The following is a 72,089-nucleotide window of genomic DNA, read 5'->3' as shown; positions in this document are numbered from 1 at the left end:
ATTGTCCACATGTTTTGCCAATCCTCTTCAGAGATTTTTATATTGAGCTCTGACTCCCATTTCTCTTTGATATATTCAGTTGAGTTTTTATTTGTCTTCAATGCTTGGTATAACGCAGATATAATTCTGATGTTATTATTATTATATGAATTAATTATTATTTTAATCACACCAAACACTTCTATGGAGGGATCTCCCTTGATTTCCTTGATATAATAATCCCTTAGTTGTAGATACCTGTAAAATTCGTTTTTCTCCAGATTGTATTTATCTTTTATATTCTGAAAACTCTCCAGCTGCCCATCATTCACTAATGTACACCATGCTGTGATTCCCTTCGTTACCCACTGTTTAAATCCTCTATCATAATCGGCCGGTTTGAAACTACTATCAAATGATACCCATTTTAGCAAATTTATATCTTTTTTTATCTTATATTTTTTAATTATTCTAAACCATATTTCCAATGTGAATGATGTAATTGAGTCAATTTGATTTCCAGTTTTTTTATAAACTCTCTTATCTCCAATAATGGTCTGGATAGGCACTCCCCCAAACTCATTTTCCATTTCCTTCCATTTTGCTTTATAATTTGGCTTGCACCAACAAACTATATATCTTAACTGGGCTGCATGGAAATATTCTTTTAAGTTTGGGAGAGTCATGCCTCCTTTATCTTTCGGCAGCTGGAGAGTTTCATATCTCACTCTGGGTTTTTTCCCCCCCCAAATAAATCTTGAAATGACCCTGTCCCAAGTCACAAATTGGGTTAGGGGGACATCTACTGGCAGTGACTGGAAAAGATAAAGAAGTCTGGGTACAATATTCATTTTAATTGATTCAATCCTTGAGCTAAAGTCCAGCGGTAAAGTGGACCATCTTTCAATGTCTTTTAGAATTTCTTGGTTTACTCCGTTATAATTTGCTTTATATAATTTAGATATTCTTTTGGTGATGTTAACCCCCAGGTATTTTATTTTCTTGAGATTCCAATTGAAATTAAATGATTCCTTAATCTGTTCTGATGGTGTATTTAAGTGTTAATACCTGTGTTTTCGTAACATTAATTTTATATCCTGACAGGTGTCCAAATGCTTCTAAAAGCTTCATCAATGCAGGAAGTGATTTATTCGGTTGCTCCAGGTAGGCGATAACGTCATCCGCGAAGAGCCCAATCTTATGTTCCGTGTCTTTTATTTTAACTCCTTTAATTTCTTTGTTTTCACGGATTGCTTGAGCCAAGGGTTCTATGAAAAGAGCGAATAGACTTGGAGAAAGGCAACATCCTTGCCTCGTCGACCTCTGTAGATTAATTTTGTCTGTCAAACTTCCATTTATTTTAAGCCTGGCTGTGGGTTCCTGATATAATGACTTGATACATTGTATTGATTTCTTATTAAATCCAAACCGTTCTAACACTTCATATAGAAATTTCCAATTTACACAATCGAAGGCTTTTTCTGCATCGATGCTTATTAGTACAGTACTATGTTTATTCTTTTGGGCCTCATCTACAATATGTATAGTTCTCCTGATATTGTCTTGCGCTTGGCGTTCTCTTATAAATCCTGTTTGGTCTTCTTCTATCAAATCCGCTAAAAATGTATTCAATCGCTTAGATATAATTGCTGTATATATTTTGTAGTCTACGTTTAATATCGAAATTGGTCTGTAACTCCCACAGTGTTCTTTATCTCTACCTGGCTTGGGAATGACTGTGATTATTGCTTCAGTCCATGATGGTGGTATTTTGTTGTTTTCCAGTGTATAATTGAAAGATTCCACGAGTAATGGTGCCAGCTCATCCCTAAACATCTTGTACCACTCCGCGGGGTAGCCATCGCCACCCGGAGATTTGTTATTTTTTAATTTACTTATCGCATCCATCACCTCCTGCATTGTGATATTGGCCGTCATTATATCATTCTGTATATTTCCAATGGATGGTAGATCCAATGAGTTCAAAAATGCTTTCATTTCTTCTTCATCAGCAGATGGGGGTTGTGTATACAGGTCTTTGTAGTATTTCTGAAAGATTTTCTCTATATCCTCTGGTGCATATTTCAACTCGTTTGTGTGGGGTTCCCTTATTTTACATATATTATTAATTGCTTGTTGCTTACGGATGCGTTTGGCTAATAATTTAGTTGCTCTTGGTCCCACTTCATAATACTTCTGTTTCATAAACATGTTTCTTCTTTCAATTTCCTCTATCAGTATGTCATTTATCTTGACTTTCAAGGTCTTAATTTGTTGATATACCTCTTCATCTTTTGTATCCTGATATTCCCTTTCCAATTCTCTTAATTTTCCAGTATCGCTTTCATATGTCGCTGCTTTAGCCCTTTTTAGACTAGCAGTTGCAGCCAATAATTTTCCCCTGATGACCGCCTTCATGGCATCCCACATTATCGTTGGGTCCACTGCTCCATTGTTATTTTCTTCTATGTATCTTTTTATTTCTGTCTTTATCATCTCCTTCCTTATTTCATTATTTAATATTCCCATGTTGAGTCTCCATACTGTATGTCGTTTCCTGTTGTTTAGGCTTAATTTCAAATAGAGTGGGTTATGGTCAGACACATCTGCTCCTCCAATTCTACATTCCTCCACTCTGTGTCTATCACCTTTATTAATAAAAAAATAGTCTATCCTTGAATGAACTTTATGAGCAGCTGAGTAATGTGTAAAATCCCTTTCCAAAGGATGAAGGGTTCTCCATATATCTATCATCCCCATCTCTTCCAATGACATATTTACAAACTTTGTTAGTTGCATTTTTGTTTTTTTGCGACTTGTTGTGTCATTTATGTGGTTCATAACAACATTGTAATCCCCGCCACAAACCAAGGTTCCTTCTGTTTCTGCAGCTATGACATCAAAGAGAGATTTAAAGAAACATCTATCACTCTCTGGGGGCGCATATACATTTACCAGTGTTATTGGTTCATTTTCTAATCTTCCTCTTACTATAATAAATCTGCCATCTTTGTCTTTGAATTCCTTTTCATAATCAAATTGTGTTGTATTAGATATTAATGTTGCAACCCCTCTTCTGCGTCCCCCTTTGTATGAGCTGAAATATGAATTCCTGTATCCGTATCTTTTTAACTTTCCATGTTCTAATTGGGATAAATGGGTCTCCTGGAGGAATATAATTTGTGCCTTCTCCTTTTTTAACTTAGTCATAACCCTTTCTCTTTTCACTGGAGTGCTTAGACCATTCACATTCAGCGACATTATCTTGATATTGTTAGTCATCCTTATGTTTTCTCACTCTCTGAATATATGCTCCCAAACAGTTTAGAACTACACAACCATAGATATTGACAAACTCAACATAAACACATAACACATAGGACTTCAAAATGTGGGGTAACCTCCCCAATTCACCGTTGGCGTGTGTGGGGGAAATCCTCATCTCTCAGAGGGCCCCTCTCTAGACTTAGGACTATTACCTACTAGTGTGAGTCCCCAGTATCTAGTAATGTCCAACTTAAACTCAACCTATGTAACTAAACCTCTATCAGTCGGTTCTGAATGTAATATTATGTAAAGAAGCCTGAAAAAACAATAACAAAAATCAAATATTCCCACTGCGGATCTATTTACCCATGCTGTTGACACTCTAGTGTCTAGTCCGGTTTGTAGGTATGGGCATTTAAGATGGTTGAATAGTCTAGCTCCTTATTTATTATCTTCAGCCCTTCTCTGTCTCTTCATCATTGACTTTGATTTTCACCATACCTGTGCTTTTCCCGATCCGCTGTAGTTAGCAAAGCATTAGTCTATTTCGACTGGTATACTTGCAGCTTCTCTTTCACCCGCCGCATCACTTCCTGGCTCCGCTCCTTGGACTGCTTTCGCTGTTCCTGCGCTCCTCCTCCGTTCTCCTCCCGTTGCCCGTGTGCGTTGCCTCCACCTGGAACGTTCACCGTGTAGCCTCTCGCCTTCACGTCTCGTGTAGCCTCCTTGGCGTCTCCGTATGTCTTCACTCCGTTGTTCCAATGGATCCGCATCCTGTCAAATGGGGTCTGGAAACGTATCCCGTTCTCTTTCAGCACTTTTTTGATGCCCATATATGCCTTCCGCCTCTGGACAATTTCAGTAGCATAATCATGGTCAAAGTAGATTTGCTTCTCCCCCACGCATATCTTCTTCTGCCACGCTTTCTTCAGAACCATTTCTTTTACCTCGAACTGGAGAAAGTTAATGACGATTGATCTGGGAGTAGCACCTGGTCCCGGTTTTTGATTGAGCGCTCGGTGAGCTCGTTGTATCTGAAGTTGAATCCCCTCTGGCAGGTCGAGTTCGGTAGTGAAGAGCTGCTCCATGTATTTGCTAGCTGAGTTCCCCTCCGTGTCTTCAGGCACGCCAAATATTCTGATATTATTCCTCCGGGACCTCCCTTCGAGATCGGTTACCTTGTCTTGCATCTGGCGTGCCCGCTCTGCTACCTCCAACAATGTCATGTTTGCCTCTATTTGCCAATCCTCCAAGTCAGATACGCGCACCTGTGCTTCCTCCATGCTCGTCTTTTGAGCCTGTATCTCGTTGCTGTTTTCCGTGAGTTTCCGGTCTATTTCTTGCCTAAAATTGGCGATTTCTTCTTTGATTTCTTTCTTCAGTTCGTCTTTGAATGTGTTTAGTTCGTTTCGTAGTTCCTGTTTGAGCTCTCTTATATCGTTGCTAATTGTAGCAAGCCCAGCTCGCAGCACTTCTGCGTGTTCCATTTTCTCCGTTTCTTCTCCCTCGTGGTCACGTTCGGGGTTTACGTCCAATACTTGTTGATTTTCACTTTTGCTTTGTTCGTTTTTGCCTTTCTGACTTCTTGTAAGAGTTCCCACACTCATTTCCTCCATTAATCCGTCGAATTATTCTTATTATGTGGGTTTATTTCTTCCGACTTGAGAGAGGTGATTAATTACGCAGCTACTCTCTCCGCCATCTTCCGGAAGTCTGTACTGTTCTGTCTTATGTGCAAAAAATAATAAATACAGTTTAAAAAAGAAAGAAAGAATTAAAACATCCACAACCATCGAAATATTGCAGTCTTTATTTCAACGACATGTTTAATAGCAAGATCAACTTTGAAGTTGCTAGACTCTAGTTTTGCTCTATAGATCAGCTGAACAATATCCAGCAGCTGGACCAACTCCCGCCCAGCGCGAAAAAGTTGCTGCCCTCTGCTGGTCCTGCGAGCACAGACATTTTTCCATCATCACCCAAAACATTTCCTCTCTGTGTTTTAGAAAAGTTGGGTCTCATCACCACACAGCACAACTCTCCCACATGACCCTTAACACATGCACAAGCCCTTGTAGAACATAGAAACAAAAGAACTGAACCAGTGACATACAGAAGTCATGTCAATTTGAGCTGTCAAATCGCAGCTTCGATATCTTAAATCAACGCTTCAATATTTGACATGGGTGGGTCGCATAGATGTTTCTGATTGCTTGGACCACCAAATCCTTCAAAGTCTGATTCTCACTGATTTGTTTTCCGAGTCTTCACAACTGGAGTGATCATCATTAGGAACCTTTTTACGAAGGAAATCTCACATGAGCTTAGATTAGAATAAACCTGACATTCAAATCCAAACAAGAGGCACAAAGGTTGTGAGCAAACTTAACATCCCAACAATAGCCAATTCTTTTAGACCTGCAGACAAAGTTGAAACACGCAAATCCATTTTTACATTTTTACAAAAAAAATTAACCCCCCCCCCCCCCCCAAATCTGATACCGGTACATATAAACCAGTTATTTTATCAAATTATTCATATTTATCATGTAAATTATGTATACTACAAATACATTCTGAATACTGTATTTTGGAGATACTTTTGTCAGTTCCAGAAGCATGTCTGCAAAAGCATGATCTCCCTCCCCGCCTCTCTCCTCGTCCCATATCAGCTCAATACCGAACACGTCTTTTAGTTTCCAACTACGGGGCGATTCCGTATATTAAGTGACGGTTGGCAACCCTACTGACGACGTACTGTGAGTGTTGCTGATGTGAGTGTGCTTCAGTTGGACAGAGACACACTTACACGTCATGCAGGTGTTATCGGGGGGTAGTGTCCCCACGCTCTCCCACGTGTCCGTCTCGTCACTGTACCACTGTACGATGGTCTCATCTTCCTCAGAGGACGTGCTCAGTATGTAGATCATTCCATCCACCACAGCAGCAGTATGATCAACAGAGTACCAATCTTCTCTCACAGGACAACACATGGTCCACTGATCGCTCTTGGGGTTGTAACACTCCACCGTATTCAAGTTGTTGCCTGTGGTGTCGTCAAACCCACCTATAACATAGATCTTTCCTTTGAGTGTACAGACAGCTCCGCCAAAGCGAGCGATCTGCATAGGTGCCACCTCTGCCCAGACAGCGGTTTTAGGGTCGTACACCTGGACTCGATTTGTTTGAAAGCCGTCCAGCAAACCACCAGCAAGATAGAGCAGTCCGTCGAGGGACACCACAGAAGAACGGTGGACGTCTGCCATTTTGGTAGACTCTATCAATTGCCAGGAGTTGGTGATGGGGTTGTAGCACTCCACAGAGTCTATTTCATTGTCATGGCACACGCCCACTGCGAAAACATAGCCGTTCAGCATCACCAGGTGGCAATATGCGCGAGCTACTTTCATGGGAGCCAGCTCCAACCATGAGTCCAAGCAGGAGTCGTAGCGCCACATCTTCCTGCTGAATGAACCATCAAGGTTGGATTGCCCTCCAGCCAAATACACAGTAGAGCCTGACGCCACCAGACCGTGATTGGTTACATCGAGGGGCAGGCAGCCCAGGTGCTTCCATTGATTAGTCACAGGATCAAAGCTATCCACGTTACGCTCGCGATCCCCGCTCACTGTCAGGATCACTGTGGACCACGCCCTGCGGCAGGAGAGCTCTTCATTGGGCACGTTGACATCGTCACCAATGATCTCCGTCAGTTGGTCCACAGAGAGAGACAGGAACTCCTCCTGCTGGGAAACAGTGCTGAAGTTCTGGAGGATGTAGTCCATGCTGCGTTTCTCCAGCTCCTTAAAGGAGTGGGCCTTGGCAAAGAAGTGGATCCCCACACAGTTCATTACAGAGATCTGATGCTCCATGAACCGACAGCAGGCCTCTCGAACCACCATAAAGTCCAGCAGGTTAGCCGCTGCTAGCAGGGCCTGCACATTTGCTTTGGAGATGACCACCTGTGATGTGTACGCATAGCTCACCAGCAAGCCGATCATCTGAGGTTCAACTCCACTGATGGGAACCCGTTCCTGTCTGGACTCTCTGAAGCCCGCGGAAAACATTGCCTGGAAGTAAGAGCTACATGAGGCCAGTACAGCGCGGTGGCAGGGGAACTCCTGCCCCCCACAGCACAGGGTGACATCACAGAGAGCGTTGTTGAGCCGCAGGCTGTTCAGGCCCTGTAATCACCAAGACAAAGCAGAAAGAAACAGGGGGTGGTTTTTACACGACGCACTGCACATTTCGACAAGACTTTTCAAACTCACGAAAATTAAAAACTGACTTCACATCGTTCTAGAGGACAAGTTGGCGGACAATTTCATGTGTTTACCTAAATGTTTCCTCAAAGTTGAATCGAGTAGCGAAGCGAATGAAGGGAAATTACGCGATTTACGTCAGTATAACTCAAACCAATCACAAGGAAACATTCACCGTGTACACAGGGGTTGGCTATAATTTAAGTGACAGACCAAAGGACAAATCAAAAAATCCAGTTGGGAATCCACTCTTAAAGTCGAACTGAACCCGTTCGTCACGTGCATATGAGTCCGTTTCAGACTGAAAACATAGTTTGTCTAAGATGACAGGTTGAGAGGCGGGTCATAGTATCAGGTTGAGAGGCGGGTCATAGTATCATGTCGATGATTTTATTTGACAATTCTGGGGACTGGATTGGGCTTTGGCCAATCCTGGCGTGTTCCGCCTCCAAATCGAGTGGGATTCAGTGTGTTGTGGCGCTCCCCCCGGGAAGAGCCTTTTGATGGGAGGAGTGGAGCTCAGTGAGCCGCAGGCAGCCAGCTGCCTTCGTGTTGCCGAGCGGAGAGTGCAGCACATCGCCCTGGAATCTCCGAAGTGCAACCCCTGACAACCAAGCTCTCGGATGCGCGCGCCATTATCACTGCTGTAAATACGATATCCCTGGAATGCGCGTTTTAATGAGCCAGTTACATTTCTTTGCATTCTTTGAGATTATAGTTTTTGTTTTTTGTTCATGTTTCTAACAATTGGCCAAGTTAGTAGTTAGTTTATGGGATAGGAATTCTGCCCAGATGACAGGCACTAGGCGCAATTTTCTCTTTCTTTTGGAAGAGAAAATTATCCTGAAATGAAGATTTGATTGACAGCTGCATGTCGTGATATGATTGGTTGAAATGGGGTAGAAATTTGATAGTACTGGGTGACGTCAGCAAATTACTGTTATCAATAATGAAATCTTGAAAAATGAACTTTTGATGTGAAAAAGTGTGAAAAACGAAAGAAATTAGATTGTTGTGATTTTCTTTGCATACATTATTAAATAGGTGCACTGCTGCATACCCAGGTATTTGAACTAAAAGAAAAGAAAAGTCATTTTTGGGTTCAGCTCGACTTTAAAGGCGAGGAGTGACGATTTTTTGTTGTGCCGTTTTTTTTTCAGGCGGGCTGAAACGCTGAATTTGCTCCTCTACAGAGCTTGATTTAACTTATTATTTCGGTCTTTTTCCAAATATATTTTTTCATTTTGTAGTAGTAATGGTGCATATTTGTCGATACTGTAACGATCCGCTCCCGGGACCGTTAATGAAGGAGGAGAGGAGGCGAATACTTGGCTTGCAATTCTGTGCGTTTATTCCATTACACTGGGTCACTATCGGCTATGACCACCAGCCTCCATCCACCCACACGCCCTCAGCAGACTCACGTTCCCTCTTCCTTACACACACCTCCAAAATGGCTTCCCTCCCCTCCACCAATCCCCGAAGAGAATACCACCCCACCTGTCTCTCTGGTGCGTTCATGTTCTGTAGGAAACTAGCAATCTAGCACACAACATAAACCCCGTAATACAACACAATCCCACATTTACCCCAAAACCCACATCGCTACAATACAACCAGTGTTTTTATTCCAACATGACCCAATAGTAGACCCATTAGAGCGTGTTTAGAGCGGGAGGTTCGTCCTGCCTACCTGTAGCACGGCGTTGGGGTGGCTCGCATTCACACACAGGTAGTCCTCGCTGCCTGGATGCCGAGAAGCTGGATGAGCAGCGGTGTGGACTGCAATCATTTCAGCCATATCTCTCTCTGTTTTCAAAGAAGATGCACGTGAGACAAACTGTGAACTATATCATCAACTCTATTAGCGTGGCAACTCCGTGTCTGTAGCTAGGCTATAATAAAGTGCTCAAGTCAACAACAACCCACCTCAGTCTCGTGAGTCGTTCCACATGGGTGTGTGTGAGAAAGTGTGAACTATGTCAACTCTGTCTCTATTAGTGCAGCAATGCGTCCCTGCCTACCTCTTTCCCGCTAGCAACAATAATGTAACACTTGCCCAATGCCAATGGCTTTTCCAGAAAGGAAGACGCAGAGTAAATTCACTTTTCTCAGTTCACTGTGGTTTATTTTGACACAGGTCTGGTTGGCAAATCAGCTTTAAAACACTAGTTTATTACATTAACAACTCTAAAAAACACAGTGACATAGATCTCCTACACAAAAACAGAAAACAAAGCAAAGCACAGCATTATAAAACAATGTCATTTCTCAAACTGCATTTCCACATAGCATTGAGCATGAGACCAGCGGATCTTAATGTATGACAGACTAACATACCGCATGTATTGCCTCCGTTGTGCAATGCCAGGAACCAACGCAACTAAAAACAGCATTCACATACACAGTTGAAATATCTACTTACATCTTGTCACGGGCTAGCTCGCCAAACAGACTTGGTCGGGAACATTGAGTTATAATATGAGTTATAATAGGTCCATGGTGGGGAAGGCTCCTGCTGGCGCTCTGTGCTTTGAACACTTCCTGGCAGCGTAACCCATACGTGCTGACGCAGTACCGTAATGTACGCCCTGCGGGGCTGCTGTCTGTCTGTCTGTCTGTCTGCTGTCTGTCAGTCTGATCCACTGAGTCTGACGGTAACAGAGATGTAATGCAGGATAGCCAAGCGAATGGTTTGGATGGAAGTTTGACGGTAGGCCAATCAGAGGCAGAGAGGGGCGGGTTATGCCTTCGCCATCATCCAAAAAAAAATATCGCCTACTGCGAAGGTATGTGTGCGGGACGTGTGCGCATGCGCATACGTGTGTGTCACGTGATGAATGCGTGTAGGGGCGTTACCTGATTGGAGGTCAAGAACTCCTGAACTCACGTCACGTCACTCAGAGTTCAGCACTGGTAGTTGCAGTTTGTTTCTTCACCGCAGTAGACGTACAGAAGAGCATCTCCGTGAAGAACGAAATAGCAGAGCAGATTGCGATGATGATGGTGGATTCTGTTGACGAGCAGACTGTTTACATCGACAGGTAAAATCACAAATGTTCACTAGCTAGTTAGCATGGGTCTTTATGTGTGTAATTTAAGTAATGGTTGAGTGGTTAGCTCAGTTTCCTTATAACGTTCGTCGTGCGAAATATGGGTCTTTCATCTGCGTAATTTCAGTAATGGTTAGCGGTTAGCTCAGTTAGCCTATGTTAGGTAACTGTATGTGTCAGAGAGTTGTGTGTTGTGTTGGGGGAACTGTGAAGCATCTGTTCGACGACATTGTCGCGTCGTCTCTCTGAGGCACCAAGTCCGTATTTTCTTCCGAAATTGACGCACGAAAAAAAAAAAGAATATGACCTCATTTGTGTCATCATTAGGCTCGTTTGAGATGACTGTCGCCTCGCCTGGAAAGCAGACGAGAGCAGGCGAGCACAGTCAGGCGAGGCGTCAACAAGTCGAACACCCCCGCAGCACACTCGCTGCTGCTTTTCTTCTTCTACCGTTTTGTTTAACAGCGGTTTGTAAACAAATTAAAACATGCATTAGCGCCACCCACACTCACTGCTCAAATGACACATCCCTTCAGATTCCTTATTTTTATTTTTATCTAGGCATTACAGGTGGTATTTATGTAAAATATGGAGTGACAGCTTGGAATAGATATAAAATTGAAGTTTCTACACTTCACTGTGGGTTTGTGATGCACCTGTGTTGAACCAATGGGCGCTCAGCTTGATGCGTTTCTCGTCATCCTCTGTCATCCACAGTCGGGCGCAGTTGGTGGGGAGCAACTGCGGCGCCTCGCTCCAAATCTGCGCCCGCCTCGCTCTCACGAGAGTCCCGTGGCTCACGCAGTCGGGCAGGCGGAGCAAGTCGGACAACTTTCTAACCATCATGCAATGGGGCAAGCAAGGCGCTGGTCGAATCTGCGCAGAATTTGCTCATCTCAAACGAGCCTATTGACACACCGAGTCTGACAATAGACCCTTCTCACGGGGGCCATTTTGTGTCGAAGAGGCAGAATAAACACAGGTGCAAGCACAACACTAATGAGGGTTTCCTTCTTCCATGATTCGAAGTTGGAAACCCTCATTAGTGTTTTGCTTGCACCTGTGTTTATCCTGCCTCTTCGACACAAAATGGCCCCCATGAAAAGGGTCTATTACGTCCCTCATTTTCGGACGAGGTTCGATTTTCTGCGTTTTTCGCATCAGTCAACATATTTTTGCGAGCTGGGACCCGTCTGTGTTTTCAGATGACGGATTAAAAAACACGCATATGAAAACAATCGGACTGTGTGTGCAAAGACCAGCGTTGGTTAACGTTACAGCCTCTCTCTCTTTTGCTGTTTTGTTAACAACGTGTCAAGTAATAGCCGGACCCGAACACTCGGCTACAGTTATAATGTTCGTTACAGAACGTTAATTATCAAGATGTTTGTTTGGTGTGACATGGGGCTGTGTGTCCTTGTTTGGAGATGTTGGGTCCACAGTTGGGTCCACATGTTGGGTCCACCTCTGTATTTCATTTCATGATGGAGAATGTTTGATTGTTGTGCCATGTATGTAGCGTTACACACACAAGTTTGAAAGTTTAATGGAGTTGTAGCAGCAGTTGTGTTACACTTTCAAAGTGTCTAGTCTAGTCCTGTCCTGTCTAGTAGGATAAACAGTCAATACAATTGTATGTAGAAGAATAGCAAAGAAATACAGTGTAATACATAGAATAGGCCTAGCCTATATGTGTTTATATACACTTGTATATGAGTGTGTTGTGTCAAACGTGCATGTGCGCGTGTGTGTGCCTGTGTGTGTGCGTGTGTGTGTGTGTGTGTGCGTGTGTGTGTACGTGTGTGTGTGTGTGTACGTGTGTGTGTCTGCGTGCGTGTGTGTATGTGTGTGTGTGCGTGCGTGTGTATGCGTGCGTGCGTGCGTATGTGTGTGTGTGCGTGCGTGTGTATGCGTGCGTGCGTGCGTGTGTGTATGTGTATGTGTGTGTGTGTACAGTACGTGGATTCCAGACATTAACACATGTAAATACCAGGTGTAAATGCAAAGCAAGTGATTGATCATCACATTTCAACAACACACAATGCTCGGCAGAGAGAAAACAAATTCATCATCCTCAAACGAAGCAATCTTTAAACTCTGATTTTCAACCAGCTTTGTAACATTAAAAAATGTAAAGCGTTTTGAAGTCATTCATTTCGTTTGACAGTTATTGAGAGTTGATTTGAGTTTGATGATGTCCATATCGCCCAGCCCTAGCAGCTGTATATTTGAAAGGAAACCCTGTCTTTGCATGCAATTTTGCTCACAGTCTTGTTTTGTGTGTGAATACCTGCTGTTTCTTCTTCCAGCAGTCAGTGTGAAATCACATCAGCAGTGATGATGAGCAGCATCACCTGGAGACCAAGGACCTGGTGAGTCTGACACACAACTAGGGATTGGTATCCTATCGTATTTTTCCGATACCGGTGCTAAAACAATACTTTTAAAACGATACCGGTGCCCTAAACAGGTACTTCTTTTTCCTTTTTTTTAAAAAGCGGATTCACTGTAAAACTGATTTTATTTAATTTTTTTCTAACTTTGGTTGTTTATTGTTTTTGTTGTACAATTCAATTCAATTCAAACTTTATTCAAGACACACACAGGGGGGTCCATAGTGAAGAACACATAAAACATAAAAAACAAGACAAAAACAAAACAATAAATCAACAGGGCATATAAAAACAAGGCAGGACTTTCAGCCTTATCTCTGCACATACAGGCTAGAGCGCCAGTGTCTCCATAGCTTAGATGACAGCCTAACAGAGCTCTTGGCAGGATTAGAGAGTGATACAATGATGCTGTTCACAGAGTCTGTTAACCTGTGTATAAATCTATACATCAGGTTTCGTAATACAGCAGGGCAAGTGGGTACATTTATTTCTACAAACATTTGACTGGCACTACAGCATCTTGGGGCTTTGAGCAGTAGCCTCATGCAGTCGTTATAGGCCACTGTCACTTTTTGCAGACTGCCCTTTTTGTAGTGTCGCCACAGGTGGGCCGTGTATAGCGGAGTGCAGTAAGCTTTAAAAAGTGAGATTTTCACTGGTACTGAGCAGAAATTGAATTTGCGAACAAGCATGTTGGCATGTACCTCCAATACACTGGATATTGTGTTTGCATTCTCACTCTGATTATTGCTTTACATTCTTTTTCTTCTTTTTTGTTTACAATATATTTATTGGAAGTAACAGCAACTCACAGACAAAAACAATAGTGAGGGGGGGGGGCATAGGGAGGGGGATTGTAGGGATGGGGACTAAAGCAAAACAACATAGATCAGCTCAGCTCACCAACTCACACATTCAAACAGGCATATGACTCAGGAATGACAAAATGAAAGAGCGGAAAAAGAAAAGAAAAAGTGAATTACTAGGCGTCACATAGGTCGTACGGACCTATATTCAAACCCTCTTGTAAGAATAGCAGAAATATTGACACCAATGTAAGACATGAAAGCTACCCACGTCTTATGAAATACAGCATCTTTGTGCTGTGTCTTTTATTGAACGATTTTTATTTATTTAAAGAGGATTTCAAACGATAATGTTGGGAGTTTCTTTCACCCCATAGTCAACAAAGTAAATATTGGGCCCATTTTCCACAATCCACATAATTCACATTACATTCTGACACTAAAATGGCATTTTTCAGACAGACAGATCAGGAGAAAATTAACTTTGTTGGAGACCTGTCTCTGTCTCAGCAACAAACTCACGAGATTTGGCAACAGGAGGCAGAGCTCACGCAGGGAGCGATGAGCTAAAGCTACATGTGAAGTTTGTACCTGTAGCAGCAAAAAAAAAATCAGTGGATATCTTAGTGAGAACTAGATTGAGCTAACAAGGCAGGCTCGTGTTTATATGTGTGTGGTGTGTGTGGAGTTTTGGGAGCTCACGATCTCTAGCTCAAGTTAGCTTGCTAGGTCAGCACCACACTTCAAGGGGAGAGCTGACCACGCCCATTTAGGAGACCAGAAGAGTACCATTTCTTGCTATTGGCGGAGCCTGGAATAAGCAATCTCTATAGTCCATTATCTGTGTTTGTGTCTCCTTCAGTATAAAGGGCCAGTCCAGCTGCCTGGATCCTATGTTTCTGGAGGGCGGCAGAGGCACCGCGGGACACACGTCTCGAGGGAGCCCATACGGCAGACCCAACGCGGGACACGCATCTAAATGCAGCCAAAAGGAGGTGAGCTTACAGCAAAATCTCTCTGACTGTCATTTTCCTAGCCTGGCTCCAGACCTTCGAAGCCACGCCCACTCCACAGTTGTGGATGTGGCTGTTCTTGGTCTGGCATCGTCATGTGCAAAGCGTTTTCTCCGGTCGAACCGACGTCCATATATTTATACGGTCTATGCTTCCTGCTTCCTTTCAGAATGTGAGGACAGAGGCAGAGTGTCCGCGGAAGTGTCTCGAGACCCTTCATCCAAATGTGGCCAAACGACGCTGGACCAAGGAGGAAGACAAAATGGTAAAAGCACAGCTCACCTCACCTCGGGGCCGTAATGCTCACATCACTGTTGTGCAAACTTTGACATTTATGAAGCTATAATCTAGGTCTGGGCAATATATCAATATGATATTATTTGTAATATGGTGATATGACATAAGTGTTGTATTTTCCTGCTTTTAAAGGCTGCATTACAGTGAACTTATCAGACTGTTCTAGCTGTTCTATTATTTGCCTTTACCCACTTAGTCATTACAGTATATCTACATTACTGAAGATTATTTAGCAAAAATCTCATTGTGTCAATATTTTGTGAAAGCACCAATACATTTTAGATTACATTGCGATACTACACAAACACGGCATATCTTTAGACTGTGGGAGGAAACCCACGCAAACAACATGCAAACTTCACACAGAAAGGACCGGGGTGGGGATTCAAACCCATGACCTTCTTGCTGTGAGGTGACAGTGCTAACCACTGAGCCACCGTGCAGATATCATGTATCACCATTCAGCCTAAAGATACAGAGATACTGTATGATCTTTGGTCCATATTGCCCAGCCCTACTATAATCTACTAATAGGTAATAGAGTATGGCAGGAATGAGTCCAGAAGATGCTAGCACTTATGTGTCAAAGTGAATGGGATATTTGTATGGGGATTTCAGTTAAATAGCTTTTTCTCAAAATCGCATAAAAAAAAAACGCATTCACATTCAAAGTCATAGAAGTGGTCCTCATTTGTGAAGCTTATCTTGCTGAACACAAACTTTGCTGTTTCATAAACCTTTGCTAACCACAGACCTTTCATGCGTTTAACTGAAATCCCCATACAAAAATCCCATTGCCTTTTACACCTACAAAGCAGGAAGTGCAGGGCCTTCTGGGTAAGTCTATAACAATGTGCTGTGCTGTGTTGCAGTTGATGGAGCTGGTGGCTCAGTTTGGGACTGGAGCGTGGCGGGACATAGCCGACCACCTGGGCAGCCGTAGCACCAAGCGGTGCCGCGAGCGATGGCTGAACCACCTCAACCCTGCTCTGATAAAGAGCTGCTGGACCAGCGAGGAGGACCGCATCATCTGCGAGGCCCATCACAACCTGGGAAACCGCTGGAGCGAAATAGCCAAGCTGCTGCCTGGCAGGTAAAGGAGGAGGAGAGAGGAGTTAGTTTATTTCTCGTTTTGGAAAATCGTTTTGCGTCTGTAGCAGTCAGACAAGATACAGTACAGACAAGATACAGTACAGTACAATACAATACAAACAGTTATGACAGATACAACAAATATTTGATCACAAAGTGTTTCACACCAACCCTAGTGAAAAATGATTAGATATTACTATGTCTTCAGAGTTTATTTAGCAGAGCTATACTGGAAGTTATAAAAGATCCCTGGGCACGGGAAGTCTGCAGAGACGGTGCCCTGTACCTCTGTCTTGGTGGTAACAAACTCATATTCAGTATTGAGAGGGTGTGATGTGTCAGTGAGGATTGCCCTCTCAGTTCGTCTCAGTTATTCTTGGCTCTTTTGCGATGGCACAGCTATCGAATATATGAATGAATGCATGAAGGTTTTGTTATGAATGGATGATGTTTTGTTCCCAGGACGGACAACGGCATAAAAAACAGGTGGAACAGTAGTCTGAAGAAGAAGGTGGAGAGGGAGGGCTATCCTCCCCAGACATGTTCCAAGCCGGCCTCCAAGAGGAGCTCTGGGACCTCCTGCATCAAGGTGAGCTCACACTACCTTAGGGCTGCTCGAGTAATCGAATTTTAATCTAGATTACGATTTGGGCTGTCCACCATTATGAAAACAAGATAATCGACATCAAACGATTTTGCGGCTCTTGTCTCTCTCGTTCTGTCTTGTGTTTTAAATCAAGCGCACCCCTTCTTTTGCTCGGCCCCTCCCCCTAAGCACACCAGCTCGAGTTGTGAAATGACTGTCGTGTGAAGAGCCACGGGAGGTTTCTCCTCCCCGCTTATTTCCGTGGTAGCACAAGAATAAATGACAGAAGTCACAGAAAGAGAGCCGCTGGTCGAGAAGAGAGGTGAAACAACGTATGTGGGGTGGAAACACTATGGTTTCGCCGAGTTTAAAGGTCCTTACACTGCGCATATCTTGCACTGTTTGTTCCAAGTCTGTGGCTGTGACAGGTGGGTCAAAACTCGCATCGCAATTCCGTGCTGTATCGCATCGCTCTTGATGTGTAACTGATGTGTGACGCGAATATACAGCACGGAATTGCGATGCGAGTTTTGACCCACCTGTCAAGATATGCGCGGTCGTGGCTGCACCCCGTAACACGACCTCTCCCTCTTTGTTTAATCACTTGAAATCCACTCACAAAGTGGTCTATGACCAAGCAATAAACGCTAAACGAACAAAAAGACAAAGCCCCAGTTACTCCTGCAGCCGCAAAGTGTCATCGATTCAGGACACTCTTTACAATGCGACCGCATATTCAACAGCTAACGAGCTCACAGATAAACATTAACAATAGCCTATTGTGAACCTAAACGTAAGTCGCTTTGGATAAAAACTATCTGCCAAATGAGTAATTTAATGTAATGTAAACGAACGTTACTCAATAGCGTTCTCATTTGGTTAGATTTGAGGTTTAAGGACTACTAGTTCAGATGTTTACCAACAAATTGAATGTAGATTAATAGTTGCAGTTGGTTGTGGCAGTTCACTGCAACATAGTAGGCCTACATGTACTGTATATTTATTTTAGTTTTTATTTTATTTCTAAATCTTTGCACTTTTATTATTTATTTTCACTTATTTATTTATTTATTTTCAATTATATCATATTTATATATATACAAAGACATCCAATGTTAAAAAGAAAAGCCAGTGTCAATGCTCAATAAATTCATGATGTTCTCAATGTCAATGAATAATCGTGTTAAATAATCGTGATCTCAATATCAATCAAAATAATCGTGATTATGATTTTTGCCATAATCGAGCAGCCCTACACTACCTAAAGACCCTTGTCTGTCGGTGTGTGTGTGTGTGTGTGTGTGTGTGTGTGGGTCAGCCTGTCTGTGTGTGTGTGTGTGTGTGTGTGTGTGTGTGTGTGTGTGTGGGTCAGCCTGTCTGTGTGTGTGTGTGTGTGTGTGTGTGTGTGTGTGTGTGTGTGTGTGTGTGTGTGTGTGTGTGTCTGTCAGTCTGTCTGCCTGTCTGTCAGTCTGTGTGTCTGTCTGTCTGTCTGCCTGTCTGTCTGTCTGTCTGTCTGTCTGTCTGAGGTCACCTGTTTGCTGCTACTTGACGCACGTGGTCCTGGGCTGAAGTTGCCCTTGTGATTATGCTCAACATTAAATATGGATACAGATGGAGCCTTCTGTCCATACTGCCATACTGTGTGTTAATTTCTTGTGGAATTCTGCACGTTTTCTGAAAGCTTACGGATACGGATGAAACAGAAGAGTAACACACACACACACACACATGTTGGCTCTCTACTGCCTACTAGTGGATGTATTGCTTAACATGATACCAACGTGAAATACGTGGAAGTATGTGGGCCATGACGGTTGCATTGTTTGAAACAGACATGTTTATTTTCGTACGAAAATGGAGCATAACTGAGCCATTCTTGTTATATAGCACCACCATCTGGTCGGATAGCTCTCTTATGCTGTGCCTCTCCATTAGGTGGAACACCCCAGCAGCCAGGTGGAGGACAGACGTCCCCCCTGCCCCCCCGCTGACTGTCCCCCCTCTCCGGCTGGTGGCAATCTAGCAGCTGATGGTTCCTTCAAACTGACTCCTATGGTGGAACAAGAAATGCTAATATGGCTGGAACAGGTAATCTTAAGCCATTTTTAATATTTCACGATACACGAAAGTTCGACTGAAATAAAAACTACATTCAATTTAATAAAATTCCCTGCATTTAAAAAAAAAAGTGAGCTGCCCCTAACATGCCCCCACTGTCCCTCTGTGTTCAGGCTGATGCGGAGGGCTTGATCTTGGGAGCGGAGGGCTTGATCTTGGGAGCCCCGCTGGGCTGTGAGGAGCTGAGCCGCTCCCCAGCAGACAGAGGCGTGGAGCCCCGGTACTGCTCACCCCAGCCCACCCGGCCTGTGCGTAAACTCAGCCAGCGGGAGGTGGGTATTCGCTTAACACTCAACTTTTTCTTCTGCAGTCAAATCTGACTTCCATCTTTCTTTTCTTTGGGGATTTATTTGTCTTTGTATTTTTGGACATGTACATTGTTTTGTCTGCAGTGTTTGTTTGTCACAATGTTTCTGTGGAAACGTGGGAGAACCTGATTGAATCAATTAAGGGAACATTTTGGGAAATTTGCCTATTCCCCGTTTTCACCTCAGCCATTTTGTGTCTAAAAGGCAGGAAGTAACACAGGCCCCAGCGCTGGAACACCTAAATGGATTGGAAGTTGGAAACCCTTGTTAATGTTTTGCTTGCACCCGTGTTACTTCCTGCCTTTTAGACATAAAATGGCTGCTGTGAAAAAGGCCCATTTGTTCCCGATAGTAAAACGAGGTGATAGATGCCCTATCTATCTTCTCGTCTCACTATTGAGAATATGGCAAATAGGACAATCTCCCAAAAATATTGGTGTGTTGCTTTAAGGATGGATGTTCATGGCTGGGTACACTGTCACTGCTGAGTAGAGTCTAAGGGCTCTATCTTCCCGACGGCGGTAATTTTTGCGTTAGCGCCCGTTTTGCGCCGCGCAAAGCCCTAATTGTGGGCGTTTCGGCCCGCTGCGCTTCACGTCTTCTCGGCGCACATCTCTGTATAGGCGTGTTTATGCCCAAAAGCATTGTGGAGGTGTGGTCATGCCCATAAAACCACAGCGTCACGTCAGCAGCTTCCTGAGAGGGAGAAAGAGGAAGAGAAAAGATAGCCTAGATGGGGAGAGGGAGGGAGAGAGAGGGAGAGAGAGATGTGAGAATGTCATGCATATAAATCAAAAAACGTGCTCATGCCCACCTGTGAATCACCTGTGTATTATACTGAGAGGCGATGAGTGATGCTGCTCTATTTGAAGAAGATGAATTTCGTTCCACCAGCACACATTTTATTAATCAGCTATTTTCTATTCGTTTCTATTAATTTATATACATCGAATCCCACCAATTTCATTGTCATTTTCCCATTGGCGCACATAAAGACACATGCTTCCGTCACTGTCTGCTTGATGGCGAGAGGGACTTCAGCTGCCATCCGCGCTGTGGCGTGCAATTGCAGGGAAAGAGGTTAGGCTACTGTACTGGCCAGACACAGGTGCGAAAAAAATGATGCGTTTTGAATTGGATTAGGGGGACGAGGGTCTGGCGGGGGGGAGTCTGTACGGGTGCTGGATCGGGGTCTCCCCCGAGCAGGTGGGAGCTGGACGGGTATGCAGGCTTGGTGGTGGGGTGGGTGTGGGTCGGTGCCCTGGGTGTTTTGGGCTGGCCAGGGTGGGGAGAGGCAGCTTGGCACAACACCGTCGCAACTTTCTCAAAAGCAATCTATTGTTACCTCACACCACAGACCTGTATGGTCGGGAATTATGTAGCCTAATATAACATGACAAACTAATTCTCATTTTCAAATCAAGGTGTGTTTTTTCTGCAATGTAAGCAATAGTTGAAAATCAACGTGGCATTCCGAGGAGAGAAGAGTGTGTGCAGGTGCGAGTGGAGTGCCATCCATGCCGTGCGTAAATGGATCCAATCAAGTCTGCGTTTGCGCTAAGACCAGCTATTTCCTGGCGTTAAAATTGAGAGCACCCAAGGCGATTTTTTCTAACACATTGCGCTGGAACGCCTATTTTGGAACGGGCAACTCCCAAACCTCTCTTTGTGCTCGCCACATACCGACGGTATCCTCCCCACAGCGCTAAATGACACTTGCGCGAGACACATGATAGGCTAGAGGCCCACCGACACGCCTGGGCCACGCCTACACCTGTGTCATCACAGCGCAAAACTGGATGGTGCGCTGGGAAGACAGCAATAAGAGGCGTGCAAATGCAGCGCAAACGATAGCGCCGTACAATGATAGGGCCCTAAATGTGCTTATTATGAGTTTGATAACTGATTTGATTGGATTGCACCTTCCCACAGTGGGAATTGAAGCTGTAATCCTGCCACTGTGTGTGCTGAATTGCAGATGGTGATGTTGGGGCAGACTCCTGACCAGGTCACCATGACGGAGCTGGCCTGGCAGTTCATGGAGTCCCAGACGCAGTGGTATGTGTTGTCATATTATTAGACACAGTGGTATGTGTTGTCATATTATTAGACACAGTGGTATGTGTTGTCATATTATTAGACACAGTGGTATGTGTTGTCATATTATTAGACACAGTGGTATGTGTTGTCATATTATTAGACACAGTGGTATGTGTTGTCATATTATTAGACACAGTGGTATGTGTTGTCATATTATTAGACACAGTGGTATGTGTTGTCATATTATTAGACACAGTGGTATGTGTTGTCATATTATTGTAATGGATGAGAGACACATATTGATAAGATGATTGATGTTGAACACGTGATGCATTTGTTGACACCATTTGATTGATGATGATGATGATGATGATGATGATGTCTCCTGTCAGTCTCTTGAAGAGCGAGTTCAGCAGCCTGGCAGACACAGTGAACCAGGTGATGATGAACAAGGGAGCGGAGTTCACCGGCGAGGAGGGCGGTGCCAAGGATGAGGAGTTTGAGGAGCCTCTCTGGCCAGATTCTGAAATGCCAGATTTTGAAATGATGGTGGACAAGTGGCTGAGGTAAGCGGAATAATCTCTTATCTAATGTGTTTTTAGATCAGTTTGTCTTAAAGTCCCACCTGGAACAAGTCTTTGAAAATTTAATGTGAAGTCTGTACTAGAAGTGAATGATAAAAAAAGCTAAATGCACAGGATCTATAGTCTGTGGAGGCTGCACTTAGTCTGAAAATTACGCTTCAGGATCCTGGGGTTTTGGGGATTTAAATGTTGAATAATAATTAACTGTTTCCTGTTCATCTAGTGTACTTTAAAAGCTGTTATGGACTTTACACCATTTATATGATTTTTCATGTCACAAACCATTTTTTCAGTTTTTCAGTTTCACTTTACAGGAATATACCAGCATTAGTTGTTGTCTCATTAGTCATTGTCTCATACTTGTGTGTGTGTGTGTGTGTGTGTGTGTGTGTGTGTGTGTGTGTGTGTGTGTGTGTGTGTGTGTGTGTGTGTGTGTGTGTGTTTTAATCACGTCATGATCACTACAACATGCAGTGAGGTTCAAATTGAATAAATAGCTACATCTCTGACACCTTGTGACAACCAAAGCACAGCAAATAGTGCTTCCCTGCCAATTCTGAAACAACAGAGCTATGTTTATAGGGGGCAGCCGAAACATGTCAGGACATATAACATTGATTGATTGATTGATTGATTGATTGATTGATTGATTGATATGGGTCTTGGTGTTTTTTAGGTGAGAAGCCGAACTCCCCGGCAGAGCCCCGTGGAAACGAGGCAGTCTTCACGAAGAGGAGGAACAGCTCAAAGAAAAGCTCCTGTTGAAGCTACGATCGCCATGTCTCTGCTATTGAGGAGCGAGGGCATTCCACCCCCTCCACCCCCCCACCCCCCCCCCCCCCACCCCTTCCCCCCCCACCCCCCCAGGCCGAACTCTTTGCCTCCTCTGATGTTGAAGCCCAGGCAGTAGTCGTCTGATGTCGTGTAGAGGTGGACGATCCTGTGGGGGGCGCTGTCTGAACTGGTGTCTGACGGCGTGCGACCGTTCTCCACCACCATCCGCCTGTGAATTAGATCCACCCTACACACACATGTGCAAACATGTTAAGCTGCGTTCACACCGACCTATTAAAGTTGGTCGCTGGCGTCGAGTTTACATACAAAGTCAATGCAAACGAGCGATTGAGCGTATATTCGCCTGGGAGAATAATCGCTGGGCGTCCGAGCGGCAGAGACAGAGCGATAGGGAGAAAATACGCTCGTCGCTCAAGATGAAATATTCCAACTCGAGCGAAAATACGCTGGCATCAGTCGCTCGCTGTTCAATGCTGATTGGCTGCCGTGTGAGAGCGAGTCAAGGATCACTCTGGCTTGGAACAAACCGCTGGTTTATTGTGTGGCAACAAACCACATTGACAGCTGATTGACAGGCTGACGGCTGACATGAAGTGAAGTCTGTACTACCGGTATGCAGCTCGCATTAGGAGCACGCTGATAGGCTTAGCTTGTAAACAATGACGGTGGCTCGTAGTGGACAAACAGCATGACATTGCGTAACGTTATATCCCCCACATGTCCGTCATTTCGTGTGCCTGTTGATGAGCGATTTAAACAGAGCGACAGAGCGATTCCAAAGGGTTGACTTGAGCGACAGAGAGAAAAATAAATATCTCGGTGTGAACGCCCCTTTAGATATGATCATCACCCCCCCACACACACACACACACACACACACACACACATTCATCCAGTTATCAGTTATGTATTGTACATTTTTATTGTGATTATTTTTGACAGACTAAATGCATCAAACACTGAAGAGGGCAATGTTCCGTGTCCTACTCAATGACTCTTAAATCCCTTCTTAAATGCACTATATTCTTTATCTTTTTATTGTGATTACTTTTTAACTGACTGTCAATGCACTGAAGAACCAACATTGAACAGGGCAGAACGCTAAACAAATGACTATTCTGTGCTTGGCTCTATTCCATGTTTTCTGTGAGAACAATTGACTTGCGTCTCTTTTGAGACTGTAAAAAGTGTTGTTTTGTTGCCTCCCTCTCCCAGTTTTTATGTTTTATTTTGATGCAATGCTAATATATTTTTGTCATTTTTGAATGTTGAATTTTATTATAAACATTGTTATTACATCAACAATTGCGCTTGTTGGACAATGATTTAAAAACAGCAGCTGAAAACCAGCCTGAAGGACAGACTGCAGGATTGCAAAGTGTAAACATGACAGTTGTTCAGTGTTCAGGAAAACTTCCAAAACTGACAGAAAAGTACCTATGACTCAGCATCACTTCATCTGCTACATGCAGAGAATATACAGGAAATGGACAAAATGTTACTTTACTGTTTACCTACAAGTAACAAGTGTTCCTACACATTTTGAATGTTAAAATTCCATACTTTTACAAACTCAAATTTCCAGCCTTCTCTGGATTTCACAGACCATATTGGAGTAAGGTGTCACTTTGTGGTGTAGGCAGGAAGTAACAGGCAGGGGCGTATCTACGGGTGGGCCTGGGTAGGCACACGCCCACCCACTTCTTGCCCTGGCCCACCCAAAAAAAAAAAAAATTTTTTTTTTTTTGTTGTTGTTTTTTAGAGGCAAACTTGCTGCTGCATTGCTAGCCAATGGTTTTGTTACTTTTGTAAAAATGCAGGGCACATCATCTCCAGAGTCTAATGCATGACAACTTCATGACATCTAGGAATTTTGTTCTCTCTGTGGATAAATAAACCAGAGGGCGTCTTGTTCAAACTTGAAGCAGCCTCAGTGTTGTTATTTTTTAAACTCACAGCAGTATATGGATCAGTGGTTCTAATTTCTGTATAAAGTAACAGTATACACACAAGTATAAGCATTCATGTATGCAACATTTGGCACCTATATGTAACCTTTTAAGGTTGAGATAATTGTATTATCATTATATGGTCCAAATATTTCAGTAAAGCACTTGAAACACTTGAAATATTCTTGCTTGGGTGGTATCATTCTACTTGAAATGATGGTCAAATGCATTATTTTTAGTAAAATAATGCATTCGGCCGGGCATCTGCACCCCTTCCTATGCAGGCCCACCCAATTTGATCCAGGCCCACCTATAATTCAATTTCTGCATACGCCCCTGAACACAGGTGCAAGCAAAACATTAATGAGGGTTTCCAACTTCCAATAATACATTTAGGTGATCCAGTGCCGGTTGCCCTCGTTACTGTTTTGCTTGCACCTGTGTTACTTCCTGCCTTTTAGACACACAATGGGTGAATTGGGTGGGAAGTGAAATAGGAGAACTATCTTAAACGTTACTGCTCCTGTATGGTTCCGAGGCTATGTCACCTGGAGGACAAATCAGACGGTAGTACACTGAAGCTATGTCACCTGGAGGGCAAATCAGACGGTAGTACACTGAAGGTGTCCAATAGTGGGGCAGTGAGGCGGTGCCAGTGCACGCCTATTTGTGTCAGTGTGGCATGAGGTCATTCAACACAACACGGACACCGCTAACGCAGTTATACTTTGTTTTGATATAATTTTATCGCCATTTTATTAGTCTCTCGGCGACCTACATCAAAGTTCCAGAGAAATGGAATCAGTTTCGATTGTGTTTCAGACAATAGATGCATTTATTTAGGCCTACAGATCGTATTGCCACATGGATAGACTATTGCTCGCAAAAGGTAGCCTAATAGCAAAGCATAACAATCAGTGTTGGGCAAGTTACTTTCAAAATGTAATATACTACATATTACTTGTTACTTTCATTTGAAAGTAATAAGTTACTTTACAATATTACTGTCTGTGTAGAGTAACTCGTTACTTATTACACTACTTTTGCATTACTTGCGCCAAAACAACAGCAGCAGCAGAATGACATCGCTGCCCCGCAACCATCCCGAAAACTAATGTCAACCGCCTTGAAGTCAGTGTAAACAATCCAAAATTCAAAATGTTATTCTTTTCCTTTGTTATTGTCATCTATAGTGGTTATTTGCATAAAAAACACACAGTTTGATTAGGACATTATTCTATCTTTATTTAAATATGTGCTTTGATTTGAAAAAAAAAAACTCAATTTGTAACTTGAGTTACTTGACAAAGTAACTGGTAGAATATTACTGAAATCCTATAAGTAATAAGTTATATTACAGAGTTACTGCTAAAAGTAATATATTACATGTAATATGTTACTTTTGTAATGAGTTACCCCCAGCACTGATAACAATACAGGTTAGTTTGAATGACTCAGTTTGAATAAGAAAGAAGCCCACATGTTTACGCAAGACGGGGCGGCTTTAGCTCAGGAGGTAGAGCGGGTCGGCCAATGACGCAAGGGTTGTTCGATCCCCGCTCCCTCCCAGCTGCTGTCGTTGTGTCCTTGGGCAAGACACCTAACCCTCCTTGCTCCCGATGGTGTGTACGTGGCAGCTATATAAATGCAGGCCATTTACCATTTACAATGTCCACGGTGCTGAATGAACGCAGATCAATGATAGAAAAACACTGGTGAGTGACATTCAATGCAACAGACGAGAGAACAGCATTCTAACACGACTATTCTATTCTATTCTATTCTATTAAGCTCTCAGCTTATAGACCATACCAGTATCAACATGGAGTTTTTTTTTCTTGCCTGAGAGCACGTTACTCAACACAGCCTCCTCCTCACGACACGACAGCTATCCATTTAATTAAACATGACTTGGTCTCTGTCCCGAGGGGAAGCACCATGCGCTGTTGATTGCCTTGCAGACGGGTCACTGGTGGCAGTGAGGAGAGCAGGAGGAGCGGACCTCTCTTGGCACGGAGAAACCAGGGTTAGAACACATGATTTAACCTACTGGCATAATTAGGACTGCATCTAGGGATCAGGATATCCGGAGTCCAAGGTTCACTCATGGACCACTCTTCAGATCCTTATTAAATCGATTTTTCTAACCTTTCCCCCTATGGACCTAGTATTTTTTTTTATAGGGGTATCTGGAATATTATGGTACTATGACTTCTTCATACTTTGAAACTGGCTTCAATCAAGGTACAATGATCTTATCTAATAGAGGATGATACAGTCCTTTTGTCCATGCTGAGTGGGGGACCACCAAATACCAGAGAGTCCAGCTCCCCACCGGGCCCTGCCCCCCACCCCACCCGCCCAGGCTGCCCCTCCTCTCTCCCCGACATTAGAACCCAGGTTCCCCCCTTGTCTGGATGACTAAGGGCAGGGGAGCCGGACGGCCAGCGCGGCTCACTCCTCTCACGCCTCTGGTGGCCGGAGGGAGATGACGAATGGAGGGGGCCGCCCCCACAACGGAGGCCAGGCAGGGGGGGTCCCACGCGGCCTACGCGCGCTACATGCAGAGGAAACAGCACCGCCACAGGTGCAGGTCCTCCTCACCCATGGGGAGAGTCATCCTCATCAACGCACCTGTTGATGGTGAGTCTGGGACACACGGTCAGGTGCCACTGTCACACTGTCACACTGTCACACTGTCACCGTCAACAAGAGGCGTTTAGCTCAGTCAACCAGGGCTAGATTGATATATTGGTTTGCTGATATTGTATATCAGGGCAGATATTGGCTTTTTATTTATTTTTAAATCTGCAATATTGGCTAATCACCGTTGTCCCCCTCTGCTGTGATAGATATGATGCCATTTGTAAGATTATTTATAGAAGAGTATATAAAGTTATACTATAATATAAGTGTAGAAATAGTCAAATAGAAATACATACACTCACATGTGTATACAGATTGGTGCCAAGTGTAATAAGTTGTACAAGGTAGCCTACACAGTAGGCTACACATCACAATCAATAGATAATCTGGGGTAAAAATAAATAAAGGCCCCAATCAACTACACTGGTAAAAAACACTGAAAGCGAATAGGAGTAAAAGGTTAGGTCACATAAGAAATACTTAAGTGAGTAATTAATTTAGAAAACAGGGGGGGGGGGGGGGCTTTAAGACTTAAGGCATACAACTCTGATAACAGACAGGATGCAGGCAATACTAATTGTATAGAGTGGTCAAATACCCCACAAATAAAAGCGACTAAAATAGATAAATTCTCATAAAGTGGCTACAGGAAAGGTCTCAGGTCAAAAGATTCATTGAGCAGGAAGTGCGCATGTGTGCCATGACGTGTTCCATGACGTCTCCCACCCCTCCCACCCATGGATTGTATTACAAGAAGAAAATACCCCCGTATACGGCTGTTAGTGGCTTCTGAAGAAAAAATTACCCATAAAAAATGTGTTGATCATTAAAAGAGTCGTTTTATACTTTGAGTGACACCCGGAAAAAAGATTCCCCTGGGTTTAACCGCTGCCGGGGTCCCCATGCAAGTGGATGGGAATGTTCCTTTCTGGGCTGCATGGCTTCACGCAGGCCTCTCTGGTTCCTGTAGGATCGACCATTACTGCCACACACCCAGTGATCTGATGCTTCACACTGCTGGAGAGAGAGAGAGAGAGAGAAAGAGAGAGAGAGAGAGAGAGAGAGAGAGAGAGAGACACACACACAGACACACACACACACCCAGTGATCTGATGCTTCACACTGCTGGAGAGAGAGAGAGAGAGAGAGAGAGAGAGAGAGAGAGAGAGAGAGAGAGAGAGAGAGAGAGAGAGAGACACACACACACAGACACACACACACACACACACCCAGTGATCTGATGCTTCACACTGCTGGAGAGAGAGAGAGAGAGAGAGAGAGAGAGAGAGAGACACACACACACACAGACACACACACACACACGCAGTGATCTGATGCTTCACACTGCTGGAGAGAGAGAGAGAGAGAGAGAGAGAGAGAGAGAGAGAGAGAGAGAGAGAGAGAGAGAGAGAGAGAGAGACACACAGACACACACACACACCCAGTGATCTGATGCTTCACACTGCTGGAGAGAGAGAGAGAGAGAGAGAGAGAGAGAGAGAGAGAGAGAGAGAGAGAGAGAGAGAGAGACACACACAGACACACACACACACACACAGTGATCTGATGCTTCACACTGCTGGAGAGAGAGAGAGAGAGAGGGGGGCGAGAGAGAGAGACACACACACACACACATAAACACACACACACACACACACACACACACACACAAACACACACACACACACACAAACACAAACACACACACACACACACACACAGCATAACTACTCTGGAATTAAAACCAATATATATATCTATATATCTATTCTGTTCAAGTGCTTTCATATGTGTCAGTATTGAGCACAGTATATTACACTACATACAGTAACAGCTACTTTAATACAAAGAAGTTGTTGGTAAACCTGTAAACAGCAGCAGACCGGTTCTCCTCTTTCAGTCGATACACACTCTCTCCCAAAATGTCTTGGCACACACTGACTGGTCCTGACATACACACACGCATGTACGTACGCACACACACACAAATCATTGAAAAAATATTGTCTTCGTGTTTTAGCATTTATTCACATTCCTGTTTAGTTTCTTGTGAAGAGACAGAGACAGAGACAGAGAGAGAGTGTATGTGTGTGTGTGTGTGTGTGTGTGTATGTGTGCGTGTCATTTAAGCTATTTTAAAGTCCTAAAAAAAAAATTGATTAAATGATCTATTAAATCCATAGATTGTATAATAGATGGATATAGTGAGCGTGACGTCACCCATTGGGTTTTGATGGAACGAAATGAGGCTTGAATGCAAAATAGATGGTACCGCTGCCTGGGGTGTTATCTCCACCAACAGATAAGTGACTTTTAATAAGATGGATTAAACCAGAGGGAATGGCTTTGATTAAGAGCTCTACAACTAGGCTAAATAGTCGAATGTCTGCCCCATACACATTCACACCTATATCTACTCAAAAAGCTTTTATGTTGCAAGTAGTACACACACTTAATCATGGTTTGAAAGGAAGTTTAACCCTGTAACTTTTTCAGAAGGTATTCGTGGTTAATTACCAAACACAAGACAAGTCTTTCAAGTAACTTCTTAGAATTAAAACATCCATCCCGGAAGGCACTTCTGCAAAGACCAAAAACAACAGGTGGAAATGGGTTTGCCATATTTTCAGCTTTATTACTGGGCGAGTAATATAAGGATGATGGCCTTCTGGTTACAAGAGAAACCTCCACTCTGGTTAGCCATTGAAGAAATTTCTTGTTATCCTACCTCTCTTTCTGCTTTGCTTTTTTCAGCTTTACCCTCTACATATCCTAAAACATTAGATAATCCAGTAGAGTCTCACACACTTAAGATTTGGTCTCAGATCAGGAGATTTTATGGATGGCAGACTGCCTCTCTTCAAGGTCCTCTCACGAAGAATCACTCCTTTGCACCGTCATTTAACAATACAACTTTTGAGGATTGGTTTGGAAAAGGAATTCATACTTTTAATGATATGTTTATTAAAAATGTATTTCCATCATTTGAACAGGTGCAAAACAAATACGATTTACCACGGACACATTTTTTTTTAAATATCTACAGGTTCGGGACTTTGTTAAAAAAAATGATGCATCCTTTCCTAATTCTCCAGATCAGTCGTCAATGGAAGCTATTCTGTTGAGGAATCCACATTACAAAGGAGGCATATCTTATATATATGGGATTTTGTATGAGTTGACATGTACAGCAACTGTAGAACACCTGAGAGTGGCGTGGCAGGATGATTTGGGTGGGGAAATTGAGTAGTGGCAGTGGCAGATTGCTTTAGAACAGGTTCATGCTTCCTCAGTATGTGCAAGACATGGTCTTATACAATTCAAGATAATTCATAGGTTACATTGGTCTAAACAAAAGCTTAGTAAGATATTCCCAGATATTGACCCTTCATGTGATCGTTGTGGGCTTGCTCCAGCATCTTTAGCTCATATGTTCTGGATCTGCCCAAGGTTATCAAACTACTGGAATAGCATATTTCAAACTTTTTCAAACATTCTGCACAGACCTATTGAGTTAGACCCTTTAACGGCAGTTCTGGGAATTATTGATCCTGAAAAAATGAGTGGCGACCAACATTATATGGTATCATTTGTCTGTATACTGGCACGGAGGCTCATCTTACTGAACTGGAAACAGAAATCTGCACCAACCCATTTAAACCTAATGAATGATGTAATGAAGCATTTGGAAGTGGAAAAAATAAAGTTCTCTCTGAGGAAGCAGGAACACAAGTTTGATAAGATTTGGCAACCTTTTGTAGATCATTTCAGGAGTATGAATGTGTCGGGCAGGAGTGGAGAAGGTCTCCTTTGGATACTGGTGTCAAGGAGGAACACATAGTATTTTTTTATTTTATTGTGCATCCAATTATGTGTTGTAGTTTTGTTTTTTTGTCAGGTGTTTGTTTTTGTTTTGGTTGTCTGTTTTAATATGTTTTTAAGCCTGTGCGTATGTCTGCGATTTGTACTGTTCTGTCTTATGTGCAAAAAATAATAAATACAGTTTAAAAAAGAAAGAAAGAATTAAAACATCCACAACCATCGAAATATTGCAGTCTTTATTTCAACGACATGTTTAATAGCAAGATCAACTTTGAAGTTGCTAGACTCTAGTTTTGCTCTATAGATCAGCTGAACAATATCCAGCAGCTGGACCAACTCCCGCCCAGCGCGAAAAAGTTGCTGCCCTCTGCTGGTCCTGCAAGCACAGACATTTTTCCATCATCACCCAAAACATTTCCTCTCTGTGTTTTAGAAAAGTTGGGTCTCATCACCACACACAGCACAACTCTCCCACATGACACTTAACACATGCACAAGCCCTTATAGAACATAGAAACAAAAGAAGTGAACCAGTGACATACAGAAGTCATGTCAATTTGAGCTGTCAAATCGCACCTTCGATATCTTAAATCAACGCTTCAATATTTGACATGGGTGGGTCGCATAGATGTTTCTGATTGCTTGGACCACCAAATCCTTCAAACTCTGATTCTCACTGATTTGTTTTCCGAGTCTTCACAACTGGAGTGATCATCATTAGGAACCTTTTTACGAAGGAAATCTCACATGAGCTTAGATTAGAATAAACCTGACATTCAAATCCAAACAAGAGGCACAAAGGTTGTGAGCAAATTTAACATCCCAACAATAGCCAATTCTTTTAGACCTGCAGACAAACTTGAAACACGCAAATCCATTTTTACATTTTTACAAAAAAAATTAACTCCCCCCCCCCCCCCCCCCCGAAATCTGATACCGGTACATATAAACCAGTTATTTTATCAAATTATTAATATTTATCATGTAAATTATGTATACTACAAATACATTCTGAATACTGTATTTTGGAGATACTTTTGTCAGTTCCAGAAGCATGTCTGCAAAAGCATGATCTCCCTCCCCGCCTCTCTCCTCGTCCCGTATCAGCTCAATACCGAACACGTCTTTTAGTTTCCAACTACGGGGCGATTCCGTATATTAAGTGACGGTTGGCAACCCTACTCACGACGTACTGTGAGTGTTGCTGATGTGAGTGTGCTTCAGTTGGACAGAGACACACTTACACGTCATGCAGGTGTTATCGGGGGGTAGTGTCCCCACGCTCTCCCACGTGTCCGTCTCGTCACTGTACCACTGTACGATGGTCTCATCTTCCTCAGAGGACGTGCTCAGTATGTAGATCATTCCATCCACCACAGCAGCAGTATGATCAACAGAGTACCAATCTTCTCTCACAGGACAACACATGGTCCACTGATCGCTCTTGGGGTTGTAACACTCCACCGTATTCAAGTTGTTGCCTGTGGTGTCGTCAAACCCACCTATAACATAGATCTTTCCTTTGAGTGTACAGACAGCTCCGCCAAAGCGAGCGATCTGCATAGGTGCCACCTCTGCCCAGACAGCGGTTTTAGGGTCGTACACCTGGACTCGATTTGTTTGAAAGCCGTCCAGCAAACCACCAGCAAGATAGAGCAGTCCGTCGAGGGACACCACAGAAGAACGGTGGACGTCTGCCATTTTGGTAGACTCTATCAATTGCCAGGAGTTGGTGATGGGGTTGTAGCACTCCACAGAGTCTATTTCATTGTCATGGCACACGCCCACTGCGAAAACATAGCCGTTCAGCATCACCAGGTGGCAATATGCGCGAGCTACTTTCATGGGAGCCAGCTCCAACCATGAGTCCAAGCAGGAGTCGTAGCGCCACATCTTCCTGCTGAATGAACCATCAAGGTTGGATTGCCCTCCAGCCAAATACACAGTAGAGCCTGACGCCACCAGACCGTGATTGGTTACATCGAGGGGCAGGCAGCCCAGGTGCTTCCATTGATTAGTCACAGGATCAAAGCTATCCACGTTACGCTCGCGATCCCCGCTCACCAGGGCTCCAAACTCGTTTTTTTCCAGGTAGCACTAGTGCTACCTACTGTTTCATTAGGTAGCACAAAAATAAATTAGGTAGCACCATATTTTTTGATGTGAGTTAATGAGTGAGAAGACTGTGATTTGATCATGACAGTTGGGCTTTTGGTGAAAGGAAGAAGAGGACTCCTCAAGCACCCTTGAGGAGTCTTTAGGAAAACACCTCTACCTTTAGTATGAGAGAAGAGAAATGGACTTAGGCAATAACTATAAATTGCTGGTTTTGATGTTTCACAAGTTCTCTCGCAAAGTCTTTGGCTGTTACTTATATGTTGTTGTTTTTTTTAACTATAGCCTGCTAATCACTATTTAATGTCCCAGGAGATGAGTCTAGTAAAAGGGACAGCAGCTTCCACTTGCATGGAAGGATATTTTTTGACAGTGCTACATGTGGTCTTTTCAGGTAGGTATGCTCTTGAGGTACAGTGACTAACTTGTACAGTTGTCATATTAGTGTATTATCAGCATTTTAATTTGTGCTTTTGCCATTTAAGTGGATAGTTGATAGTCCTCTAGGCTATTAAATGTTTTGTTATTATTTGTATTTTTTATTTTTTTTTGTCTTTTTGTAGTGTTATTTTTCCCATGAAGTGGGAATGAAATGAGTCTTGCACTGAAAGCATATCCTACATAGGTGAACAGCAGTATTATCAAAGATCAAATTGGAGTCTCTTAAGTATGTGCTTTTGTGGCAAATTGATTCCCAGATACCTCATTGATTTCAGCGCACACACACACACACACACACACACACACACACACACACACACACACGATCCCCCTTTTAGATTTCTAACCCAACATAGGATAAGCAATAACCACGCCCTGTGGCGCTGGGATTGGCCAGGAGCAACACTGGAGGGCACGCAGCCCAGCGATTTCATGAATCAACTGAAGAGCTCTTGAGAAGGACAGCGGGCTGCTGTGAGTGCCTTCTGCCCGCTGCTGCCTAGCTGTTCCTGTGTTTATTTTGATTTGTTCTGGTACACCGTCCTCGTCCATGTCTCCCTGTCATATCTATGATCGTTCCCGTTTTCCCCTCGGCTATTCAACACGTCCTCACCGCCCTCGCAAACTGATCGATCATTTCCTCATTCCTCCGATGATCAAACACATCTCTTGATTACTTTCTCCCGTTTTCTCCTGGCTGGCACAGAGGAAGGCGACTCCAGCTCGGCGTTTCAATTGCGTTTCTACTGTCTGCACAAGGAAGCGTTACCCGTTCTCTGCTTTTCCTCCTGCTCAATTTCAAAACAACAGCTGCGGTATGTGTTTGATCGCGTGCTGTCGGCTACCCTTTGAAGGCAGGGACCTGTGTCTGTGTGACAGGCTGGGCAAGTGTTTGCTGCAGGCGCTGCACCAATAAAAACAGCACAGAGGCACGCGCAGGCAGACGGGGAGCAGAGGGGACAGAAAGATGCGATCTGAAGCAGGCGATTGGTTGGGGGGGAAAAAAATATTATCCTCTCTCATTCTCCCAAGTCGCACGAGTGCGACCTGATTGCAAATTAACTCGCACATTTTGAAATTAGGTGGCACATGCGACCTAATAGGTCGCACTTTGGAGCCCTGCCGCTCACTGTCAGGATCACTGTGGACCACGCCGTGTGGCAGGAGAGCTCTTCATTGGGCACGTTGACATCGTCACCAATGATCTCCGTCAGTTGGTCCACAGAGAGAGACAGGAACTCCTCCTGCTGGGAAACAGTGCTGAAGTTCTGGAGGATGTAGTCCATGCTGCGTTTCTCCAGCTCCTTAAAGGAGTGGGCCTTGGCAAAGAAGTGGATCCCCACACAGTTCATTACAGAGATCTGATGCTCCATGAACCGACAGCAGGCCTCTCGAACCACCATAAAGTCCAGCAGGTTAGCCGCTGCTAGCAGGGCCTGCACATTTGCTTTGGAGATGACCACCTGTGATGTGTACGCATAGCTCACCAGCAAGCCGATCATCTGAGGTTCAACTCCACTGATGGGAACCCGTTCCTGTCTGGACTCTCTGAAGCCCGTGGAAAACATTGCCTGGAAGTAAGAGCTACATGAGGCCAGTACAGCGCGGTGGCAGGGGAACTCCTGCCCCCCACAGCACAGGGTGACATCACAGAGAGCGTTGTTGAGCCGCAGGCTGTTCAGGCCCTGTAATCACCAAGACAAAGCAGAAAGAAACAGGGGGTGGTTTTTACACGACGCACTGCACATTTCGACAAGACTTTTCAAACTCACGAAAATTAAAAACTGACTTCACATCGTTCTAGAGGACAAGTTGGCGGACAATTTCATGTGTTTACATAAATGTTTCCTCAAAGTTGAATCGAGTAGCGAAGCGAATGAAGGGAAATTACGCGATTTACGTCAGTATAACTCAAACCAATCACAAGGAAACATTCACCGTGTACACAGGGGTTGGCTATAATTTAAGTGACAGACCAAAGGACAAATCAAAAAATCCAGTTGGGAATCCACTCTTAACACATTCACTGCCAGCCGTTTTTCAATACTGTAGTTAGCTTCTGCCAAGGTTTTTTTTTGAGGATTTTGGCTCATCTTTCAAGAGCCGAGGATTCGTTTCTGTTAGGATTTTGTGAACACACAATATCTCAAAAGAACTAATAGAATGTGTGCTTTCTCTGTCTAAAATAGTTAGTTTGTAGAGTTAGTAGTTATGTAAGCATTAGCAGTTGAATACAGCATGGTTTCAGCGTCTGAAAATTTATTCTGAGATAAACGGCTTTTTGTGAAATTCGATAGAACAGTCACTTTAACCATTCATTTTTGGCATCAGTAAGACGTCAGACATCTAAACAATAGTTTTGAACAGTAATTTCCTCCATAACAGCAGGAAACCCCCCTCTGCTTCCAACTCCTCCCTCCGTGGGCGTTCTCCTCCGCCCTCCTTGGCTCTGCAGCGGGTCTGTGACAAACGAGTTGCTGCTGCCTGGCTGCTGCCTGGCAGTCTGGATGGGGCTCGCTGGATGGGTTTCGCTCGTTTCTTGGCGTTTCGGTTGAGAGCTCTGATGAAGCTCTTGCGATTCTGGGCTTATTTATGGTGCGTGTTTCAAAGTGTGCATCCAGTCTATTCTTGGAACCCCCCACCGTTGCCACCGCTGTGCGTCAGCGCGAAAGTGAAAGCGTTTTTGCCATCCATTTTACAGTATGAGAACGGCTTCCTCGCGCTTTTCCCTCCAGTTTTGGCTCGCCTCTTTCTACTCTGGAGAGACATGTCGCCACTCAGTGGGTCGGTAAAATAGATTATACACATTCAATACCTCCAATATTGGTATAGGAGACGTAAAAGGGTTAGATCAACGTCCCACCGTCAAAAAAAAGAAAAATTGACGTAAAAACACGTCATTGGCAGTCAACCGTTGGATTTTGTTTGACGTAAAAACACGTCATTGGCAGTGAACGTGTTAAAGTCGAACTGAACCCGTTCGTCACGTGCATATGAGTCCGTTTCAGACTGAAAACATAGTTTGTCTAAGATGACAGGTTGAGAGGCGGGTCATAGTATCATGTCGATGATTTTATTTGACAATTCTGGGGACTGGATTGGGCTTTGGCCAATCCTGGCGTGTTCCGCCTCCAAATCGAGTGGGATTCAGTGTGTTGTGGCGCTCCCCCCGGGAAGAGCCTTTTGATGGGAGGAGTGGATGTCAGCGAGCCGCAGGCAGCCAGCTGCCTTCGTGTTGCCGAGCGGAGAGTGCAGCACGTCGGCCTGGAATCTCCGAAGTGCGACCCCTGACATCCAAGCTCTCGGATGCGCGCGCCATTATCACTGCTGTAAATACGATATCCCTGGAATGCGCGTTTTAATGAGCCAGTTACATTTCTTTGCATTCTTAGAGATTATAGTTTTTGTTTTTTGTTCATGTTTCTAACAATTGGCCAAGTTAGTAGTTAGTTTATGGGATAGGAATTCTGCCAGATGACAGGCACTAGGCGCAATTTTCTCTTTCTTTTGGAAGAGAAAATTATCCTGAAATGAAGATTTGATTGACAGCTGCATGTCGTGATATGATTGGTTGAAATGGGGTAGAAATTTGATAGTACTGGGTGACGTCAGCAAATTACTGTTATCAATTAAATCTTGAAAAATGAACTTTTGATGTGAAAAAGTGTGAAAAACGAAAGAAATTAGATTGTTGTGATTTTCTTTGCATACATTATTAAATAGGTGCACCGCTGCATACCCAGGTATTTGAACTAAAAGAAAAGAAAAGTCATTTTTGGGTTCAGCTCGACTTTAAAGGCGAGGAGTGACGATTTTTTGTTGTGCCGTTTTTTTTTCAGGCGGGCTGAAACGCTGAATTTGCTCCTCTACAGAGCTTGATTTAACTTATTATTTCGGTCTTTTTCCAAATATATTTTTTCATTTTGTAGTAGTAATGGTGCATATTTGTCGATACTGTAACGATCCGCTCCCGGGACCGTTAATGAAGGAGGAGAGGAGGCGAATACTTGGCTTGCAATTCTGTGCGTTTATTCCATTACACTGGGTCACTATCGGCTATGACCACCAGCCTCCATCCACCCGCACGCCCTCAGCAGACTCACGTTCCCTCTTCCTTACACACACCTCCAAAATGGCTTCCCTCCCCTCCACCAATCCCCGAAGAGAATACCACCCCACCTGTCTCTCTGGTGCGTTCATGTTCCGTAGGAAACTAGCAATCTAGCACACAACATAAACCCCGTAATACAACACAATCCCACATTTACCCCAAAACCCACATCGCTACAATACAACCAGTGTTTTTATTCCAACATGACCCAATAGTAGACCCATTAGAGCGTGTTTAGAGCGGGAGGTTCGTCCTGCCTACCTGTAGCACGGCGTTGGGGTGGCTCGCATTCACACACAGGTAGTCCTCGCTGCCTGGATGCCGAGAAGCTGGATGAGCAGCGGTGTGGACTGCAATCATTTCAGCCATATCTCTCTCTGTTTTCAAAGAAGATGCACGTGAGACAAACTGTGAACTATATCATCAACTCTATTAGCGTAGCAACTCCGTGTCTGTAGCTAGGCTATAATAAAGTGCTCAAGTCAACAACAACCCACCTCAGTCTCGTGAGTCGTTCCACATGTGTGTGAGAAAGTGTGAACTATGTCAACTCTGTCTCTATTAGTGCAGCAACTGCGTGTCTGTATGCCATGTGCTCAACAACAATGCGTCCCTGCCTACCTCTTTCCCGCTAGCAACAATAATGTAACACTTGCCCAATGCCAATGGCTTTTCCAGAAAGGAAGACGCAGAGTAAATTCACTTTTCTCAGTTCACTGTGGTTTATTTTGACACAGGTCTGGTTGGCAAATCAGCTTTAAAACACTAGTTTATTACATTAACAACTCTAAAAAACACAGTGACAGATCTCCTACACAAAAACAGAAAACAAAGCAAAGCACAGCATTATAAAACAATGTAATTTCTCAAACTGCATTTCCACATAGCATTGAGCATGAGACCAGCGGATCTTAATGTATGACAGACTAACATACCGCATGTATTGCCTCCATTGTGCAATGCCAGGAACCAACGCAACTAAAAACAGCATTCACATACACAGTTGAAATATCTACTTACATCTTGTCACGGGCTAGCTCGCCAAACAGACTCGGTCGGGAACATTGAGTTATAATATGAGTTATAATAGGTCCATGGTGGGGAAGGCTCCTGCTGGCGCTCTGTGCTTTGAACACTTCCTGGCAGCGTAACCCATACGTGCTGACGCAGTACCGTAATGTACGCCCTGCGGGGCTGCTGTCTGTCTGTCTGTCTGTCTGTCAGTCTGATCCACTGAGTCTGACGGTCTGACCACAGACTGTGTAACAGAGATGTAATGCAGGATAGCCAAGCGAATGGTTTGGATGGAAGTTTGACGCTAGGCCAATCAGAGGCAGAGAGGGGCGGGTTATGCCTTCGCCATCATCCAAAAAAAAATATCGCCTACTGCGAAGGTATGTGTGCGGGACGTGTGCGCATGCGCATACGTGTGTGTCACGTGATGAATGCGTGTAGGGGCGTTACCTGATTGGAGGTCAAGAACTCCTGAACTCAAGTCACGTCACTCAGAGTTCAGCACTGGTAGTTGCAGTTTGTTTCTTCACCGCAGTAGACGTACAGAAGAGCATCTCCGTGAAGAACGAAATAGCAGAGCAGATTGCGATGATGATGGTGGATTCTGTTGACGAGCAGACAGTTTACATCGACAGGTAAAATCACAAATGTTCACTAGCTAGTTAGCAAGGGTCTTTATGTGTGTAATTTAAGTAATGGTTGAGTGGTTAGCTCAGTTTCCTTATAACGTTCATCGTGCGAAATATGGGTCTTTCATCTGCGTAATTTCAGTAATGGTTAGCGGTTAGCTAAGTTAGCCTATGTTAGGTAACTGTATGTGTCAGAGAGTTGTGTGTTGTGTTGGGGGAAGTGTGAAGCATCTGTTCGCGTCGTCTCTCTGAGGCACCAAGTCCGTATTTTCTTCCGAAATTGACGCACGAAAAAAAAGAAGAATATGACCTCATTTGTGTCATCATTGACACACCGAGTCTGACAATAGACCCTTCTCACGGGGGCCATTTTGTGTCGAAGAGGCAGAATAAACACAGGTGCAAGCACAACACTAATGAGGGTTTCCTTCTTCCATGATTGGAAGTTGGAAACCCTCATTAGTGTTTTGCTTGCACCTGTGTTTATCCTGCCTCTTCGACACAAAATGGCCCCCATGAAAAGGGTCTATTACGTTCGTCATTTTCGGACGAGGTTCGATTTTCTGCGTTTTTCGCATCAGTCAACATATTTTTGCGAGCTGGGACCCGTCTGTGTTTTCAGATGACGGATTAAAAAACACGCATATGAAAACAATCGGACTGTGTGTGCAAAGACCAGCGTTTGTTAACGTTACAGCCTCTCTCTCTTTTGCTGTTTTGTTAACAAATTGTGTCAAGTAATAGCCGGACCCGAACACTCGGCTACAGTTATAATGTTCGTTACAGAACGTTAATTATCAAGATGTTTGTTTGGTGTGACATGGGGCTGTGTGTCCTTGTTTGGAGATGTTGGGTCAGATTCAACATGTTGAATCATTGTTTGTCCATGTTGAGCCCATGGCGCACCAATCAAACATTCTCCAGCAACTGCCAACATGAATGTTGTCAGACATGTTGGAGCATGTTTGATTGTTGTGCCATGTATGTAGCGTTACACACACAAGTTTGAAAGTTTAATGGAGTTGTAGCAGCAGTTGTGTTTCACTTTCAAAGTGTCTAGTCTAGTCCTGTCCTGTCTAGTAGGATAAACAGTCAATACAATTGTATGTAGAAGAATAGCAAAGAAATACAGTGTAATACATAGAATAGGCCTAGCCTATATGTGTTTATATACACTTGTATATGAGTGTGTTGTGTCAAACGTGCATGTGCGCGTGTGTGTGTGTGCCTGTGTGTGTGCGTGTGTGTGTGTTCCAATTGTCTCTGCAGCACCACCGTCATCATCACATTTCAACAACACACAATGCTCGGCAGAGAGAAAACAAATTCATCATCCTCAAACTAAGCAATCTTTAAACTCTGATTTTCAACCAGCTTTGTAACATTAAAAAGTGTAAACCGTTTTGAAGTCATTCATTTCGTTTGACAGTTATTGAGAGTTGATTTGAGTTTGATGATGTCCATATCGCCCAGCCCTATAGCTGTATATTTGAAAGGAAACCCTGTCTTTTCATGCAATTTTGCTCACAGTCTTGTTTTGTGTGTGAATAACTGTTGTCTCTTCTTTCAGCAGTCAGTGTGAAATCAGATCAGCAGTGATGATGAGCAGCATCACCTGGAGACCAAGGACCTGGTGAGTCTGACACACAACTAGGGATTGGTATCCTATCGTATTTTTCCGATACCGGTGCTAAAACAATACTTTTAAAACGATACCGGTGCCTAAACAGGTACTTCTTTTTCCTTTTTTTTTAAAAAAGCGGATTTACTGTAAAACTGATTTTATTTTATTTTTTCTAACTTTGGTTGTTTATTGTTTTTGTTGTACCTCCAATACACTGGATATTGTGTTTGCATTCTCACTCTGATTATTGCATTACATTCTTTTTCTTCTTTTTTGTTTACAATATATTTATTGGAAGTAACAGCAACTCACGCATTCAAACAGGCATATGACTCAGGAATGACAAAATGAAAGAGCGGAAAAAGAAAAGAAAAAGTGAATGACTAGGCGTCACATAGGTCGTACGGACCTATATTCAAACCCTCTTGTAAGAATAGCAGAAATATTGACACCAATGTAAGACATGAACGCTACCCACGTCTTATGAAATACAGCATCTTTGTGCTGTGTCTTTTATTGAGCGATTTTTATTTATTTAAAGAGGATTTCAAACGATAATGTTGGGAGTTTCTTTCACCCCATAGTCAACAAAGTAAATATTGGGCCCATTTTCCACAATCCACATAATTCACATTACATTCTGACACTAAAATGGCATTTTTCAGACAGACAGATCAGGAGAAAATTAACTTTGTTGGAGACCTGTCTCTGTCTCAGCAACAAACTCACGAGATTTGGCAACAGGAGGCAGAGCTCACGCAGGGAGCGATGAGCTAAAGCTACATGTGAAGTTTGTACCTGTAGCAGCTAAAAAAAAATCAGTGGATATCTTAGTGAGAACTAGATTGAGCTAACAAGGCAGGCTCGTGTTTATATGTGTGTGGTGTGTGTGGAGTTTTGGGAGCTCACGATCTCTAGCTCAAGTTAGCTTGCTAGGTCAGCACCACACTTCAAGGGGAGAGCTGACCACGCCCATTTAGGAGACCAGAAGAGTACCATTTCTTGCTATTGGCGGAGCCTGGAATAAGCAATCTCTATAGTCCATTATCTGTGTTTGTGTCTCCTTCAGTATAAAGGGCCAGTCCAGCTGCCTGGATCCTATGTTTCTGGAGGGCGGCAGAGGCACCGCGGGACACACGTCTAGAGGGAGCCCATACGGCAGACCCAACGCGGGACACGCATCTAAATGCAGCCAAAAGGAGGTGAGCTTACAGCAAAATCTCTCTGACTGTCATTTTCCTAGCCTGGCTCCAGACCTTCGAAGCCACGCCCACTCCACAGTTGCGGATGTGGCTGTTCTTGGTCTGGCATCGTCATGTGCAAAGCGTTTTCTCCGGTCGAACCGACGTCCATATATTTATACGGTCTATGCTTCCTGCTTCCTTTCAGAATGTGAGGACAGAGGCAGAGTGTCCGCGGAAGTGTCTCGAGACCCTTCATCCAAATGTGGCCAAACGACGCTGGACCAAGGAGGAAGACAAAATGGTAAAAGCACAGCTCACCTCACCTCGGGGCCGTAATGCTCACATCACTGTTGTGCAAACTTTGACATTTATGAAGCTATAATCTAAGGCTGGGCAATATATCAATATGATATTATTTGTAATATGGTGATATGACATAAGTGTTGTCTTTTCCTGCTTTTAAAGGCTGCATTACAGTGAACTTATCAGACTGTTCTAGCTGTTCTATTATTTGCCTTTACCCACTAAGTCATTACAGTATATCTACATTACTGAAGATTATTTAGCAAAAATCTCATTGTGTCAATATTTTGTTAACTTAATAACTTAACTTAACTTAATAACTTAACTTAACTTAATAATACATTTTAGATTACATTGTGATAATACACAAACACGGCATATCTTTAGACTGTGGGAGGAAACCCACGCAAACACGAGGACAACATGCAAACTTCACACAGAAAGGACCGGGGTGGGGATTCAAACCCATGACCTTCTTGCTGTGAGGTGACAGTGCTAACCACTGAGCCACCGTGCAGATATCATGTATCACCATTCAGCCTAAAGATACAGAGATGCTGTATGATCTTTGGTCCATATTGCCCAGCCCTACTATAATCTACTAATAGGTAATAGAGTATGGCAGGAATGAGTCCAGAAGATGCTAGCACTTATGTGTCAAAGTGAATGGGATATTTGTATGGGGATTTCAGTTAAATAGCTTTTTCTCAAAATCGCATAAAAAAAAAACGCATTCACATTCAAAGTCATAGAAGTGGTCCTCATTTGTGAAGCTTATCTTGCTGAACACAAACTTTGCTGTTTCATAAACTTTTGCTAACCACAGACCTTTCATGCGTTTAACTGAAATCCCCATACAAAAATCCCATTGCCTTTTACGCCTACAAAGCAGGAAGTGCAGGGCCTTCTGGGTAAGTCTATAACAATGTGCTGTGCTGTGTTGCAGTTGATGGAGCTGGTGGCTCAGTTTGGGACTGGAGCGTGGCGGGACATAGCTGACCACCTGGGCAGCCGTAGCACCAAGCGGTGCCGCGAGCGATGGCTGAACCACCTCAACCCTGCTCTGATAAAGAGCTGCTGGACCAGCGAGGAGGACCGCATCATCTGCGAGGCCCATCACAACCTGGGAAACCGCTGGAGCGAAATAGCCAAGCTGCTGCCTGGCAGGTAAAGGAGGAGGAGAGAGGAGTTAGTTTATTTCTCGTTTTGGAAAATCGTTTTGCGTCTGTAGCAGTCAGACAAGATACAGTACAGACAAGATACAGTACAGTACAATACAATACAAAGAGTTATGACAGATACAACAAATATTTGATCACAAAGTGTTTCACACCAACCCTAGTGAAAAATGATTAGATATTACTATGTCTTCAGAGTTTATTTAGCAGAGCTATACTGGAAGTTATAAAAGATCTCTGGGCACGGGAAGTCTGCAGAGACGGTGCCCTGTACCTCTGTCTTGGTGGTAACAAACTCATATTCAGTATTGAGAGGGTGTGATGTGTCAGTGAGGATTGCCCTCTCAGTTCGTCTCAGTTATTCTTGGCTCTTTTGCGATGGCACAGCTATCGAATATATGAATGAATGCATGAAGGTTTTGTTATGAATGGATGATGTTTTGTTCCCAGGACGGACAACGGCATAAAAAACAGGTGGAACAGTAGTCTGAAGAAGAAGGTGGAGAGGGAGGGCTATCCTCCCCAGACATGTTCCAAGCCGGCCTCCAAGAGGAGCTCTGGGACCTCCTGCATCAAGGTGAGCTCACACTACCTTAGGGCTGCTCGAGTAATCGAATTTTAATCTAGATTACGATTTGGGCTGTCCACGATTATGAAAACAAGATAATCGACATCAAACGATTTTGCGGCTCTTGTCTCTCTCGTTCTGTCTTGTGTTTTAAATCAAGCGCACCCCTTCTTTTGCTCGGCCCCTCCCCCTAAGCACACCAGCTCGAGTTGTGACTGTCGTGTGAAGAGCCACGGGAGGTTTCTCCTCCCCGCTTATTTCCGTGGTAGCACAAGAATAAATGACAGAAGTCACAGAAAGAGAGCCGCTGGTCGAGAAGAGAGGTGAAACAACGTATGTGGGGTGGAAACACTATGGTTTCGCCGAGTTTAAAGGTCCTTGCACTGCGCATATCTTGCACTGTTTGTTCCAAGTCTGTGGCTGTGACAGGTGGGTCAAAACTCGCATCGCAATTCCGTGCTGTATCGCATCGCTCTTGATGTGTAACTGATGTGTGACGCGAATATACAGCACGGAATTGCGATGCGAGTTTTGACCCAACCTGTCAAGATATGCGCGGTCGTGGCTGCACCCCGCAACACGACCTCTCCCTCTTTGTTTAATCACTTGAAATCCACTCACAAAGTGGTCTATGACCAAGCAATAAACGCTAAACGAACAAAAAGACAAAGCCCCAGTTACTCCTGCCACCGCAAAGTGTCATCGATTCAGGACACTCTTTACAATGCGACCGCATATTCAACAGCTAACGAGCTCACAGATAAACATTAACAATAGCCTATTGTGAACCTAAACGTAAGTCGCTTTGGATAAAAACTATCTGCCAAATGAGTAATTTAATGTAATGTAAACGAACGTTACTCAATAGCGTTCTCATTTGGTTAGATTTGAGGTTTAAGGACTACTAGTTCAGATGTTTACCAACAAATTGAATGTAGATTAATAGTTGCAGTTGGTTGTGGCAGTTCACTGCAACATAGTAGGCCTACATGTACTGTATATTTATTTTAGTTTTTATTTTATTTCTAAATCTTTGCACTTTTATTATTTATTTTCACTTATTTATTTATTTATTTTCAATTATATCATATTTATATATATACAAAGACATCCAATGTTAAAAAGAAAAGCCAGTGTCAATGCTCAATAAATTCATGATGTTCTCAATGTCAATGAATAATCGTGTTAAATAATCGTGATCTCAATATCAATCAAAATAATCGTGATTATGATTTTTGCCATAATCGAGCAGCCCTACACTACCTAAAGACCCTTGTCTGTCGGTGTGTGTGTGTGTGTGTGTGTGTGTGTGTGGGTCAGCCTGTCTGTGTGTGTGTGTGTGTGGGTCAGCCTGTCTGTGTGTGTGTGTGTGTGTGTGTGTGTGTGTGTGTGTGTGTGTGTGTGTGTCTGTCTGTCAGTCTGTCTGCCTATCTGTCTGTCTGTCTGTCAGTCTGTGTGTCTGTCAGTCTGTCTGTCTGTCTGTCTGTCTGTCTGCCTGTCTGTCTGTCTGTCTGTCTGTCTGACTGTCTGAGGTCACCTGTTTGCTGCTATTTGACGCACGTGGTCCTGGGCTGAAGTTGCCCTTGTTAAGGCTCGATTATGCTCAACATTAAATATGGATACAGATGGAGCCTTCTGTCCATACTGCCATACTGTGTGTTAATTTCTTGCGGAATTCTGCACGTTTTCTGAAAGCTTACGGATACGGATGAAACAGAAGAGTAACACACACACACACACACACACACACATGTTGGCTCTCTACTGCCTACTAGTGGATGTATTGCTTAACATGATACCAACGTGAAATACGTGGAAGTATGTGGGCCATGACGGTTGCATTGTTTGAAACAGACATGTTTATTTTCGTACGAAAATGGAGCATAACTGAGCCATTCTTGTTATATAGCACCACCATCTGGTCGGATAGCTCTCTTATGCTGTGCCTCTCCATTAGGTGGAACACCCCAGCAGCCAGGTGGAGGACAGACGTCCCCCCTGCCCCCCCGCTGACTGTCCCCCCTCTCCGGCTGGTGGCAATCTAGCAGCTGATGGTTCCTTCAAACTGACTCCTATGGTGGAACAAGAAATGCTAATATGGCTGGAACAGGTAATCTTAAGCCATTTTTAATATTTCACGATACACGAAAGTTCGACTGAAATAAAAACTACATTCAATTTAATAAAATTCCCTGCATTTAAAAAAAAAAGTGAGCTGCCCCTAACATGCCCCCACTGTCCCTCTGTGTTCAGGCTGATGCGGAGGGCTTGACCTTGGGAGCGGAGGGCTTGATCTTGGGAGCGGAGGGCTTGATCTTGGGAGCGGAGGGCTTGATCTTGGGAGCGGAGGGCTTGATCTTGGGAGCGGAGGGCTTGATCTTGGGAGCCCCGCTGGGCTGTGAGGAGCTGAGCCGCTCCCCAGCAGACAGAGGCGTGGAGCCCCGGTACTGCTCACCCCAGCCCACCCGGCCTGTGCGTAAACTCAGCCAGCGGGAGGTGGGTATTCGCTTAACACTCAACTTTTTCTTCTGCAGTCAAATCTGACTTCCATCTTTCTTTTCTTTGGGGATTTATTTGTCTTTGTATTTTTGGTACATTGTTTTGTCTGCAGTGTTTGTTTGTCACAATGTTTCTGTGGAAACGTGGGAGAACCTGATTGAATCAATTAAGGGAACATTTTGGGAAATTTGCCTATTCCCCGTTTTCACCTCAGCCATTTTGTGTCTAAAAGGCAGGAAGTAACACAGGCCCCAGCGCTGGAACACCTAAATGGATTGGAAGTTGGAAACCCTTGTTAATGTTTTGCTTGCACCCGTGTTACTTCCTGCCTTTTAGACATAAAATGGCTGCTGTGAAAAAGGCCCATTTGCCATATTCCCGATAGTAAAACGAGGTGATAGATGCCCTATCTATCTTCTCGTCTCACTATTGAGAATATGGCAAATAGGACAATCTCCCAAAAATATTGGTGTGTTGCTTTAAGGATGGATGTTCATGGCTGGGTACACTGTCACTGCTGAGTAGAGTCTAAGGGCTCTATCTTCCCGACGGCGGTAATTTTTGCGTTAGCGCCCGTTTTGCGCCGCGCAAAGCCCTAATTGTGGGCGTTTCGGCCCGCTGCGCTTCGCATCTTCTCGGCGCACATCTCTGTATAGGCGTGTTTATGCCCAAAAGCATTGTGGAGGTGTGGTCATGCCCATAAAACCACAGCGTCACGTCAGCAGCTTCCTGAGAGGGAGAAAGAGGAAGAGAAAAGATAGCCTAGATGGGGAGAGGGAGGGAGAGAGAGGGAGAGAGAGATGTGAGAATGTCATGCATATAAATCAAAAAACGTGCTCATGCCCACCTGTGAATCACCTGTGTATTATACTGAGAGGCGATGAGTGATGCTGCTCTATTTGAAGAAGATGAATTTCGTTCCACCAGCACACATTTTATTAATCAGCTATTTTCTATTCGTTTCTATTAATATATATACATCGAATCCCACCAATTTCATTGTCATTTTCCCATTGGCGCACATAAAGACACATGCTTCCGTCACTGTCTGCTTGATGGCGAGAGGGACTTCAGCTGCCATCCGCGCTGTGGCGTGCAATTGCAGGGAAAGAGGTTAGGCTACTGTACTGGCCGGACACAGGTGCGAAAAAAATGATGCGTTTTGAATTGGATTAGGGGGACGAGGGTCTGGCGGGGGGGAGTCTGTACGGGTGCTGGATCGGGGTCTCCCCCGAGCAGGTGGGAGCTGGACGGGTATGCAGGCTTGGTGGTGTGGGTCGGTGCCCTGGGTGTTTTGGGCTGGCCAGGGTGGGGAGAGGCAGCTTGGCACAACACCGTCGCAACTTTCTCAAAAGCAATCTATTGTTACCTCACACCACAGACCTGTATGGTCGGGAATTATGTAGCCTAATATAACATGACAAACTAATTCTCATTTTCAAATCAAGGTGTGTTTTTTCTGCAATGTAAGCAATAGTTGAAAATCAACGTGGCATTCCGAGGAGAGGAGAGTGTGTGCAGGTGCGAGTGGAGTGACATCCATGCCGTGCGTAAATGGATCCAATCAAGTCTGCGTTTGCGCTAAGACCAGCTATTTCCTGGCGTTAAAATTGAGAGCACCCAAGGCGATTTTTTCTAACACATTGCGCTGGAACGCCTATTTTGGAACGGGCAACTCCCAAACCTCTCTTTGTGCTCGCCACATACCGACGGTATCCTCCCCACAGCGCTAAATGACACTTGCGCGAGACACATGATAGGCTAGAGGCCCACCGACACGCCTGGGCCACGCCTACACCTGTGTCATCACAGCGCAAAACTGGATGGTGCGCTGGGAAGATAGCAATAAGAGGCGTGCAAATGCAGCGCAAACGATAGCGCCGTACAACGATAGGGCCCTAAATGTGCTTATTATGAGTTTGATAACTGATTTGATTGGATTGCACCTTCCCACAGTGGGAATTGAAGCTGTAATCCTGCCACTGTGTGTGCTGAATTGCAGATGGTGATGTTGGGGCAGACTCCTGACCAGGTCACCATGACGGAGCTGGCCTGGCAGTTCATGGAGTCCCAGACACAGTGGTATGTGTTGTCATATTATTAGACACAGTGGTATGTGTTGTCATATTATTAGACACAGTGGTATGTGTTGTCATGTTATTAGACACAGTGGTATGTGTTGTCATATTATTAGACACAGTGGTATGTGTTGTCATATTATTGTAATGGATGAGAGACACATATTGATAAGATGATTGATGTTGAACACGTGATGCATTTGTTGACACCATTTGATTGATGATGATGATGATGATGATGATGATGATGTCTCCTGTCAGTCTCTATAAGAGCGAGTTCAGCAGCCTGGCAGACACAGTGAACCAGGTGATGATGAACAAGGGAGCGGAGTTCACCGGCGAGGAGGGCGGTGCCAAGGATGAGGAGTTTGAGGAGCCTCTCTGGCCAGATTCTGAAATGCCAGATTTTGAAATGCTGGTGGACAAGTGGCTGAGGTAAGCAGAATAATCTCTTATCTAATGTGTTTTTAGATCAGTTTGTCTTGCAGTCCCACCTGGAACAAGTCTTTGAAAATGTAATGTGAAGTCTGTACTAGAAGTGAATGATAAAAAAGCTAAATGCACAGGATCTATAGTCTGTGGAGGCTGCACTCAGTCTGAAAATTACGCTTCAGGATCCTGGGGTTTTGGGGATTTAAATGTTGAATAATAATGAACTGTTTCCTGTTCATCTAGTGTACTTTAAAAGCTGTTATGGACTTTACACCATTTATATGATTTTTCATGTCACAAACCATTTTTTCAGTTTTGCACTTTCACTTTACAGGAATATACCAGCATTAGTTGTTGTCTCATTAGTCATTGTCTCATACTTGTGTGTGTGTGTGTGTGTGTGTGTGTGTGTGTGTGTGTGTGTGTGTGTGTTTTAATCACGTCATGATCACTACAACATGCAGTGAGGTTCAAATTGAATAAATAGCTACATCTCTGACACCTTGTGACAACCAAAGCACAGCAAATAGTGCTTCCCTGCCAATTCTGAAACAACAGAGCTATGTTTATAGGGGGCAGCCGAAACATGTCAGGACATATAACATTGATTGATTGATTGATTGATTGATTGATTGATTGATTGATATGGGTCTTGGTGTTTTTTAGGTGAGAAGCCGAACTCCCCGGCAGAGCCCCGTGGAAACGAGGCAGTCTTCACGAAGAGGAGGAACAGCTCAAAGAAAAGCTCCTGTTGAAGCTACGATCGCCATGTCTCTGCTATTGAGGAGCGAGGGCATTCCACCCCCTCCACCCCCCCACCCCTTCCCCCCCCACCCCCCAGGCCGAACTCTTTGCCTCCTCTGATGTTGAAGCCCAGGCAGTAGTCGTCTGATGTCGTGTAGAGGTGGACGATCCTGCGGGGGGCGCTGTCTGAACTGGTGTCTGACGGCGTGCGACCGTTCTCCTCCACCACCATCCGCCTGTGAATTAGATCCACCCTACACTAGGGATGTCGACGGTTAACCGTTAACCGGTTAACCGCCGACAACGTCAGTGGTCGGTTAAGCATGTCGGTCAAACGGTTAATTTGCATATTAAATTGGCATACAAGGTGTTGCCAATATGGTGTTTTTTTTCCTCCTCCGCTGTAAGCAATGTTAACAAGTAGTTACTGTAGCAGCAGGATATAGGAATTAAAAGCTCCTGCCAGAACAACATTAATTTAGAGAAAGGCTTTTCCAAATGTTTGAGAGAAAAGCCGTGTGCATTGTCAAGCAGCACTGATTTCTCTGTCCGCTCCATACATGCGCCACAGCCCCGCCCCCCTCTGCTTTGACCAGACAGGAGAAGTGCGATACATTTCTCCCCTGACGCGTCGCCCTGCCTGCCCTGTGCTAGACTACAGCCAGCCAGTCACTCTGCTGCTTCTGTGTTCCAGCCGCTGAAACGGCTTTTCAGTTTGGTCAGGACAGGAGCGCATGGCCTGAAACCCGACACCTTGCTCATCTCACAGCGTTCAGCGTGCACTGCACTTCATTCGGTTTCACTCTCTCCCCCTCCCTCTCTGCATGCTCATCATGCACACGCATGCATACGCTCGCACTCAATGATCGATCAAACAGTAGTTTTTTACCGTGTTACAAAAATGCAGACATGCGTCTAATTGACGATTGAAAAGTAACAATTAACGTTAGTCTTTACTGTCCAACACAGAGCAGTTCGGAGGAATTGTTTCACAACGAGAGACGGATTGTTTGTAGACTGCATTCATTGACACTTTCAAAGCCGGTGTGAAAGCAGCTACTGACAGCTGCAAGATAGAGAGAGCATAGCCCTCGTTGCGTGCGTGAAGACAGAGGGAGAAGGAGTGAGACCAAAAGCAGGTATGGCTAAAAGTAGAAGATACTGTAGTCATGCACGCATTGTCAGTGCGCCTTGCAGCCCCTGGGCTGTCATCCACTCAAAGTACTTCACGGGGCGGCTGCGTGTCAAGTGACGTGTCCTTAATATGCAAAGCGTGCAGCTCAAAGCAGTATAGCCTATCGGAGGAATGTTTTTGTTTAGATGGCTGGAGGATTCAACTTGTCTTTTCGTTTTGTTAATGTGTTTTCTTCTGCTTGTAGATGTAAAAATAAACGCTTTCTAATGAAAAAAAATCAAGCATTTGTTGTGGTAAGGGTTTAATAGGGCACAGACAGTCAAAATGCGCATTTTAATCTTCTCGGTTAACCGACACTTGTCGGCTAATGACTGTCGGTTGTCGGTCAAGAAAAATGATGATTTTCGACATCCCTACCCTACACACACATGTGCAAACATGTTAGATATGATCATCACCCCCCCCCCCACACACACACACACACACACACATTCATCCAGTTATCAGTTATGTATTGTACATTTTTATTGTGATTATTTTTGACAGACTAAATGCATCAAACACTGAAGAGGGCAATGTTCCGTGTCCTACTCAATGACTCTTAAATCCCTTCTTAAATGCACTATATTCTTTATCTTTTTATTGTGATTACTTTTTAACTGACTGTCAATGCACTGAAGAACCAACATTGAACAGGGCAGAACGCTAAACAAATGACTATTCTGTGCTTGGCTCTATTCCATGTTTTCTGTGAGAACAATTGACTTGCGTCTCTTTTGAGACTGTAAAAAGTGTTGTTTTGTTGCCTCCCTCTCCCAGTTTTTATGTTTTATTTTGATGCAATGCTAATATATTTTTGTCATTTTTGAATGTTGAATTTTATTATAAACATTGTTATTACATCAACAATTGCGCTTGTTGGACAATGATTTAAAAACAGCAGCTGAAAACCAGCCTGAAGGACAGACTGCAGGATTGCAAAGTGTAAACATGACAGTTGTTCAGTGTTCAGGAAAACTTCCAAAACTGACAGAAAAGTACCTATGACTCAGCATCACTTCATCTGCTACATGCAGAGAATATACAGGAAATGGACAAAATTTTACTTTACTGTTTACCTACAAGTAACAAGTGTTCCTACACATTTTGAATGTTAAAATTCCATACTTTTACAAACTCAAATTTCCAGCCTTCTCTGGATTTCACAGACCATATTGGAGTAAGGTGTCACTTTGTGGTGAAGGCAGGAAGTAACACAGGTGCAAGCAAAACATTAATGAGGGTTTCCAACTTCCAATAATACATTTAGGTGATCCAGTGCCGGTTGCCCTCGTTACTGTTTTGCTTGCACCTGTGTTACTTCCTGCCTTTTAGACACACAATGGGTGAATTGGGTGGGAAGTGAAATAGGAGAACTATCTTAAACGTTACTGCTCCTGTATGGTTCCGAGGCTATGTCACCTGGAGGACAAATCAGACGGTAGTACACTGAAGCTATGTCACCTGGAGGACAAATCAGACGGTAGTACACTGAAGGTGTCCAATAGTGGGGCAGTGAGGCGGTGCCAGTGCACGCCTATCCGTGTCAGTGTGGCATGAGGTCATTCAACACAACATGGACACCGCTAACGCAGTTATACTTTGTTTTGATATCATTTTATCGCCATTTTATTAGTCTCTCGGCGACCTACATCAAAGTTCCAGAGAAATGGAATCAGTTTCGATTGTGTTTCAGACAATAGATGCATTTATTTAGGCCTACAGATCGTATTGCCACCTGTGCCACATTGATAGACTATTGCTCGCAAAAGGTAGCCTAATAGCAAAGCATAACAATCAGTGTTGGGCAAGTTACTTTCAAAATGTAATATACTACATATTACTTGTTACTTTCATTTGAAAGTAATAAGTTACTTTACAATATTACTGTCTGTGTAGAGTAACTCGTTATTTATTACACTACTTTTGCATTACTTGCGCCAAAACAACAGCAGCAGCAGAATGACATCGCTGCCCCGGAACCATCCCGAAAACTAATGTCAACCGCCTTGAAGTCAGTGTAAACAATCCAAAATTCAAAATGTTATTCTTTACCTTTGTTATTGTCATCTATAGTGGTTATTTGCATAAAAAACACACAGTTTGATTAGGACATTATTCTATCTTTATTTAAATATGTGCTTTGATTTGGAAAAAAAAAAAGCTCAATTTGTAACTTGAGTTACTTGACAAAGTAACTGGTAGAATATTACTGAAATCCTATAAGTAATAAGTTATATTACAGAGTTACTGCTAAAAGTAATATATTACATGTAATATGTTACTTTTGTAATGAGTTACCCCCAGCACTGATAACAATACAGGTTAGTTTGAATGACTCAGTTTGAATAAGAAAGAAGCCCACATGTTTACGCAGGACGTAAGACTGAATGTCCATGCTGGGCGCTGTCCACGGTGCTGAATGAACGCAGATCAATGATAGAAAAACACTGGTGAGTGACATTCAATGCAACAGACGAGAGAACAGCATTCTAACACGACTATTCTATTCTATTAAGCTCTCAGCTTATAGACCATACCAGTATCAACATGGAGTTTTTTTTTCTTGCCTGAGAGCACGTTACTCAACACAGCCTCCTCCTCACGACACGACAGCTATCCATTTAATTAAACATGACTTGGTCTCTGTCCCGAGGGGAAGCACCATGCGCTGTTGATTGCCTTGCAGACGGGTCACTGGTGGCAGTGAGGAGAGCAGGAGGAGCGGACCTCTCTTGGCACAAAGAAACCAGGGTTAGAACACATGATTTAACCTACTGGCATAATTAGGACTGCATCTCAGGATCAGGATATCCAGAGTCCAAGGTTCACTCATGGACCACTCTTCAGATCCTGATTAAATCGATTTTTCTAACCTTTCCCCCTATGGACCTAGTATTTTTTTTTATAGGGGTATCTGGAATATTATGGTACTATGACTTCTTCATACTTTGATACTGACTTCAATCAAGGTACAATGATCTTATCTAATAGAGGATGATACAGTCCCTTTGTCCATGCTGAGTGGGGGGACCACCAAATACCAGAGAGTCCAGCTCCCCACCGGGCCCTGCCCCCCACCCCACCCGCCCAGGCTGCCCCTCCTCTCTCCCCGACATTAGAACCCAGGTTCCCCCCTTGTCTGGATGACTAAGGGCAGGGGAGCTGGACGGACAGCATGGCTCACTCCTCTCACGCCTCTGGTGGCCGGAGGGAGATGACGAATGGAGGGGGCCGCCCCCACCCCCACAACAGGGGCCAGGCAGGGGGGTCCCACGCGGCCTACGCGCGCTACATGCAGAGGAAACAGCACCGCCACAGGTGCAGGTCCTCCTCACCCATGGGGAGAGTCATCCTCATCAACGCACCTGTTGATGGTGAGTCTGGGACACACGGTCAGGTGCCACTGTCACACTGTCACACTGTCACACTGTCCACTGTCACACTGTCCACTGTCACACTGTCACACTGTCACCGTCAACAAGAGGCGTTTAGCTCAGTCAACCAGGGCTAGATTGATATATTGGTTTGCTGATATATCAGGGCAGATATTGGCTTTTTATTTTAAAACAATCTGCAATATTGGCTAATCACCGTTGTCCCCCTCTGCTGTGATAGATATGATGCCGTTTGTAAGATTATTTGTATACGGTATTATATATTTGGCCAATACATATTACACTGATTGTCTAAGGAAGTCCAAAGTTGAATTCATTACAATAAAAGACTGTAGATTCCACACAAGTTTATACATTCAGTGACCCATTTACCAAGAAAGAATTCAATTCTTGGGGAAACACTGAATAAACACTTGCAAATCTGGTGTTTTTTGGGGGGCATGAAATGGTCACATTTAAAACAGTTTTGTTGGCACAAAGGCCCGTGCCCAGCCAGAAAACTAGAGACTATATGAAGCTCCACCTCACGTTAGTTGGCTGTGCAATGGAGTGGGGCGAGGAGAAACGAATTCCACCTAAACCTAGTCCGCAAAAGTAAATAAATAATAATAATAATAATAACAAAATCGATAAAAATTCCACATGATCGATTCCATTCCTGTAACTTTTTCAGAAGGTATTCGTGGTTAATTACCAAACACAAGACAAGTCTTTCAAGTAACTTCTTAGAATTAAAACATCCATCCCAGGATCCGGAAGGCACAAAAACAACAGGTGGAAATGGGTTTGCCACATTTTCAGCTTTATTACTGGGCGAGTAATATAAGGATGATGGCCTTCTGGTTACAAGAGAAACCTCCACTCTGGTTAGCCATTGAAGAAATTTCTTGTTATCCTACCTCTCTTTCTGCTTTGCTTTTTTCAGCATTACCCTCTACATATCCTAAAACATTAGATAATCCAGTAGAGTCTCACACACTTAAGATTTGGTCTCAGATCAGGAGATTTTATGGATGGCAGACTGCCTCTCTTCAAGGTCCTCTCACGAAGAATCACTCCTTTGCACCGTCATCTAACAATACAACTTTTGAGGATTGGTTTGGAAAAGGAATTCATACTTTTAATGATATGTTAAAAATGTATTTCCATCATTTGAACAGGTGCAAAACAAATACGATTTACCACGGACACATTTTTTTTTAAATATCTACAGGTTCGGGACTTTGTTAAAAAAAATGATGCATCCTTTCCTAATTCTCCAGATCAGTCGTCAATGGAAACTATTCTGTTGAGGAATCCACATTACAAAGGAGGCATATCTTATATATATGGGATTTTGTATGAGTTGACATGTACAGCAACTGTAAAACACCTGAGAGTGGCGTGGCAGGATGATTTGGGTGGGGAAATTGAGGAGTGGCAGTGGCAGATTGCTTTAGAACAGGTTCATGCTTCCTCAGTATGTTTAAGACATGGTCTTATACAATTCAAGATAATTCATAGGTTACATTGGTCTAAACAAAAGCTTAGTAAGATATTCCCAGATATTGACCCTTCATGTGATCGTTGTGGGCTTGCTCCAGCATCTTTAGCTCATATGTTCTGGATCTGCCCAGGGTTATCGAACTACTGGAATAGCATATTTCAAACATTTTCAAACATTCTGCACAGACCTATTGAGTTAGACCCTTTAACGGCAGTTCTGGGAATTATTGATCCTGAAAAAATTAGTGGTGACCAACATTATATGGTATCATTTGTCTGTATACTGGTACGGAGGCTCATCTTACTGAACTGGAAACAGAAATCTGCACCAACCCATTTAAACCTAATGAATGATGTAATGAAGCATTTGGAACTGGAAAAAATAAAGTTCTCTCTGAGGAAGCAGGAACACAAGTTTGATAAGATTTGGCAACCTTTTGTAGATCATTTCAGGAGTATGAATGTGTCGGGAAGGAGTGGAGAAGGTCTCCTTTGAATACTGGTGTCAAGGAGGAACACATAGTATTTTTTTATTTTATTGTGCATCCAATTATGTGTTGTAGTTTTGTTTTTTGTCACGTGTTTTTGTTTGTGTTGTCCGTTTTAATATGTTTTTAAGCCTGTGCGTATGTCTGCGATTTGTACTGTTCTGTCTTATGTGCAAAAAATAATAAATACAGTTAAAAAAAAAAAAAAAGAATTAAAACATCCACAACCATCGAAATATTGCAGTCTTTATTTCAACGACATGTTTAATAGCAATGTCTAGATCAACTTTGAAGTTGCTAGACTCTAGTTTTGCTCTATAGATCAGCTGAACAATATCCAGCAGCTGGACCAACTCCCGCCCAGCCCGAAAAAGTTGCTGCCCTCTGCTGGTCCTGCAAGCGCAGACATTTTTCCATCATCACCCAAAACATTTCCTCTCTGTGTTTTAGAAAAGTTGGGTCTCATCACCACACACAGCACAACTCTCCCACATGACACTTAACACATGCACAAGCCCTTGTAGAACATAGAAACAAAAGAACTGAACCAGTGACATACAGAAGTCATGTCAATTTGAGCTGTCAAATCGCACCTTCGATATCTTAAATCAACGCTTCAATATTTGACATGGGTGGGTCGCATAGATGTTTCTGCTGCCTTGGACGACCAAATCCTTCAAAGTCTGATTCTCACTGATTTGTTTTCCGAGTCTTCACAACTGGAGTGATCATCATTAGGAACCTTTTTACGAAGGAAATCTCACATGAGCTTAGATTAGAATAAACCTGACATTCAAATCCAAACAAGAGGCACAAAGGTTGTGAGCAAACTTAACATCCCAACAATAGCCAATTCTTTTAGACCTGCAGACAAACTTGAAACACGCAAATCCATTTTTACATTTTTACAAAAAAAATTAACTCCCCCCCCCCCCCCCCCCAAATCTGATACCGGTACATATAAACCAGTTATTTTATCAAATTATTAATATTTATCATGTAAATTATGTATACTACAAATACATTCTGAATACTGTATTTTGGAGATACTTTTGTCAGTTCCAGAAGCATGTCTGCAAAAGCATGATCTCCCTCCCCGCCTCTCTCCTCGTCACGTATCAGCTCAATACCGAACACGTCTTTTAGTTTCCAACTACGGGGCGATTCCGTATATTAAGTGACGGTTGGCAACCCTACTGACGACGTACTGTGAGTGTTGCTGATGTGAGTGTGCTTCAGTTGGACAGAGACACACTTACACGTCATGCAGGTGTTATCGGGGGGTAGTGTCCCCACGCTCTCCCACGTGTCCGTCTCGTCACTGTACCACTGTACCATGGTCTCATCGTCCTCAGAGGACGTGCTCAGTATGTAGATCATTCCATCCACCACAGCAGCAGTATCTTCAACAGAGTACCAATCTTCTTTCAGGGGACAACACATGGTCCACTGATCGCTCTTGGGGTTGTAACACTCCACCGTATTCAAGTTGTTGCCTGTGGTGCACTCAAACCCACCTATAACATAGATCTTTCCTTTGAGTGTACAGGCAGCTCCGCCAAAGGGAGCGATCTGCATAGGTGCCACCTCTGCCCAGACAGCGGTTTTAGGGTCGTACACCTGGACTCGATTTGTTTGAAAGCCGTCCAGCAAACCACCAGCAAGATAGAGCAGTCCGTCGAGGGACACCACAGAAGAACGGTGGACGTCTGCCATTTTGGTAGACTCTATCAATTGCCAGGAGTTGGTGATGGGGTTGTAGCACTCCACAGAGTCTATTTCATTGTCATAGCACACGCCCACCGCAAACACATAGCCGTTCAGCATCACCAGGTGGCAATATGCGCGAGCTACATTCATGGGAGCCAGCTCCAACCATGAGTCCAAGCAGGAGTCGTAGCGCCACATCTTCCTGCTGAATGAACCATCAAGGTTGGATTGCCCTCCAGCCAAATACACAGTAGAGCCTGACGCCACCAGACCGTGATTGGCTACATCGAGGGGCAGGCAGCCCAGGTGCTTCCATTGATTAGTCACAGGATCAAAGCTATCCACGTTACGCTCGAGATCCCCGCTCACTGTCAGGATCACTGTGGACCACGCCGTGTGGCAGGAGAGCTCTTCATTGGGCACGTTGACATCGTCACCAATGATCTCCGTCAGTTGGTCCACAGAGAGAGACAGGAACTCCTCCTGCTGGGAAACAGTGCTGAAGTTCTGGAGGATGTAGTCCATGCTGCGTTTCTCCAGCTCCTTACAGGAGTGGGCCTTGGCAAAGAAGTGGATCCCCACACAGTTCATTACATAGATCTGATGCTCCATGAACCGACAGCAGGCCTCTCGAACCACCATAAAGTCCAGCAGGTTAGCCGCTGCTAGCAGGGCCTGCACGTTTGCTTTGGAGATGACCACCTGTGATGTGTATGCATAGCTCACCAGCAAGCCAATCATCTGAGGTTCAACTCCACTGATGGGAACCCGTTCCTGTCTGGACTCTCTGAAGCCCGCGGAAAACATTGCCTGGAAGTAAGAGCTACATGAGGCCAGTACAGCGCGGTGGCAGGGGAACTCCTGCCCCCCACAGCACAGGGTGACATCACAGAGAGCGTTGTTGAGCCGCAGGCTGTTCAGGCCCTGTAATCACCAAGACAAAGCAGAAAGAAACAGGGGGTGGTTTTTACACGGCGCACTGCACATTTCGACAAGACTTTTCAAACTCACGAAAATTAAAAACTGACTTCACATCGTTCTAGAGGACAAGTTGGCGGACAATTTCATGTGTTTACATAAATGTTTCCTCAAAGTTGAATCGAGTAGCGAAGCGAATGAAGGGAAATTACGCGATTTACGTCAGTATAACTCAAACCAATCACAAGGAAACATTCACCGTGTACACAGGGGTTGGCTATAATTTAAGTGACAGACCAAAGGACAAATCAAAAAATCCAGTTGGGAATCCACTCTTAACACATTCACTGCCAGCCGTTTTTCAATACTGTAGTTAGCTTCTGCCAAGGTTTTTTTTTGAGGATTTTGGCTCATCTTTCAAGAGCCGAGGATTCGTTTCTGTTAGGATTTTGTGAACACACAATATCTCAAAAGAACTAATAGAATGTGTGCTTTCTCTGTCTAAAAGAGTTAGTTTGTAGAGTTAGTAGTTATGTAAGCATTAGCAGTTGAATACAGCATGGTTTCAGCGTCTGAAAATTTATTCTGAGATAAACGGCTTTTTGTGAAATTCGATAGAACAGTCACTTTAACCATTCATTTTTGGCATCAGTAAGACGTCAGACATCTAAACAATAGTTTTGAACAGTAATTTCCTCCATAACAGCAGGAAACCCCCCTCTGCTTCCAACTCCTCCCTCCGTGGGCGTTCTCCTCCGCCCTCCTTGGCTCTGCAGCGGGTCTGTGACAAACGAGTTGCTGCTGCCTGGCTGCTGCCTGGCAGTCTGGATGGGGCTCGCTGGATGGGTTTCGCTCGTTTCTTGGCGTTTCGGTTGAGAGCTCTGATGAAGCTCTTGCGATTCTGGGCTTATTTATGGTGCGTGTTTCAAAGTGTGCATCCAGTCTATTCTTGGAACCCCCCACCGTTGCCACCGCTGTGCGTCAGCGCGAAAGTGAAAGCGTTTTTGCCATCCATTTTACAGTATGAGAACGGCTTCCTCGCGCTTTTCCCTCCAGTTTTGGCTCGCCTCTTTCTACTCTGGAGAGACATGTCGCCACTCAGTGGGTCGGTAAAATAGATTATACACATTCAATACCTCCAATATTGGTATAGGAGACGTAAAAGGGTTAGATCAACGTCCCACCGTCAAAAAAAAGAAAAATTGACGTAAAAACACGTCATTGGCAGTCAACCGTTGGATTTTGTTTGACGTAAAAACACGTCATTGGCAGTGAACGTGTTAAAGTCGAACTGAACCCGTTCGTCACGTGCATATGAGTCCGTTTCAGACTGAAAACATAGTTTGTCTAAGATGACAGGTTGAGAGGCGGGTCATAGTATCATGTCGATGATTTTATTTGACAATTCTGGGGACTGGATTGGGCTTTGGCCAATCCTGGCGTGTTCCGCCTCCAAATCGAGTGGGATTCAGTGTGTTGTGGCGCTCCCCCCGGGAAGAGCCTTTTGATGGGAGGAGTGGATGTCAGCGAGCCGCAGGCAGCCAGCTGCCTTCGTGTTGCCGAGCGGAGAGTGCAGCACGTCGGCCTGGAATCTCCGAAGTGCGACCCCTGACATCCAAGCTCTCGGATGCGCGCGCCATTATCACTGCTGTAAATACGATATCCCTGGAATGCGCGTTTTAATGAGCCAGTTACATTTCTTTGCATTCTTAGAGATTATAGTTTTTGTTTTTTGTTCATGTTTCTAACAATTGGCCAAGTTAGTAGTTAGTTTATGGGATAGGAATTCTGCCAGATGACAGGCACTAGGCGCAATTTTCTCTTTCTTTTGGAAGAGAAAATTATCCTGAAATGAAGATTTGATTGACAGCTGCATGTCGCGATATGATTGGTTGAAATGGGGTAGAAATTTGATAGTACTGGGTGACGTCAGCAAATTACTGTTATCAATGAAATCTTGAAAAATGAACTTTTGATGTGAAAAAGTGTGAAAAACGAAAGAAATTAGATTGTTGTGATTTTCTTTGCATACATTATTAAATAGGTGCACCGCTGCATACCCAGGTATTTGAACTAAAAGAAAAGAAAAGTCATTTTTGGGTTCAGCTCGACTTTAAAGGCGAGGAGTGACGATTTTTTGTTGTGCCGTTTTTTTTTCAGGCGGGCTGAAACGCTGAATTTGCTCCTCTACAGAGCTTGATTTAACTTATTATTTCGGTCTTTTTCCAAATATATTTTTTCATTTTGTAGTAGTAATGGTGCATATTTGTCGATACTGTAACGATCCGCTCCCGGGACCGTTAATGAAGGAGGAGAGGAGGCGAATACTTGGCTTGCAATTCTGTGCGTTTATTCCATTATCGGCTATGACCACCAGCCTCCATCCACCCACACGCCCTCAGCAGACTCACGTTCCCTCTTCCTTACACACACCTCCAAAATGGCTTCCCTCCCCTCCACCAATCCCCGAAGAGAATACCACCCCACCTGTCTCTCTGGTGCTGTTCATGTTCTGTAGGAAACTAGCAATCTAGCACACAACATAAACCCTGTAATACAACACAATCCCACATTTACCCCAAAACCCACATCGCTACAATACAATCAGTGTTTTTATTCCAACATGACCCAATAGTAGACCCATTAGAGCGTGTTTAGAGCGGGAGGTTCGTCCTGCCTACCTGTAGCACGGCGTTGGGGTGGCTCGCATTCACACACAGGTAGTCCTCGCTGCCTGGATGCCGAGAAGCTGGATGAGCAGCAGCGGTGTGGACTGCAATCATTTCAGCCATATCTCTCTCTGTTTTCAAAGAAGATGCACGTGAGACAAACTGTGAACTATATCATCAACTCTATTAGCGTAGCAACTCCGTGTCTGTAGCTAGGCTAAAATAAAGTGCTCAAGTCAACAACAACCCACCTCAGTCTCGTGAGTCGTTCCACATGGGTGTGTGTGTGAGAAAGTGTGAACTATGTCAACTCTGTCTCTATTAGTGCAGCAACTGCGTGTCTGTATGCCATGTGCTCAACAACAACCCAGCTGGCACACAACGTCATTAGACGTTGATCTTTGGTTGGATGGAGGTCGTGACGTCCGTGACCATAATCCAATGTCAGTCCAACGTCTAATGTCAACGTCAGGTTGACGGTTAATACTGACGACATCTGACGTTGATATTATGTTGGTTTTAAGTTGTGTTTTTAAATAACCAAAATCCAACGTCTGGTAAACGTTGTAATATTAACATCCACACAACGTTAAATTCTAACATCATCAGACGTTGATATTTAGTCGATTTTAAGTTGTGTTATAAAGTAACTAAAATCCAACGTCTTCTAAACATCCCAATATTAACGTCATTATAACGTAAAATCCCAACATCATTAGACGTTGAGATTATGTTGATTTTAAGTTGTGTTATAAAGTACCTAAAATCCAACGTCTTCTAAACATCCCAATATTAACGTCAATATAACGTAAAATCCCAACATCATTAGACGTTGATATTATGTTGGTTTCAAGTTGTGTTTTTAAATAACCAAAATCCAACGTCTGTTAAACGTTGTAATATTAACATCCACACAACGTCAAATTCTAACATCATCAGACGTTGATATTTAGTCGATTTTAAGTTATGTTATAAAGTAACTAAAATCCAACGTCTTCTAAACATCCCAATATTAACGTCATTATAACGTAAAATCCCAACATCATTAGACGTTGATAATATGTTGGTTTTAAGTTGTGTTTTTAAATAACAAAAATCTAACGTCTGTTAAACGTTGTAATATTAACGTCCCCACAACGTTAAATTCTAACATCATCAGACGTGGATATTTAGTCGATTTTTAGTTATGTTATAAAGTAACTAAAATCCAACGTCTTCTAAACATCCCGATATTAACGTCATTATAACGTAAAATTCCAACATCATTAGACGTTGAGATTATGTTGATTTTAAGTTGTGTTATAAAGTAACTAAAATCCAACGTTTTCTAAACATCCCAATATTAACGTCAATATAACGTAAAATCCCAACATCATTAGACGTTGATATTATGTTGGTTTCAAGTTGTGTTTTTAAATAACCAAAATCCAACGTCTGTTAAACGTTGTAATATTAACATCCACACAACGTCAAATTCTAACATCATCAGACGTTGATATTTAGTCGATTTTAAGTTATGTTATAAAGTAACTAAAATCCAACGTCTTCTAAACATCCCAATATTAACGTCATTATAACGTAAAATCCCAACATCATTAGACGTTGATAATATGTTGGTTTTAAGTTGTGTTTTTAAATAACAAAAATCTAACGTCTGTTAAACGTTGTAATATTAACGTCCCCACAACGTTAAATTCTAACATCATCAGACGTGGATATTTAGTCGATTTTTAGTTATGTTATAAAGTAACTAAAATCCAACGTCTTCTAAACATCCCGATATTAACGTCATTATAACGTAAAATTCCAACATCATTAGACGTTGAGATTATGTTGATTTTAAGTTGTGTTATAAAGTAACTAAAATCCAACGTTTTCTAAACATCCCAATATTAACGTCAATATAACGTAAAATCCCAACATCATTAGACGTTGATATTATGTTGGTTTTAAGTTGTGTTTTTAAATAACAAAAATCTAACGTCTGTTAAACGTTGTAATATTAACGTCCCCACAACGTTAAATTCTAACATCATCAGACGTGGATATTTAGTCGATTTTAAGTTGTGTTTTAAAGAAACTGAAATCCTACGTCTTTAAACGTTCCAATATTAACATCAATATAACGTAAAAACCCAACATCATTAGACGTTTATATTATGTTGGTTTTACGTTGTGTTTTTAAGTAACCAAAATCCAACGTCTGGTAAACGTTGTAATGTTACTGTCCACACAACGTTAAATTCTAACATCATCAGACGTTGACATTTAGTCGATTTTAAGTTGTGTTATAAAGAAACTAAAATCCAACGTCTTCTAAACGTTCCAATATTAACGTCAATATAACGTAAAATCCCAACATCATTAGACGTTGATATTTTATTGGTTTTAAGTTGTGTTTTTAATTAACCAAAATCCAACGTCTGTTAAACATTGTAATATTAACATCCACACAACGTTAAATTCGAACATCATCAGACGTTGATATTTAGTCGATTTTAAGTTGTGTTTTAAAGAAACTAAAATCCAACGTCTTCTAAACGTCCCAATATTAACGTCAATATAACATAAAATCCCAACATCATTAGACGTTGAAATTCTGATGGTTTTAAGTTGTGATTTTAAGTAACCAAAAATCCAACGTCTGTTAAACTTTGTAATATTACCGTCCACACAACGTTAAATTAGAACATCATCAGACGTTGATATTTAGTCGATTTTAAGTTGTGTTATAAAGTAACTAAAATCCAACGTCTTCTAAACATCCCAATATTAATGTCAATATAACGTAAAATCCAAACATCATTAGACGTTGAGATTATGTTGATTTTAAGTTGTGTTTTTAAGTAACCAAAATCCAACGTTTGTTAAACGTTTTAACATTAACGTCCACATAACGTTAAATTCTAACATCATTAGACGTTGATATTTAGTTGATTTTAAGTTGTGTTTTAAAGAAACTAAAATCCAACGTCTTCTAAACGTCCCAGTATTAACGTCAATATAACGTAAAATCCCAACATCATTAGACGTTCATATTTTGTTGGTTTTAAGATATGTTTTTAAGTAACCAAAATCCTACGTTTGTTAAACATTGCAATATTAACGTCCACACAACGTTAAATTCTAACATCATCAGACGTTGATATTTAGTCGATTTTAAGTTGTGTTATAAAGTAACTAAAATCCAACGTCTTCTAAACATCCCAATATAAATGTCAATATAACGTAAAATCCCAACATCATTAGACGTTGAGATTATGTTGATTTTAAGCTGTGTTGTTAAGTAACCAAAATCCAACGTTTGTTAAATGTTTTAACATTAACGTCCACATAACGTTAAATTCTAACATCATTAGACGTTGATATATAGTTGATTTTAAGTTGTGTTTTAAAGAAACTAAAATCCAACGTCTTCTAAACGTCCCAGTATTAACGTCAATATAACGTAAGATCCCAACATCATTAGACGTTTATATTTTGTTGGTTTTAAAATATGTTTTTAAGTAACCACAATCCTACGTCTGTTAAACATTGCAATATTAACGTCCACACAACGTTAAATTCTAACATCATCAGACGTTGATATTTAGTCGATTTTAAGTTGTGTTATAAAATAACTAAAATCCAACGTCTTCTAAACATCCCAATGTTAATGTCAATATGACGTAAAATCCAAACATCATGAGATGTTGAGATTATGTTAATTTTATGTTGTGTTGTTAAGTAACCAAAATCCAACGTTTGTTAAACGTTTTAACATTAACGTCCACACAATGTTAAATTCTAATATCATTAGACATTGATATTTAGTTGATTTTAAGTTGTGTTGTAAAGGCTCTCTGCGTGCGATAGGTCTGCTCTGGGCAAATTGCCGGCGAGACGATGAGGGAGACGGCCGCCCTGTGAAGCATCTGGGGCTCCTGCCTCACCGTCCGCAAAGGCATGTCCTCTGGCTGGCCTGTAAGGGCCAGCTGCTGTGCTGCTGGATGTAGGAGCACGGTCCACTCTGAGCGGTCGTCCATTATGGCGTATGTGTCCAGCCTCTGGTCCCCATGTTGGGTCACCACTTTGCAGACCTTACGGAGGGCATGACGGTTTCCCCATGGAGGTTTCCCAGTGTAGTCGCCCCCCCCCCCCCCCCCCCCCCCCCCGGGTTCCCCCTGGGGGAGCAGGGTGGCTTGATCCGTCAGGGGGAGCCGGGTGGCCGCTTCTTTCTGGGGGAACGGGCTTGGGGCCCGTTCTTGGCTTCCTCTGCTCGGACTTCTTGGCATCCCTAGAGGCCTTGGCTGGAGTTGTCTCGGGCAGGGCCAGGAGGTGAATTCCGGGAATAGGTAATCGTGATGGCTGGTCCCGCCCTCTGGGGGGGTCCCAGCTGTCGTGTCCGGCTATCTTGTGGGAATGGTTGACGCCGGCCGGCTGACTGTGCCCCGTGCTGTTGGTCCCAACGTTCGCCATGCCTACCTGAGTGTGGTGTATCCCAGTGGCGGGCTCGGCGGAGCCGTGCCCGTTGCACTCTATTGCATGCTCAGGGTCGGCGACCTTTGTTGGCGGACGTGTCCTGGGTGCGGGTGTTGGTGGCATTGGCAATGGCCGTTGCCCTTGTCTGGGCAGTGGAACCGGGGGTTGCGTAGTTTGGGTCATTGGCTCTGGGGCTGCCGTGCTGACCTGACCCTGGTCGTGGGAGGTGCGAGGCACGGGTGAAATGTTGAGCCGGGGTGCGGGCACCGGTAAAGTGGGTGGCGCCCTCCGGGGTGCTAACCCTGAGGCCGGTACGCACGCCGGCTCGAAGGACCAGTTTGTAAGGAAGTTTATGTGCTTGCCTTGTGTGAAGTGTGAAGTTGCTGGATCTTAGGTAAGGGCTCACGGGCAGTGGTCGATTAGAACCACAGAGATGTCTTTTCAGGCTTTAATGAAATATCAGGCAGATAGGAGCAAGGCAGAAGCCATGTATAGAGCTTACAGATTGCAGAAAGGGGAATAGGACCAAGAAGCATATCATAACAGAACAACACCTTTTTATACCCCCCCACATTCAGGGTATGACACCGTTGGTGATGTCACAACGTCCGGGGAGGTATGACATCATCGGTGACCTCATAAAGTCACGTCTGCCATCACAGTCAGCCTAGACCGTCTGCCATCGCTGATGACCTCACAGGTGAACTCTGACATCATCATCGCTGATGTCACGGCGGTGTCATCATCATTACGTCGTTGGCTCTGGAGCTGCCGTGCTGACCTGACCCCGGTCATGGGAGGTGCGAGGCACGGGTGAAATGTTGAGCCGGGGTGCGGGCACCGGTGAAGTGGGTGGCGCCCTCCGGGGTGCTAACCCTGAGGCCGGGACGCACGCCTGCCTCTGGTCTTGGGAGGCGGGAGGCACAGGTGGAACTGCCTGCTAGCCTGAGTCGTTTTTGAGATATAAGCTTTTACATATTACATGATAAAGCATGCGCGGTGTACACCAACATATGCAGGGTGAACACGGCTGTTTCTCAAGAGAGGTGAGGGCTAGAAGGCTGATCTTTTGGTATGTTTGTGGCACCCCCTGCTACTCTACGACCACCAAGTGTCAGCCTTCTAGCCCACACACAGCCCGCCCACATGCCACCAGGGCTACTTACTATCTAAATTGATCTCAGAAGGGTGGGGGGTGACGCCCCTTGGCCTCGCCCACTTCCATTTAAGGTTATCATTGTAGTTCAGGACCTCCGGCTGAACAGACGTGCAAAGAATTTAGTCATTCTATCCATCCGTTGCAATGCTATGGCAAATTAGCTGTTCCCCGGCCTTCTGAGCGACCCTGATTGGCTCTCATCTTGGCATGGCTTAACGGAATGAAGCGATATTCGCTACACCAGTTCAGGACCTCCGGCTGAACACACGTGCAAACATTTTAGTCATTCTATCCATCCGCTGCAATGTTATGGCAAATTAGCTGTTCCCCGGCCTTCTGAGCGACCCTGATTGGCTCTCATCTTGGCATGGCTTAACGGAATGAGGCGATATTCGCTACACTAGTTCAGGACCTCCGGCTGAACACACGTGCAAAAAATTTAGTCATACTCTCCATCCGCTGCAATGTTATGGCAAATTAGCTGTTCCCCGGCCTTCTGAGCGACCCTGATTGGCTCTCATCTTGGCATGGCTTAACGGAATGAAGCGATATTCGCTACACCAGTTCAGGACCTCCGGCTGAACACACGTGCAAAAAAATTAGTCATTCTATCCATCCGCTGCAATGTTATGGCAAATTAGCTGTTCCCCGGCCTTCTGAGCGACCCTGATTGGCTCTCATCTTGGCATGGCTTAACGGAATGAGGCGATATTCGCTACACTAGTTCAAGACCTCCAGCTGAACACACGTGCAAAAAAATTAGTCATACTCTCCATCCGCTGCAATGTTATGGCAAATTAGCTGTTCCCCAGCCTTCTGAGCGACCCTGATTGGCTCTCATCTTGGCATGGCTTAACGGAATGAGGCGATATTCTCTACACTAGTTCAGGACCTCCCCCTGAACACACGTGCAAAAAATGTAGTCATTCTATCCATCCGTTGCAATGCTATGGCAAATTAGCTGTTCCCCGGCCTTCTGAGCGACCCTGATTGGCTCTCATCTTGGCATGGCTTAACGGAATGAGGCGATATTCGCTACACTAGTTCAGGACCTCCGGCTGAACACACGTGCAAAAAATTTAGTCATTCTTTCCATCCGCTGCAATGTTATGGCAAATTAGCTGTTCCCCAGCCTTCTGAGCGACCCTGATTGGCTCTCATCTTGGCATGGCTTAACGGAATGAGGCGATATTCGCTACACTAGTTCAGGACCTCCGGCTGAGCACACGTGCAAAAAATTTAGTCATTCTATCCATCCGCTGCAATGTTATTGCAAATTAGCTGTTCCCGGCCTTCTGAGCGACCCTGATTGGCTCTCATCTTGGCATGGCTTAACGGAATGAGGCGATATTCGCTACACTAGTTCAGGACCTCCGGCTGAACACACGTGCAAAAAATTTAGTCATACTCTCCATCCGCTGCAATGTTATGGCAAATTAGCTGTTCCCCGGCCTTCTGAGCGACCCTGATTGGCTCTCATCTTGGCATGGCTTAACGGAATGAAGCGATATTCGCTACACCAGTTCAGGACCTCCGGCTGAACACACGTGCAAAAAAATTAGTCATTCTATCCATCCGCTGCAATGTTATGGCAAATTAGCTGTTCCCCGGCCTTCTGAGCGACCCTGATTGGCTCTCATCTTGGCATGGCTTAACGGAATGAGGCGATATTCGCTACACTAGTTCAAGACCTCCAGCTGAACACACGTGCAAAAAATTTAGTCATACTCTCCATCCGCTGCAATGTTATGGCAAATTAGCTGTTCCCCAGCCTTCTGAGCGACCCTGATTGGCTCTCATCTTGGCATGGCTTAACGGAATGAGGCGATATTCTCTACACTAGTTCAGGACCTCCCCCTGAACACACGTGCAAAAAATGTAGTCATTCTATCCATCCGTTGCAATGCTATGGCAAATTAGCTGTTCCCCGGCCTTCTGAGCGACCCTGATTGGCTCTCATCTTGGCATGGCTTAACGGAATGAGGCGATATTCGCTACACTAGTTCAGGACCTCCGGCTGAACACACGTGCAAAAAATTTAGTCATTCTTTCCATCCGCTGCAATGTTATGGCAAATTAGCTGTTCCCCAGCCTTCTGAGCGACCCTGATTGGCTCTCATCTTGGCATGGCTTAACGGAATGAGGCGATATTCGCTACACTAGTTCAGGACCTCCGGCTGAGCACACGTGCAAAAAATTTAGTCATTCTATCCATCCGCTGCAATGTTATTGCAAATTAGCTGTTCCCGGCCTTCTGAGCGACCCTGATTGGCTCTCATCTTGGCATGGCTTAACGGAATGAGGCGATATTCGCTACACTAGTTCAGGACCTCCGGCTGAACACACGTGCAAAAAATTTAGTCATACTCTCCATCCGCTGCAATGTTATGGCAAATTAGCTGTTCCCCGGCCTTCTGAGCGACCCTGATTGGCTCTCATCTTGGCATGGCTTAACGGAATGAAGCGATATTCGCTACACCAGTTCAGGACCTCCGGCTGAACACACGTGCAAAAAAATTAGTCATTCTATCCATCCGCTGCAATGTTATGGCAAATTAGCTGTTCCCCGGCCTTCTGAGCGACCCTGATTGGCTCTCATCTTGGCATGGCTTAACGGAATGAGGCGATATTCGCTACACTAGTTCAAGACCTCCAGCTGAACACACGTGCAAAAAATTTAGTCATACTCTCCATCCGCTGCAATGTTATGGCAAATTAGCTGTTCCCCAGCCTTCTGAGCGACCCTGATTGGCTCTCATCTTGGCATGGCTTAACGGAATGAGGCGATATTCTCTACACTAGTTCAGGACCTCCCCCTGAACACACGTGCAAAAAATGTAGTCATTCTATCCATCCGTTGCAATGCTATGGCAAATTAGCTGTTCCCCGGCCTTCTGAGCGACCCTGATTGGCTCTCATCTTGGCATGGCTTAACGGAATGAGGCGATATTCGCTACACTAGTTCAGGACCTCCGGCTGAACACACGTGCAAAAAATTTAGTCATTCTTTCCATCCGCTGCAATGTTATGGCAAATTAGCTGTTCCCCAGCCTTCTGAGCGACCCTGATTGGCTCTCATCTTGGCATGGCTTAACGGAATGAGGCGATATTCGCTACACTAGTTCAGGACCTCCGGCTGAGCACACGTGCAAAAAATTTAGTCATTCTATCCATCCGCTGCAATGTTATTGCAAATTAGCTGTTCCCGGCCTTCTGAGCGACCCTGATTGGCTCTCATCTTGGCATGGCTTAACGGAATGAGGCGATATTCGCTACACTAGTTCAGGACCTCCGGCTGAACACACGTGCAAAAAATTTAGTCATACTCTCCATCCGCTGCAATGTTATGGCAAATTAGCTGTTCCCCGGCCTTCTGAGCGACCCTGATTGGCTCTCATCTTGGCATGGCTTAACGGAATGAAGCGATATTCGCTACACCAGTTCAGGACCTCCGGCTGAACACACGTGCAAAATTTTTTGTCATTCTTTCCATCCGCTGCAATGTTATGGCAAATTAGCTGTTCCCCAGCCTTCTGAGCGACCCTGATTGGCTCTCATCTTGTGCATCTAGTCTTGTAGCGAAGCTTGTGGGCTTGCCTCGTGAAGTGTGCTGGATCGAAGTTGAGGGCTCACGGGCAGTGGTCGATCAGAACCACAGAGATGTCGGTCCTCGGATGCGGTTGAAGGAATACCACTCGTGACCTGGCTGGTTGTAGGCAGTCGGTCACCAGGGCCTGGCTGGTTGTAAGACAGCCAGGGTTCAGCTCGGGTTCGGATTTGGTCGTGGTAAGGGTAGACATTATGAAGTAGAAAAGAAGTATATAAGAAGTAAGTATACCGGATACAGCGTCACAGAACACCTTGTATATATATGTTATGTCTGACATCGCCGATGACCTCACAGGTGAACTCTATGCTATGACATCATCGGTGACCCCGTAAAGTCCTGTCTGCCATCACAGTCAGCCTAGACCGCCTGACGTCGCCGATGACCTCACAGGTGACCTCTGACGTCATCATTGATGATGTCACGGCAGTGTCATCGTCATTACGTCATTGGCGCGCCGGTTCGCGAGCATCGACTGCCCCAAGAACAGGCCTAACGGTGGGCCATTATGGACCCTTTTCTACAAGTCTATTGAGGGTAATCTTCAGCCACATCAATCACATGGTTTCCTCCCGGTGTGCAGGGACCATATTTTCCATTGGGTAATGTGGGACGTGCACACGGTGACCTTGGAACTTTGACCCCACATGCCTGTCACTCTACTGAGGGATGGTACGCTCATGTGTATATTACAAGTCTTTGGTGTCTAAACATGATTATGAAACAATAAACTCCCCAAGTCCTTCAGGAAAAAAAGTTCCTTTGATCAACCTCTGCCCTGGGGGCCTGACAGCCCTTATGCCGCTGAGTCCAATGTTAGCAAAACGTTCTCTGAACATGGTAGCACTCCAATCTTTTAATATGTTGTATATGGGTCCCATATGAGTAGATTTGTGTTGTTTGGTGCCAATCGCTTTTCTCGTTTCAAGATTGCGGGCGCTGGAACATACACAGTCGTGCCAAAATGAAATGGCCGCCATTCAACCAAAAATGGATGAAACGACTTGAAACTTGACATAACACCTCATTTCTATGGGTGAAGTAAACCGCAGGACAACACACTGCGGCCCCCACGGACCCCGCCCGCAGC

At 43.9% G+C, this 72,089-nt stretch overlaps 3 protein-coding genes across 3 annotated transcripts; all 3 read right to left on the bottom strand.

Annotated features, from left to right (window-relative positions):
* Nucleotides 1-5,969: 5,969 nt before the first annotated feature.
* LOC310796411 (kelch-like protein 23) lies at nt 5,970-9,300 on the bottom strand (the record flags this gene model as incomplete). The annotated part of the gene is made up of 2 exons (XM_083658599.1): nt 5,970-7,430; nt 9,202-9,300. The coding sequence occupies 2 exons, from the start codon at nt 9,298-9,300 to the stop codon at nt 5,970-5,972; spliced, it is 1,560 nt and encodes a 519-aa protein (XP_083514725.1).
* A 12,517-nt stretch (nt 9,301-21,817) lies between these two features.
* LOC310796410 (kelch-like protein 23) lies at nt 21,818-38,037 on the bottom strand (the record flags this gene model as incomplete). Its single annotated transcript, XM_083658598.1, has 6 exons — nt 21,818-21,839; nt 22,658-22,819; nt 27,147-27,191; nt 32,197-33,107; nt 34,697-35,251; nt 37,939-38,037. 6 exons carry the CDS (start codon nt 38,035-38,037, stop codon nt 21,818-21,820), a joined length of 1,794 nt encoding a protein of 597 aa, XP_083514724.1.
* Nucleotides 38,038-57,648: 19,611 nt separating this feature from the next.
* LOC310796409 (kelch-like protein 24) lies at nt 57,649-61,886 on the bottom strand (the record flags this gene model as incomplete). The annotated part of the gene is made up of 2 exons (XM_083658597.1): nt 57,649-59,109; nt 61,785-61,886. 2 exons carry the CDS (start codon nt 61,884-61,886, stop codon nt 57,649-57,651), a joined length of 1,563 nt encoding a protein of 520 aa, XP_083514723.1.
* Between the last annotated feature and the right edge of the window lie 10,203 nt (nt 61,887-72,089).

Source organism: Poromitra crassiceps, assembly GCF_964638095.1.
Source record: "Poromitra crassiceps genome assembly, chromosome: 22".
Classification (NCBI taxonomy): domain Eukaryota; kingdom Metazoa; phylum Chordata; class Actinopteri; order Beryciformes; family Melamphaidae; genus Poromitra; species Poromitra crassiceps.
The sequence above is the reverse complement of the archived record's forward strand: the minus strand, read 5'-3'. Positions and strand labels throughout refer to the sequence as shown.